Here is a 71,508-nt window from a genome sequence, read left to right on the forward strand (position 1 = left end):
CCAACATCTATCTGTATGTTAGGTGCAGACTGTTTTTGGGATGTCACAGCTCCCAGGCCTGCTCAATGGAACAAATTAGGGAAATTTTCTCTAGTGGCCCTACTCTAGGTCACTGCATATATAACTGGGATGGGGGAAGGCAGTAACCAAAATGCTTTACTCCATATAAAAAGGGGATCATTAGGGATGAAAGATCCATAATACGTATATATCAATTATTTTTTCCAAATTGCATATTTTGGTAGAATACATTTTTTTCTAGAAACTAATGGCCAGCAAGAGGAAAATTAAGATATATTCAAATTTTTGACAGATATTATCAATTTATCTCCAAAGGGAGTGTAAATGACATTCCCACTAACAATAGTTCAGGCTGCTCACTTTCACACACTCTCCTAAGTACTGAATATACAAATCTTTTTATCTTAACTTTTGCCAATCTGTACATTGGATATTATCTAAGCGCCACCTAGGAAAAGACTTCTCACGTTGTCAACATTCCGTAGTCTCCTTATTCCACCGCCCAGTCTCGTGGCAAAATATGTGTAAGGACTGTAAGATGTCAGGGAATCGTTAAGAACAGAATTTACAAACTTATAAACCCAAAGGACAACATTTTAAACCTGTTACCTCTAAAGGGGTGAAATCGGCTGAGCGGACCGTGGGGTGTTAAGTTGTGAAGAAGCGTTTCCATGTTTTAAAGAACCCAACCACCTCTTAGACTACCTCTGTCTCTGGAGCTACGCCCAGAGCTCCCGCACAGCTCCGGCAGGACCAGTCCTCTTCCCGGCTTTCTTTTCTTTCTCCTTCGACCTCTGCGCCCCATGCTCTCGGAGGACCGCGGCCTTACGGTCTCCCTCAGGACTCGGGTGTCCGTCCGGGAACCGCCCCAGCTGCTTGCCCTTTTCTGACAGCGTCCCAGAGAGGGCCGGGACCCCTTCGTGTTTTCGGTTTCTTTGGGGAGAGCTCAGCACGCCCAATTTTGTCTGCATTGGGGTGGGTCATTGTAAATTTTTGTTCTGGAGACTATAGATATATTTGGTCTGCGGCATAGAATGTCGAGCAAAGTATTGCCAAAATCGGGAACCCCGACCAGCCCGCCAGATTCCTCAGACTCCAGCGTTTCGAGTCGCCGCCACTGTGAAGGGAATTGGACCGGGTCTGACCCGACTGCCATCAGTTGTAAAGCATTTTTAGTTCAGCGGTTTTAGCCTGGATCTTCGCTGAATTAAACCGCAGTATTTTGGAATTTTATTTTAATTTTTCGAGAGCCCACGAGATGGGACACCGGACACCACGGACTCCTGAAATCGGATAAGCGAACGAGTTCCACACGCAGTCCCGAGTCATTTAAGGGCCAGGCGCCGCGAGGCTGGGGAATTCCTTCAGGACCACCCAATAGCGCCGCGCGTAACCCAATCGTCCCGCCTCGGGGCTAGCGCAGAACCCAGGCTGTCGTGATTGTGATTGGCAGAACTGGGCGGAAAATCCGAGTCTCTTAACTACAACAGGCTTTGATTGGCTGCGGTGCATAGTTACTTTTCTATAGTCTAAACAGCTGCTTAGGGATAAATCCCGCCTTAAAAGGCGTTTGATAACAGTTTTACGTGTTGTAAGTCAAATGGTGATTGGTCACAGCGCTCATGGATTCGGGCTGTAGTAAACACAGCGAAGCTCCTGCGACCGTGGATTGGTCAATTTACCGGCGGAGTAAATTCCTCCGAGTCCCGCGAGTTGGCTGGCTGCGCTGCCGGCTCGGCCCCCCCTTCTCCGTTGCTGATTGGTTGCAACTCTGTCACAGGGGAGGAGGAATGGGACGGTGTAAGCCATTTCGCATTGCGTCACTTCCGTTTACTGTCGGCCTCTGCCGCCGTGTTCTCAGAGTGCGGTAGCCAAACGGACTGAAGGAACTGGGGGACAGGAGGCGGGGTGAGGGGTGGGGTGGGAGGAAGGGGGGAGGAAATCTCATCTCTAAGACGCCAGCCTGGACGTTTCCACCTGTTCCGACACTGTCGGGTCGGATCCGAGAGGGGTCACCGCCTCCTCCAGCGGAGGAGAAGGGGGGCGGAGCCCGGCTCAGGTGAGGCGACCCTGTCAGCGCGAACGGTCGTCGCGCGCGCTCCGGGGCGCGTTTTCGGGGAGACCGTTGAGCACCAAGATCGTGAGGCTGGCGGCGTTAGCCAGGTCGCGCAAGTTGATGTGGAGCGCGCGTAGACGGCGACCCGTGCGTCCGGCTCTCCCTGCAATCTTTCTGAGGGGGCATTGTTACCCTTTGGAGCTGAGGGGCCAGGCGGGCTGGAGGCGGGTTCTTCTGCGCAGGCGTCCCCGGTGTCCCGACGCCAGGCTGGCTGGCTGTGGGGTTGAGCGGGGTCTCGTGCCCCCCGGAACACCGGGCTGGCGACGTAGATTACTCGGATGGGTTGGAAAAGTCCTCCAGACCAGCAGCCTGGAGGGATGGATAGAGGATTTGTCTCCCTGTGGGTTGGGATCTGGTGTCTCCCTTTCCCCCATCCTAGGAATAACCTTCTTGAGCGACGAGGTTCCATCTCACCAAAGCAAGGCCACAGGCGATCTGGAATCGGGGACGAGCGTCAGGCAGACCCTGGATGAGTGTAGCCTGTATTTTGGGATGTCTCAACTTAGCAGAGGACTAAAATTTTTAATAGGCAGTTATTGAACGGCCACCATTTCCAAGTTTCGTGCTAATAGCTGTGGGAGGTGTGATGGTAAGACACAACGTCCCACCTTCTCCCCTTGTTTGGAGGACAACAGATTGTACATAAATATTAATATAAAGCAATGAATTAAAGGAAGTTGAAGGTCAATTTTTTCTTACATAAAAAGGTCATTTATTATTATTGAGTCAGTCTGCATTCTGGCATAATGGAAGGAATCCGAGGAAGCTAACTTCTGAATAGAAGGCAAATCCTAACAATTATTTAATGTGGAGGGAAATTTTTAGGTGAAGGCACAGTGAAGTCTTGATTATATAGTATGCTCAGGAGAATTTTAGGTTCTGGTTAATTTGGATAAATAGAAATCAGAAACTGTTCATCTGCAAGAACTGAAACAAAAATATTTCCGAAATGTGATAATGTACTTTTCAGTTCTAATAAATAGAAGATGTTTCATACGTTTGGTTCTTTCTTTAGAGGTTAAGGAGAGTGTTGTGCTTTAGTCGTCACTGCTGGTTTGTTATACTTGTTTGGGTTGTTGTTCCTTAGATAATTAAAAAAAGGTGGGCTGTGTTCCTCATCCTTTTCTGGAAAACTAAAAAAGTGGAAAGAGAAGAGACCAGACTGCTACAGAATAATCAGAAGCATTTTAGGGAAAAGCCCCTCAACCAAGAGATGTCTTCCCACTATTGCTTTAACCTCTTTTGGACTTCTCAGCAAACTTGAGAGGACCGGCCTGGTCACCACAGCCAGATTGGTGATCTGCCAGGTTAAACTAACTGGTTGGGGATCTGTTCTGGGCCCTTGGGTTTTGCTGAATAAATGAGCCAGGACTTTTTGAAGAGTTCTGAAATCAACTTATTTTCTGGAAATTTGCCTGCCTTTTTTCCTAAAAATCATGTCAAGCAAAGTATTAAAATGTAGTTAGCTGGAGATGCTGGCAAGCTGGATTCTGGTTGAGATGGCTCTAGCAGAATTCTCAAAGTGATAAAATTTAGAGGAAAAGCATTCTATAATGAGGTGCTTTTCCTAAGTATAGGGGCCAGTGCTTTCGAAAGGAACTTGTCGCAAGACTGTTAAAAGAAGTTGAAGTAAAAAAAAAAAAAAAAAATCCCTCAGATACCAAAAATGCATGTAGATGCTTTTCAGTATTTAAAGTACTTAGCATGAATTGTATCGAATTACAGTTCTTCAGCATGGGTAAGATTTAAAAATACCTTGTGTTCAGTGCGGTATGGAAGGTTGCTGTAATCCTGACACAGTCTCTGGAATCTGCCTCAAATCCTCTTTGTAAGGGGGGGAATCTTAAAGTATTGATTCTATGATGGCTTTCAGCTTTTACGTTTTAAAATGTAAATTAATTGTAACCATATGATTTTACTTTTACTGTACTTAATATTTTTCAAATATAAATATGGTCTAATAGAGTGAAGTTTTGTTATAATAGCAGGTGGGATGGAATGTAACACCACACTGCACCTTTTGTTTAAGTGTGAAGTGATCTCATGCTGAAAGATCAGCTGTTTTTGAGTGATCTGTTGCTCTTTACAGTTGAAGAGTGGCTTTAATCTCAATATCCAACTTTTGGAGATGCCTTTCATTTTTAATTTTATATTTATTAAAAAGTTTTGAGTAATGACTTAATTGTCATATAGTAGGTGTAGATAGATTACTTTCTTTGTATCCAATATTATTTTATCTGTAGTTAATTTTCTTTCTTATTTTTTAACAGTTGAATGATATGTTTAAGGTTCCCGTATTTCCTTGATTCTAAAACATTATTTTTTCACATTCTAATCACCTTGAAGACAGGATATGGTTAAGAATGCATTATGCCATAGCTTAATTGGCAGCTTTTTTTTTTCCTTTCCTAGTGTTACATGAAGTGATGGTACATCTTATATATCTTAGATTTATGGAATTTAAGACACTTAAAAGACGTTTGTACCCAGTTAATTCAGATTTCACTGAATTTTCCAAATTTGCCTTTGTACTCTGAAAAAAGTTTGCTATTGAAGGAAGCCTATTGGAAGTGATTTTTTTTCTTATATAAATGGAAATTAACAAATAAAAGTTTTTATTTGTTTTACAAATTTTAAAGGATGATTGAGTGGTACGTCTGCGTTTTTAGGAATATATACTTAGTAGTCTTTTTTGGGGGGTGGGGGTGAGGGTGCATGGTCCAGAAATTGAACCCAGGTCTTCCACCTGGAAGGTGAGCATTCTACCACTGAACCACCGTGTACCCTACTTAATAGTCTTTTATTTGTATACTTCATAACATAGACTTACAGATGCTTTATTTCGAACTCCTTAGGTTTTAAAATAGTGAGAGTGAATTGCTTTCTTTTCTTTTTGAACATGATGTTGTTAACACGATGTAATTGATTTTTTAGTGCACCTTATTTAGTTAATTCTAATTTAAATCCACTGCTAAAAATGTGAGGCTTTCAGTTTTTTGGTCCTTTAGTTAAAGTCTCTGCTGCCGAGGGGATGACAGGGAGAAGGAAACCCGCTGTTTTGGGGTTCAGCTGTGAGAGGAACCCAAAAATGCTTCAAAAATCTAAACATTTTGGGGGGTGCAAGGGTAGTTCAGTGGGAGAATTCTTGCCTGCCATGTGGGAGACCCGGGTTCAATTTCCAGCCGATGCACTTCCCAAAAACAAAACAAGCAAACAAACAGACAAAAATTCAACAAATGGTGCTGCAATAACAGGATACTCACATGGAAAAAAGAATAAATGTAATCCCAGCCATACAGCATACAAAAAAAAAAATCTAAACATTTTAGTAACAAACATGTGTCTTTATTTTGAATAAATCATCCAAGACCACTCAGCAGATCTACTTTCAGTCAGAATACACTTGATTTGGTAAATGATTCAGAAGTGAAGAAATATACAGCTTTGAAAGTACACTAAGTTTAAGAAATGTATTAAGAACATTTTTCATTTGCACAACTGGAAAGGCAAATAGTGTCTCCATTGCCTTGGCCTGTTTTCTTCTTGGTAAAAGGGCTGATATTTATCATATTAGAAATTAAAATTGAGAGAAATTTTTAAATATTCATTTAAAATCATTAATCTATTACATGTTAACATAACTTTTTTTGTGAAAAATAAGTATTTTCCAAAACAAAAAAAATTAGTGAAAAATAACATTGTTTTTTCAAAATAAACTTTGTTTTTCAGGAGGGTCCTAGATTTACAGAAAAATTGTGAAGACATCACAGTGGGGTCCCATATACTGCACCCCAGTTTCCCCTTTAGTAACACACTGTACATTAGCATAGTACATTTGTTACAATTAATGAGCCAATATTGATAAACTGTTATTAATTAAAGCCCGTACTTTATTGAGATTTCCTTAGTTTTTACCTAATGTCTTTTTTCTGTCCCAAGATCCCATCCAGGATACCACATTAGATTTAGTAATCATGTCTCCTTGGGTTCTTGTTGACCATGGGCTTGATAGTTTTGAGGAGTACTGGTTAGGTTATTTTATAGAATATCCATCAACTGGAATTTGTCTTATAATTTTCTCATAATTAGACTGGGGTTATAGGTTTTTTTTAAGGAAGACCATAGAGGTAAAGTGCCATTGTTATTTATCATATCAAGGGTGCACAGTATTAGCATTACTTATGCCCTTGAATATCTAACTAAGATAGTGCTTCTTGGGTTTCTCCACTGTAAAGTTATTCTTTTTTCCCCTTCCTTTCCATACTGTACTCTTTGGAAGCAAGTCATTATGCATAGCCCATTCTTAAGAAATAGGTAATGCTCCACCTCTTTGAGGGCAGAGTATCTACATAAGTTATTTGAAATTCTTTTGCACAGGAAATTTATTTGTCTCTTTTCCCTCATTTATGTAATTATTTATATCAGTATGGACTCATGGATATTTATTTTATACTTTGGGTCATACTCCAATACTATTTTTGTTGTTCAATTTTTTCCACTATTGGCCATTGGGCGTTCTTCCAGTTGGCTTCTGTTCCCTTTGACATACTCTCATTATTATATGTTTTTTAAAATTCTTTACTTTTTTTAGTACTTCCTTATTTTCAGATGATATGAGATGCTCCACTCTCATCTTATATATTCCCTGCCCCAGTTCTAAGAATTATCTGTTTCTTTAAAAAGCCCTGGCTCCTTTTATTGGAGAATGGTATTTAAAACCAAGATCTAAGTTTTAGGAACGCTCAGAGAGGTACTGTTTTACATTTTTGCAGATCTCTTTAATGTCTAGTTTAATAGACAACAGCTGGGCTCTCATACCTGCTCCTGCATTCAAATTGTTGCAACACGCTTTTTTAGCTAAAATAGTCGAAGAAAATCCCACCTCACCAGATATGTAGTTGGAAAATGGAGGAATGTTTTAGTAGCTTTTTTAGGTAATTGTGCATATTCTTTCCTGCTACTACACCAAAACCTAACACATGGTATTTCCTCAGGTGATTAGCTGCAATGTGAACCTGAAACCATATCAATAAATTTTTCATAGTCTGTTAAATTAAAATACATTGTTTTACCATGTACTTTAAATAGATTTTTTATCCATACCATATTTTATAATGTCATGGTTACAACATTGGTTATTTGGAAAATATTTGATTCATTGAATTATTCAGATCTTCCAAATGTTGACATATTTCTTATATAGTATTTTTAAATACACATCTCATTAATGTCACCAGTGATATCCTCAGAAAACTTTGTGTATTAGGAGTCTTTTAGGATCATGGTAACAGATACAAATATTCCAAAATTCTAATTTTTACACGAAAGCTCAAATTTTATCATTGGCAACAAATACTGTAAGTTTACCTTGAAGTGACAGGCTCATATTATCATTTTCAGGAGTCTGTCTGCCAGATACTCATGTGTGAATAACCATAGTTTGTCAGTAGTTCTTTCAAGTAAAAATGGTGCTTCATGAAAAAAGCAGTTCAGCTCACAACTCAATTGCACAGCTGCTTTTCTTTGAAGTATTTTAGTGTACAGCAGAATTACTTCAGGTGTACGTCCCATTTTATCACACATAATATTTAAAAAGACATGAAGTCAAGAGTTGAGATTTAATAACATTAATTAATGAAAGGAAGGAAAGACTAGAGGAGACTATATTCCCAGTGGAGTCAGCATTCTCCAGTAGTGGTTGTAGCACAGACCTCAGAAACAGCATTCTGGCCAGATTGTTACCGCTGTCTGCCTAGTTTAGTTTCTGCCTGATTCAAGCGCACATATCCAGCCTTCCCATCAATTCTGTAAACAGTAACCTTTGTGTAAATTACTTTTATGCTTAAGTTAGCTAAAATTAGTTTCTTAGGTACTTGCAACCAAGAACCCTGACTGTTACTGTGCTTGAACTTAGAAAAAAAAATATTTTTTTACAAAAGTTATCTGAAAAATGGTGATAGGGCTTGGTTTAAAATCATATGCCTTATGGTTAACCTTGCTGGTGACTTGCAATAATCATTAAGAACCTCATTTATGAGCAGTCATATCCAGTACCTCCCTTTTTAGCCTTACCTATTTTCTTTTCTTTTTTTTCTTAATTTTTATTTATAAAACCAATCAGCATACAATATGAATATTATTTTTTTCATCACCTAGTTGTATATTCATCATCATGACCATTTCTTAGAACATTTACATCAATTCAGAAAAAGAAAACAGAAAAAAATTCATACATGCCATTACCCCTTACTCCTCCGGTTCCTTGATCACTAGCATTTCAATCTACTAAATTTATTTTAACATTTGTTCCCTCTATTATTTATTTATTTTTAATCCTTATGTTTTACTCATCTGTCCATTAGGTAGCTAAAAGAAGCATCAGACACAAGGTTTTCACAATCACACAGTCACACTGCGAAAGCTATGCCATTATACAATCATCTTCAAGAAACATGGCTACTGGAACAGCTCTACACTTTCAGGCAGTTCTCTCCAGCCTCTCTCTTATGCCTTAACTAAAAAGGTGATATCTATTTAGTGCATAAGAATAACCTTCAAGATAATCTCTCAACTCTGTTTGGAATCTCTCAGCCATTGACACTTTATTTTGTCTCATTTCTCTCTTCCCCCTTTCGATCAAGAAGGTTTTCTCAATCCCTTGATGCTGAGTCCCAGCTCATTCTAGAATTTCTGTCCCAAGTTGCCAGGAAGGTCCACACCCCTGGGAGTCATTGTCCCAATTAGAGAGGAGGGCAGTGAGTTTGCTTGTCGTGTTGGCTGAAAGGCCACATCAGAGCAACAAAAGACGTTCTCTTGGGGGTGACTCTTAGGCCTAATTTTAAGCCTTACCTATTTACTAGTTAAAATAGATACATTGCTTCCCCCATCTTTACCCCTGTCTAGTATGTACCTCTACATCTCATATAGTCTGAATCCAAACCAGGACCTAGCTCTTCTGCCAGTGCCATCATGAATCTAGAGAAAACCTTTGCCTACTCTGAACCACCAAATATGCTTCACCTTTTATGTCACTTAATGCTTCCTACTTTATAATATGGTAACTTGAGTATGTCTTATTTCCATTAAGCACCTGTGGCAATTAGGACTGTGCCATACAAACCTATAATCCATAATGCTTAACCTTGTAAGCATTTCAAAATACTGGATGAATGAATGTCTGTCAGATACACAAGCACCTTCATAGTCTGTGGAGATCTCTAGGCTAGCTAGCCCCTTCTCTAAAGGGACCTCTTTGGGCCTCATATTTGCTTTGCCTTTCACCCTTAGGGAGCCAACTATCTCTTTTGCAGCTGTCAGCATACATCTGTTAAGCAGGAGCCCCTTGCCCTCAATCTAGAGTTGCTGTTGCTCATCTTCAGTCAGTTAGGAAACCAGAAAAATATACTCAAACTTTGTTTAAAACAAAAGATTGTGTGAAGGCTTGAGGGATTTTCCTATGAGGAAATTTTGCATACATAAGCTTTGATCTTTTTTTTTGTTTATTCTGAGACTTTTCTTTCTGTTTTTGACTGCTTTTAGAGATAGTTGAGATTCTCAGAAAAGTATTAAGTAATATGGTGTTATTATATTTCATCTATATTTAGTCAAAATTCATTCAATAAACTGTGCTCTGGGTATCAGGCACTGTGGAAGATGCTTGAAATAGAGAGAGAAAATATGGTCCCTACCATCGACATACTATTTTAGTAGAAAAAGCATTTTAAATTTGCACTAGGTATATAAGTAGGGCCTTAATACCTTTTCTTTTTCACACCAAGTTATGAAGTTCTAGATCAGATAATTGCTGGGAATTTTGAACCTGGAATTATAGCAAAGTGGGGAGGGTTGGATTGTAGGGTGTGGTGGGGATTCTGGAACTAGCCCCATCTTCCTCAGTCATGCTACCTTTAGTCACTGATGAGTTCCCTTTTTCTATAAACCTCATTTAGTTTGTGAGCCAGCCCTGACAGAACAGAACTAGAGAGATTATGAAATTAGTCATGCTGACACATCTGGTATCTGGGGTTAACCCTGGACACCTGTGTACCCACCTAATCCCACCCTTCCCCTTTTGCCACGTTATTGGCCAAATCAGAATGATGAATAGATGTTCCAGGTCTTCACTGGGCCTGACTTGAAGTCCTTTCAAAAACCCTAGCCTGCTTGACTGGGACCGTGCTGGTTTTGCTGTCTTATATTTACTATTGTCTGTATCACCCGTCTAAGTGGAGGAAAAGTTCTGTTTAGTTACTGGTTTTATGACCGAATTTTATTTAGAATTGAACATTGAATGTTAAGGAATCCTTAAAATGTTAAGATGGTAACTTTGCAGGTCCTGCATGGCAGTTCTTTTATGGTAATAGATAATATTTGAGTATGGGTCTACTTTTCTTTATGAACCTAAATGTTTTATTGAAAAGGATGTGCTATGTTTTTTAAATATATCAAACAAGTTTAAAACGTGCTGCCATTAACTAGCTTGTTTTCCTAGAACACAAATGAACTTTTTTTATTAGGCTAAGTCAAGCATTATTAGGAAAGTAAATCTGTTGAGGAAACAGTCAGCTCTTTATTATTCATGTTAATGGAATGAGCAATGATATGAATGTATTTTCCTAATTATATTTAGTTTGGAAATTACTAAAAATCTGTTCCTATAGATAAAAATTGTACTGTATACTTGCTCAGGGCTAGACATGATTACAAAGTGGTAGATTGCTTGCCTCCTCTTAACTGACTAAATAGGTCCATATTGTCATTTTGAAGTCTTTTAAAGAGATTGAAGCTTTTTTCCTTGTTTGGAGGCTTCAGACAGGCAGCTTTTGGTAAAATCTTATCTTCTCAGTGTGAAGTGTCTTAAAGATTTTAGATCTCTGAATTTGTTGTTGTTGCTTGAGAATTTTGAATAACTATGGTCTTGATTCATGAGTCCCATCAGAGCAGAAGTAACAAATTATATATCTTCCAAATTAACTGAATTCTTAAAATTCTCTTTCTAGGTCTAGAAAAGTTTTAAGGTATCTATGTTAGATTTTTCTGGCAGACTATAATTCGAACCCCATGTTTCACTATGTGGCATATATCCAACATTAATCAGATTATGGTAAAAGGATAATTCATTGGCCCATGGAATTAGGATGTCCTAGGGTAATGCAAACTTTAGTTATGGCTGGATCCCGGAGGACTGTTGATCTCATCAGGAAATTATCTTGATGTGGTTTTATTTTGTATTGCCTTCATTCTCAATAAGCAAAAATGGCCACCATCAGTGCTAGATTTATGTCTCCCTCATAGTTTGCAATCCGGGTGAAAAAGATAATCCCTTTCTTGATCATACCAGCAAACATCCCCAGGGTGAATTCTGATTGACCTGGCCTTGGTCATATACCCTTCTCTGAAACAATCACTTTAGTCAGGGGAGTGAGTACCAAATTGATTAGGCCTCTGTGGATCATGTGTCTCTTCCCAGAACTCTGGGGGGTTTAGAGGCAGTCAGATGTGTACCACAAGGTAGAAAGTGGTTTCAAAGACATAGTATACAGACATAATACGTGTCCCTTAAAGATAGTATCGTTAACAAGATTCACATTGTTCCAGTTATTTATTGCTGTGTAGCAACAAATCATCTGAAAAAAATCAATGACTTAAAACAACAAAAATCATTTTATTATGATTCACAGTTCTGCAGGTCGAATGGGCTCAGCAAGATGATTCTCTCTTAGGGTCTATCATATGGTTGTAGTCAGATGTCTGGGGCTGAGGTCATCTTGAGGGCATTCTCATTCATTTCTCTGGAGGTTGATACTGTCTGTCAGCTTATCTTTTGAGCTTGTTCTTGGAACTCAGCCTCCATGTTGTGAGGAAGCCCATCTGGGTTCCAAGGGCAAGCCAAAAAAAAAAAAACAGGTGAAAGCATGTTGCCTTTTAAGACCCAGGCCTAGAAGTCACATAATGTCTCTTATGCCATAGTGATAGACCTGCCTGGCTTCAAGGAAAGATCTTCTTGATCTTATAAGAAGAGCATGTGGAATGGGAGATCTTGATGTGACCATGTTGGAAAATACAATCTGCTACACCTGTTGTTTTATTTCAAATGAGTCGTTTTATTAAAAACATGAATTATAAATTGATTTATGCCAGTCCTTGAGTTTTTATATTGACCAGATCACTTTTTTGCCTAGTATACCATGTAGTATCACTTTTCAGCTCTCCAGTATTCTTTCTCCCTACCTACAACACTCTCATTCCCTGTTGGGAAATTAATCTCAATCCCCTTTAACTATAATCTTGTTAGCTCGGTAAGTCAGTAACCAACCTTCTCCTACAGAAGTATAAGCAGAAACACTGTTTTAGCAGAGTGGTGCAGCTCCTGTGGAGGGCAGTGTGATGACTCCACAGGAGGCTAGGGGAGGGGTTGCTGTATGATTCTGCAACCCCCTTGCCAGGTGTATAGTTGGAGGAACTGGGAGTGGGGATAAGAATGGGTGTTTGCACAATGGTGTTTATGGCATGGGTGTTCCTGATTTGCAATAGATGAAGTTGGCCTAAGGGTACATCGACTGAGGAATGGAAGGGGGAACTGTGGTGTATATGTATGAGGGACTACTAAGCAGCTGCAGGAAAGAATGAAGTTGTGAGGCATACTACTAGGTGAATGAACCTTGAGGACAGTATGTTGAATGAAATGTCAGAAGCAAAAAGACAAATATTATGATGCCTCGCCCATATGAATTCAGTATAATAAACAAACTCAGAGAATTGAAATCAAGAGCATAAGTTATCAGGTTAAGGCCTATTGTAAAGGTCCCTAGATAGTAAGCTCTTACAGCAGTCACATATATTCTGGAGTTGTAACTGTTGTTTCTAAATTCTGAGATGCTGAGCTCTTTATGTATAACCTGGTCATTCCCTGGAACTTCAGGTATTTGTGTGACACTTGAGACTCAGAGCTCTGAAGCTATGAAAGTCAACATTACCCCATATGGCAACTGTTAAAAAAGTTGAAAAAGTGATCAGATTTCAACTAGAGATATGAAACTTATCTGGATAGGACTAAAGTAAATCAGAATACAAGGTAAAAGATGATGGTCTGTATTTCAAAACTTCAATGTCTATGTGAGACTAAAGGAAAAGATGTTTATTTGGTGCAAAATTTACATTTTTGGTAGCATACTATCTAATTTAACTTGTATGGTCAGTTTATTTGAACACTATAATTACATGGAATCTTGACTAGGGAGTGAGATCTTGTTGTTTTGTACAGGTTAGTGTGATACCCCAATACATCTCAGAGTAATTTGGGCAGAGAATAAAAAAGTATTTGCAAAGTCCCCTTGAGGGACTGGGGAGAAAGGAGGAAATATTAAACTTCCCTACCTGGGAATTCTTGATATTGTCTCAAGCATTGGGGACAACCAATTGAATAAGCCAACCCCTCGACCTTGGAACTTGCCCCTGTGAAACTTATTCCTGCAGAGGAGAAGCCAAGCCTACTTATAATTATGCCTAAGAGTCACCCCCAGAGACTTGCTCAGATGTGGCCTCTCTCTCTAAGCCAACAGGGCAGGTGAACTGCCCTCCCCCTACGTGGGACGTGACTCTCAGGAGTGTAAATCTCCCTGTCAACGTGGGATATGACTCCTGGTAATGAGCCGGGACCTAGTGTCATGGAACTGAGAAAGCCTTGCTCAAAGGGGAGAAGAGAAAATGAGACAAAATTTCAGTGTCTGAGAGATTTCAAATAGAGTTGAGAGGTTATTCGTACGCATTATATTGATATCCCTTCTTAGTTTTTAGTGTATTAGAATAGCTAGAAGGAAATACCTGAAACTGTTGAACTGTATTCTGATAGCCTTGATAATTGAAGACGAATGCATAATGCTATATTGCTTTTACAGTGTGACTATGTGATTGTGAAAACCTTGTGGCTCACAGTTCCTTTATCCAAGGTGTGGACAGATGAATAAAAAAATAAAGACAATAAATAAATAAATAATGGAGGGGGTGCAAATAAAGGTAAAAAAAAAAAGAGTTGGGTAGAGTGCAATACTAGTGGTCAGTGAGAGGTAAGGGTAAGGGGTATGGGATTTTGGGGTTTTTCTTTTTGATTTTTCTGGAGGGATATAAATGTTCCAAAAATGATCATGGTGATAAATACGTAACTATGTGATGATATTGTGAACCATTGCTTGTATACTTTGGATGGACTGTGTAGTATGTGAAGATATCTCAGTAATTTTTTTTTTAAACAAAAGAAACATTCTCTTTGCTTCCCCAGCACAATCAGGGGTGGGGATTGGAGGATAGGGAGGGTGGATTCCTAAACTCAGCATGTAGGGGCACTTTCTAGAACTTTGAATATTGCACAAGTGTTGTCAAACTGAAGGAACTGTTGGAGGCCATTCATTTCAGTATCCCATGTGTCACCATGACTGTGGACATAGCCTCCCTAACCTTCATAGCTCCTTTTGTCAGTATCCATTTCCAAGCCTGGTTCTTCAGACTGCTGAGAGTTTGAGTTCTCAGATATCCTTCTAATTATTTTTTGCTCAGGTATGCCACAGTTGGGTTCTGTGGGTTGTAACTACAGTGCTCTGACAAACTATCATAACTATAGCTAGCTTTATTTTCATGCCTACATTAATTAGATTTCTTTGGTTATACCAGAAAGCTGAATTGAGAAAGTATGGCATGGTAAATTATTTTGTTAATGTCTTTTGTTTAAACAATATTTATTAACTTTTACTGCATCTGAGCCTCAATGCTAAGTGGCATTTTAGATTCAAAGAAAGAAAGTGAAATTTCTCACTGATTTAATAAACAGTACTTTTGGCACAGGGATGGAGGATTGGGAATGCCACATTTATTAATATATATATATATGTACAAACAGTAGTACCTATTCATATGGTTACATATCACTTTATTCTTTAGTATCAACAAATCTGTGTAGTAGATATTGTTGAGGCTCTGCCAGATCCCCTTGATCCCTTTTACCCGTTCTTTGTGCCCTTCCTGCAGCTTTGGTATACTTTTGCTTCTAATGGCTTGCATCTCTGTGACTCTTCCTAAGACTGCCTTTGGATGACTGGCATTACTTTGTGCATGTTCCACACTGTCGGAAGTGCCTGGCAGTTTACATCCCCTAGGGAGATTCTTAGCTGTTGACTGACGGATACTCGGCTAAGAAGAACAGTTCCCTTGCTTTGAGGCAGCTCAAACTCAGAGACATAGTTTATACTCCAGAGCTCCCTAGCCTAGATCAAGCTAAGGCTGGGATTTTGGCCAAAATCATATCTGTGCTTGGCTGCCGCTGCTACTTCTCTCTCCTGTTCCCCAACTCCCAGTTTTTCCTGGAAGCATCTCCTTGATAAATCACTTACATTTATATCCTCTCACAATCTGTTTCTGGGGAATCCTACCTGAGACAGTATGAATCAAAGCTTTCTTCATATTCCTAGTCTTTGGAATTACTTTTACAAGTCATAGTATTGCATTCCGATTTCTAACTCATGCTTGGAATATTGATTTTTGATACTTTGGGATGACCAAGACATATATTAAAAATACTAGGGCCTCAGCTGCTTTTCCATTAGGTTTAACTCGTGGCTCTAGTTTTACCTTACTTGAATTACATGTTATTGGCTGTTAAATAGGAAAAGTTAATCAAAGTGCAATCACAGCAGTAGATTGACTTCCACATGAATCATTCTTACTGATACATTCAGAAAGATTAGTCAGTATTTACTGTGCTTAAATGCATTGTCTGGGATGTGTTACAGTAATTTCATTAGTGCATCGTAGGAAGTTTTCTATACTAGAGTGGTTTAAATAATATAGAAATTATATTTTCCATAACATTTGATAGATATTTCAAATATCTATTTCTAAATTTCTAAAAACTATTGAGAACTTCTGTCTTTTGTGGGGAGGGGGGAGATAATTTTTTTGACAAATGTTTCTAATTTTGTGTGTCGGATAGGAGGTAGGTGTCTGTTCAGGCTCTTTTTCTTTTTTATTTTTTTGGCATGGGCAGGCTCCAGCATTCGAACCTGGGTCTCCGGCATGGCAAGCAAGAATTCTCTCACTGAGCCACCGTTGCACCGCCCCTTTTTCTTTTTAAATTAAATTAAAAATTACCAAAGGTATATGTGGTTTGCTAAGTACTATAATTTAAAGAATCAAATAGTTCCAAAAGATTTGAAACAAACATAGGCCTAGCCTCCCTGCTCCCATTTTCCCTTCCCTGAGACTACCCCTTTCATTTCTTAGCTCATTCTTTTGGTGTTTACATGCACATATTAAATGATATGCTTGGACTACTTCTTTATTTTTCTTTATTAATTCCAGTTAAGGCATTACTTAGTGACGTTCCCTTACTTAGAAGAATTTTCTTTATGAACTTGTCAGTTTCACCACATTTTGCTCTATGCATTTCACTGTGCTCTCCCCACTCTTCCATCCTCCCAACATAGTTATCATTTTCATTAAGTTAGCATTTCTCAGTGTGTGGTCTAGAGACCCTTATGAAATCAAAACTATAGTAATATATTTTAAAAATACACATATTTTTAAACTTTTTCAGTTTTAATTTTCCCAGACTTTTAAATTTTTATCCTAATTTCTTAGCATAGCACATGGCTGAATAGTCAGCACTTATTTAATAAATGGTAGTTGAGACTGTCTGAACATCTGATACAGTATAACACCAGCTCTTCTACCCTTCCTTTGTTTTGGCTCATTAGTTCCAGGATGATCACCTCTTACCCAGTACAATGTATTTCAAAGCTACCCTGCACTTTACATGTAGAGGGGCCCTAATTGTCATTAGGGGTGCTATAGTGGACATTTGTCATTTGAAGCCACCTGAAATCTTATGAACACCTCTGTCTCCCCCACACTCCCTTACATTTTGATAATCTGAACATAGTCCCACTTTCCTGAGGTAGAGCCCTGATTCTGTACAGTTATAGGACAGATACAAGAACTAGATCCCCATGGTCGTATGTACTTAAGTAAATTTATTTTCTCTCTCGGAGAGTTTTAAAAATAATCAAGCATTATGTAGAAATACAGAAAGTCTTATTTTAAGTAATACATGAAAAATGGAAGTCAAAATGATATATGTACATTGACAGCAAGTACACTGGTATAATCTGTACCAGATGATACTATTGAGTTTACAAACTCTGTAAACTGGTGATATAGGACAGTAGTTTCCAAGAAATATACTTAATCAGACCCTCAGAGTACTCTGTAAACCTGTATTTTAAACAAAAGACCCAGTAATACTAGGTTTTGATTAAAAGTATGGCTTAGGAGAAGCAATTCTAACCTTACCATGTATCAAATTAAATATACAGTAAAATTAAATTATAAATAATGTAATTGAACAAAAAAAAATTTCTCTCTACAAAGCATTAACAGATATCTAAATACAATATGGTTTAAAAAATGAGATCAAATGAAATTATGTATATGTAGTTGTATTCATAAAGATAAGTATGCTAACAAAAAATATACAACAATGTAAAACATTAATGGCAAATCCAACTACAAGAGAAGATGTTACTCTGAATTCATGTTTCATCGAGCATCACAAACTACCAATCTTCTAATCCTTTTCTTGTACGTTATTCTGTATTCACAGTCTCTGCATTTAATTGTATCCCTGAACTTTATTTCATTTTCTGTGTGACATTCTCCACAGATATAGATGACTGGCTGCTGTTTTAGGGGGTTGCATGTCCTTTTGGGTGTCCACTGTTAGACCACAGCATGGAGAAACCTGCTCAGCCAAGAATCGCAAACAGTACCCAGCTCATGGCTGGGTTACTGCCAACTTTTGGCCTAATTGGCCCGTTTTCTGGCTAAGATTTTCCTGTTACCAAAATAGATTTGATTTCCATTGCAGATTCATGTGGTCATCAGTTTAGATGATTAATTGATATTGAAATGAACAGGTTTGGCCATTGTGCTGGTTTGAATATGTGGCAGACCCCAGAAAAGCCATGTCTTTTAATAATCATACAGTATTGCTGGGTGGGAGCATTTTGATTGTTCCCATGGAGATGTGACCCACCCAATTGTGGGTGGTAACTTTTTTATGTTACCCGGCTACTGGAACACAGCTTTACATTTTCAGGCAGTTCCCTCCAGCCTCTCCATTACATCTTGGATAATAAGGTGATATCTACTTAATGTGTAAGAATAACCTCTCGACTCTTTTTGGAATCTCTCAGCCATTGACACTTTGTCTCGTTTCACTCTTCCTCCTTTTGGTTGAGAAGGCTTTCTCAATCCCTTGATGCGGGTCTCAGCTCATTCTAGGATTTCTGTCCCACGTTGCCAGGAGGGTCCACATGGCACCCCTGGGAGTCATGTCCCACGTAGACAGGGGGAGGGTGGTGAGTTTGCTTGTTGTGTTGGCTGGAGAGAGAGGCCACATCTGAGCAACAAAAGAGGTTCACCTGGTGGTGACTCTTAGACCGAATTTTAAGTAGACTTGACCTATCCTTTGTGGGATAGAGTTTCATATGAACAAACCTGAAGACTGGGGGCTCAGCCTATAGCTTTGGTTATCCACACTGCTTCTGAGAATATCAAGAATTCAACTTGGGGAAGTTGAATTTTCCCCTGTTCTCACCATTCCCCGAAGGGGACTTGGTAAATACTTTTTTATTCACTGTTCAAATCACTCTGGGATTTATTGGGGCATCACTCTGGGCAAACCAACAAATTTCATGCCCTACTTAAGGTTCCATGTTCCATGTACAACTAAGCTGTCTACATAAGTTATATTAGGAAATGCGCTAGTCAAAATATAAATTTTGTACCAAATAAACATATTTTGCTTCAGTCTCACTCATAAGTTAAAATTTTAAAATATTAATTACCATCTATTTTCAGCACCCGGCAGTAATGACATTCCTTTGTCCTTCCTCATGCAAAAACATTTTTTAAATTTGTACATTTAGTCACTATCATTATACACTTTAGGCATTCCTAGATTATACAATCTCAATCTTTATCATCTATCTTTCTTTCTGATTTCATTTATGCCCCCAGCCCTCTTCCCTCTATCATTCTCTCATGCAGCTTCATTCAGTGTTTTAACATAATTGTATTACAGTTAGGTAGTATTGTGCTGTCCATTTCTGAGTTTTTATATTCAGTCCTGTTGCACAATCTGTATCCCTTCAGTTCCAATTACCCAATATCTTACCCTATTACTATCTCCTGATGGTCTCTGTTACCAACGAAATATTCCAAGTTTATTCACTAATGTCAGTTCATATCAGTGAGACTGTACAGTATTTGTTCTTTTGTTTTTGGCTAATCTCACTCAGCATAATGTCCTTAAGGTCCATCCATGTTGTTACATACTTCATAACTTTATTCTGTCTTACAGCTGCATTATATTCCATTGTATGTATATACCACAGTTTGTTTAGCCACCCATCTGTTGATGGACATTTTGGCTGTTTCCATCTCTTGGTAATTGTAAATAATGCTGCTATAAACATTGGTGTGCAAATGTCCATTTGTGTCCTTGCCCTCATGTCCTTTGAGTAGAGACAGCATATAAATGGGTCCTGTTTTTTAATCCATTCTGCCAGTCTATGATTGGGGAGTTTAATCCATTAACATTTAGTGTTATTACTGTACGGGTAGTACTTTCTTCTACCATTTTGCCTTTTGGATTTTATATGTCATATGTAATTTTCCTTCTTTTTACCTTTACTCATAGTCTTCCTTTCTACACTCTTCTCCACTCCTCTCTCTTCTGTCTTTTTGTATCTGTCTCTAGTGTTCCCTTTAGTATTTCTTGCAGAGCTGGTCTCTTGGTCACAAATTCTCTCAGTGATTTCTTTGTCTGAAAATGTTTTAATTTCTCCCTCATTTTTGAAGGACAATTTTGCTGGATATAGAATTTCTTGATTGGCAGTTTTTCTCTTTTAATAATTTAAATATATCATCTTCTCGCCTCCATTGGTTTCTGCTGAGAAATCTATGCACAGTCTTATTGGGTTTCCCTTGTATGTGATGGATTGCTTTTCTCTTGCTGCTTTCAAGATTCTCTCTCTCTTTGACCTCCGACATTCTGATTAGTAAATGCCTTGGAGTACATCTATTTGGATCTATTCTTTTGGGGGTATGCTGCACTTCTTGGATCTGTAATTTTAAGTCTTTCATAAGAGTTGGGAAATTTTCAGTGGTAATTTCCTCCATTAGTTTTTCTCCTCCTTTTCCCTTATCTTCTCCTTCTGGGACACTGTGGGTGGTAATTTTGATTAGATGATTTCCATGGAGGTGTGTCTCCACCCATTGAAGGTGGAGTTGCTTACTGGAATCCTTTAAAAGAGGAAACATTTTGGAGAGAATCCTTTTTGTAGAGCCACAAGAAAGCCAGCAGAAGCCGCCATGTTCACCACGTGCCCTTCCAGCCGAGAGAGAAACATTAAACATCATCGGCCTTCTTGAACCAAGGTATTTTTCCCTGGATGCCTTAAATTGGACATATCTATAGATTTGTTTAAATTGGGACATTTTCTCAGCCTTAGAACTGTAAACTGGCAACTTATTAAATTCCCCTTTTTAAAAGCCATTCCATTTCTGGCATATTGCATTCTGGCAGCTAGCAAACTAGAACAGCCATTAAGTAAAAATTAGTATCTATAAACTGATAATTGTACCTAAGTATTAACTGAGGAGACACGTGTTTCTCTAGTTTTTGATCATTTCTGATATCACTCTGTTGGTTTTAGAGCTTCCAGAAACTCTTAAGGAAAAAGGAGTCCAGAGCCTCTATACTGCCCTAAAATTAAAGATGGCATTCCAAGGCAGAGTAAGTTCCAGGCATACCTAAAGTATTGTGAGAAAAGCTGGGGGAATTTATTAGATTGATCTCAACAACTGTGCTGAAGATCTAGTGTAGGGTTGAAGTTCCCTAGAATGGGAAGTTAAAAATTGTTCAGAGTGTTTTAACTGTTTTCTAGTATTATTTAAACTTGTTGTTGAGATCATGTTTAGTTACCTCAGCAGCCTCTTCTCACAGGTCTCTGGGGATTTCCTCAAAATAGTATTTCTGGGACACAATTTCCTTGCCACTTAGACTTTTGCTATAGAAAGCAGGGATTGGGCATTGAGAGTTTGGCATTTTAATGAATGACCTTTCATGGGAAAGGATTGCGGTTTCATCCTATACTCAAGATAACTGACATTTTAAAAAGTAAATAAACTATTTTTCTTATATAACCAGACTTCTGTTGCTTGTTGAAGAAGAAAACCATTGGACAGAATATCATTATCCTTTTTTAAGTTGATACACTGATTGGGAATACTATCCTTTTTCAAAGTCAGTCTTTTATGTCCTCCTCATCTTTTAAGTAAGGATAGTAATTCCTACCTGGCAGATTTGTTTTGACAATTAGAAATCATGTAAATAAAAAATACTTAGCACAATCACTGGCACATGGAAGGCTCTCAAGCAATAGTTACTGTTATTTTATTATTGCTATCATTCCCCCTGCAACCATCAACACTGTGGCTGCCACTAAGCAATGTAGGCTCCACTGTCCATGGTAGGAGAGAAAGCAATACACACAGTATCGGGTGCTGCTTATTTTTCCCTAAAAGGACCCAAGTTTCTTAGTTCTTAGGACAACTGTGAGGCTTGTACAAAATTGAAGAAAAACCAGGTTTTTCTTCCCTATTACTGCTATAAAAAAAATCATCTCCCTGAGACTTGATACTTACTATTGTATGAGTTCATTTTCTAAGCAGGGGCTACAAACTTTGTGAACAGTAAGTTTGTTTAATCTCTCTAAAGCCTTGAGCTCTGTAGTCCCTGTGTGAGTTGGGGTGAGGGGTAGTTGTGCTTTTGCACCACTGTTGACCCTTCTTCACTCTCAGAAGGGAGTCTTGGTAAAACAGCTACCTCCTTGGAGATCTGATCTCTCATATAAGATGCCTAGGAGCAGATATCCACAGTGGAAAAGTATGCATTTTAGTGGCACTTTATTGTTGGAAACTCATCAAAAGTAGAAGAAACATAAGAGGTAAAAGAATATGGTGAACATGTGGTCACTGCTTTGAGGTTTATTGCCATTCAGATTGTACAATTTTTCAGGTACAGAAAAGGCCTATGGCATAATACTTGGTTGGCATAGTAGTAAACCCTTGATTTTTGTGCATTTAGAGTTTGCTATTTCAGTTATTTCCCAGGGACCCTGAAGATGGATGTTCTGTGGTCATTTGTCATTTTACTGAGTCACAACTTTGGCCTGTTCTGTAAGTCTGGGACACCAGAGTGATTGAACCACTTGGCTCCTTTGTATCTCTATGGCCTTATTACCTTCAGCTTGCAGTAATTTTGTGAAGTGTCATAATAGTATTTGTGAATTTGGAGATTCGTAATGATCTCAAGCATTTAGCATTTAGTGGGCCACCACTTTCCATTTCTTTGTATGTTTTGTAATCTTTCGTTGAAACCCGTACACTTTGTTATTTTAATGTGTATCACTGGAATTTAGACTGTGAGGCATCTGTTCCTTAAACTTTATCAAGCTAATGTTATGGCAGAGCTTCCCTTGAATGCCAGGAGGTAACAAACAAAAAAGGAAAATACTTTCCTCAGTCTTTGCAGAGTGACCTGTGGGTGTGCTCTCTTCAGAGTTTTATCCATACAAAGAATAGTTTGAGGCCAAAGCATAGGGCTTCTGTGATCCTTTCTGTTGTGTCTTGTCTTGGGCATGCACTTGTGGCCCTGGGAATTCCCCCATTTATGCAGATAGGAATGTCCCCTCTTCCCTAGGAAACAATTTCCTTACAGTCCTGGACACTGTATGTCTACAACCAGCAGTCCTTTGCCCCAGGCAGTCACTTGACTACACTTTGACAGTGTTTTGTAGGAGAGTTCTATGAGCTGCATTCTACATGCAGGTCACATTCTGGGATGGTGTGAACCTCAGGCCCCCATCAGACAGGTTGGGATAGACAACATGCTCCCATTATGTGCATGAGGGTTACTCTACTTGCCCTGGAACTGGGTCCAGGGACGGGCACTGAGAGTGCTGACCTGCTCCACACTGAGCTGGTAAGAGGTAGGGGAGGGCCAATCCAGGCATCACGAGCTCCTACCACTTAAGTAGTAGCCTTTTTATGGATTTGGTGGTCACCCAGTAAACCCTGTTACTGTAATTTGCTGCAATCCCCTAACTGTTTTCTGGAGCTTTGAGAAAGATGTTTGTCTGCCAGTTCTTGCTGGTTGTTCTAAGCAGAGTCCTGAAGTGTTTACTCTGCCGTCTTGATCAGGGCAGGAGCTTGACTTACGGATTTCTAAATCTAGATAACATGCTTATATTACTATTTCTTTTTTTTTGAGTTAATTTAATATGACTTTTATTTTTTATCAATAGAAAAAAATCACTAACTATTTAGCATATATTTAATTCTATGCAGATGAAATGAGATTTGGGATGAATTTAGAGATTTATCTGTCTCAAATCTCATTTGGATTAAATTATTTCAGAAGCATCACATTGTGGTGATGTCATCTTCTGAAAATTCCAAATACAAAGAGATTAAAGCACTAAAAAAATACCTACAAACTGTCTTCCTAGTATTTTAGTTTTCATACTTAAAGTCAAATTAAAAAATTTTTTTTCACATATGCAAAGCACTTAGGAAATTCCAGAGTAATTACCTTCTCTTCAGTCTTGAATAAAAGAATCCATGACATACAGTTCTATTATTTTATTTAAGAACTCAAATAATATAATTCATAATTTATTTACTAGTTCTATGATGTTTATCTTATTGCTCTTATGTTGCTTGAGAAACAAGTTATGTTATTCAAAAGTGAACTCTGCAACTATCATTTTCCATAATGAAATACACATTGAGAATTTATTAAATGTCAGACCATGTGATTTTATACTGTTTTATTTTCTAATAAAATGATATGTTAAATAATAAGGAGAAGGAGTAAGTTTTCAATTATACCATATTTGAGCTAAATCCACATATTCATAGAGGTATTTGAAAGGCTATCCTTGGACTCTTTAGGAGAATATGGATCGATGTAAAAATTTTCAAGTCCCTTTTCTTATTTTATATTACTATTTCTTGAAATACCTATTTAACACAGTATTGCCTGACTAATAGGGAAAGTTAGAATTTAACTTTCTTATACCACTTCTCCTGTGCCTACCTCCATGCAAGCTTGTCTCCCCCTCATATTCCCAATATCTCAAATTTTGGTTAAATCATTGTTCACTATTCACATTATTATGACTATGTAAATATTGCCTACAAATGAACCGTGTACTGTGCTGCACCTACACAACCTTTTATTTTTTGTGGAGCTAATGATTGCCCCCCCTTTTTTTTTCATTTCTTTCTTTTCCATGACTTATCTTTACAGTTTTACAAAACTATTTAATTCTTAGCACTCTCAACCATATCTCAGAGACCTCTGTCTTGGACTTCTCCATCTTTCTGCTCCAGTCTCAACTGGTTGCTCTCCAGTTGTGCTGCCTGACTGTCCTCATGGACTTCACCATCATCATTTAATTCTCTTTGCCTCTCTTCTAGAGTGGGCCTCCTATTTCCTACATCTTTGTCATCCTTTTTCTTGGTTTACTCCCAGCTTGCTTGTGGACAACGTTCAGTAGCTTCTAGCTTCCTGAGAAGGCATATAGGGGAAGTAAACTTTTGGAGTCATGCTATTCTTAAAATGTCTTAGTTTGCCCTCATACTGGATAGATAATTTGGCTAGGAATATAATGCTAAGTTGAAAGTATTTTGGGGGAGGAGGGGAGAGGGATTTTGAAGAAACTATCATCTCCTGGCTTTTGGAAATGAAGTAGTGGAAACTCCATTTTCCCAAGAAAGCACCTGAGCCTCAGAGAAGTGGCCAAAACTTTATTGCTGGCTGACCTGGAGGACTTTTTTTCCAAAGTCTGAGCCCCAAATATTCTTTGTTCCTAGATTATATAGGCTAGTGAGCAAGGTGGGAGTTACTAAGGGAATGGGTGGTAAACACTGGAAAAGTACAGACATAGAACTTGCAGGATTGGAGTTACTATCTTGCCCTTAGCTGAACTCCTTTGTCTGAGATAAGGGCAGCTCCTGGACATGACAAGAAACAGGCCTGGCAGCCTCCCTCTTTGCACACTGATATCTTCGGATAGGCTTGAGTAAGCCTGGACATGATTTACAGCACTGCAGACATTCTGCTTTTCTTCAAGAAAGCTAGCAATTGTATATATATACCTTTATGAGATTTTCAATTTATAGTGATACACACAAATATAGAGTAATATGCATGAATGCATAAAGTGATACACATAAATTCATAAAGTTGTACAACAATATACTGAGGTAATACACAGAAATTAATAAAATTATACAATAATACTGAGGTTAAACTTGTAACTACCTCCAAAAGTCTTATGCTAATTTATTCCTGAGTCTTTATAACCTGTGGCCTCCCAGAAACTTTCAGGATCTTTACCCCAGGTGTTCTGAAATGCCACTGTAATGAGCCTCGTGTGAGATTTGATTCTACATTCATATTGTTGAGCAGGCATGCTTAGTCTGAATTGCAAATCCTTCAGTTCTGAAAAATTTTATTTTTTTATTTCTCTTATTTCTCTTTATTCCCCTTCCCCACCCCCCATTTTCTGTCTTTTCTCATTGTAAAACTTCCATTGTCAAACAATGGGCCTTATTCCTTAAATCTTTGTAGTTTCCCCAGAGAGTAATCACCAATCTTTCTGGGAGGCATAAGCCTGGCTGTTGGTTGCTGAGCAAGTGAAGGGGCTAGACAGGCTAGTGAGAGTGGAGTGTGGTGGTGTCTTACCTTTTGTATGTGAACTTTAACTTAAAGCTCCAGTTTTAAGGTTTGCTGCTCATCCCAAGCTCAGGAACTCACCTGATGTTCCTGATTACAGACTCTGCTGGTTCAATTCCTGAACCCCCAGAGAAAAAAGGAAATTTCTTCCTGCAGAAGGCCTTCCACATTCCCTACCCCCACCCATCAGCAGAAGGTGTCTTTCTTTGTCTCCTATATAGTTCCTTGTACTTCCTTGGTCACACACTCTTAATACTTTATTGTAGTGCATGAGGGCAGGGATCAGATCTGTCGTGTTGGTCATTTTATCTCTAGGGTTAAGAACATTAGAGATTTAATATGCATACATTTTTGTGTTCTAAAGCTTAGAAATTAGATTCTGTCAAACCCCCTCATCCCAGGAGAAACCCAGAGGTTCATTTTCTGGGAAGAGTAAAACAGCATTTTAACTCTAGCTGATTCAACTTCTACACAGTCTATGGGTAGAGGGCACTGAATAGTACCGCTTTGGAGTTACTAACCCTATTTTCTAACCACATGAGGGTCTGTCACTGAGCTGTACTCAAGGATACAGAGACCGAATCAGCAGCCATAGAGTTCCTAGAAGTGTAAATTTCTTGGAAGAGAATAAGCAAGCTCTTGTTTCCTGTGAGTCCACAAGGTGAAAATGTACAAATGTTTAGTGGTTCCATACTTGGCACTGAATGTCATGCACACATAGGCTATTGTGAGCGTCTCTTTTTTCTCCTTTTCTTAAAAATTTTAGCTTTTTAGTGAAAATTTTTAAACATACAAAATAAAATTTTGAAGCAAATTCTAGGTATCATTTCATCTGTAAATATTCTAGTATGTATCTTTTTAAAAATATTTTTTAGAAAAACATAAGCTACAATACCATTATTATGCCTAAGAAAAAATAATTCCTTACTGTCATCAAAATATGTGATATTCTAAGTAGTCTGTTAGTTTTGTAGAAGCCCTACAGTTCAAGATGGATTTTGAAAAAATAATTTTGGAGCTCATTAATTTCTGATTTTCCTTTCCACATTATTTTGTTTTCTCAGGGTATAATTCATTGAGCTTTACAGAGATGTAATATAAATACCATGAAGTTCTTTAAGTGTAAAGTGTAAGATTTTTAGTAAATTTATGAGTTGTGCAACCGTACTTCAACCATATTTTAGAACATTTCTGTTATTGCCCCCAAAATCCCTTGTGCCCAATTGCATTCACTCCCCATTCCCAGCCCTGGCCCCAGATAATCTCTAATCTACTTTCTTTCTCTATAGATTTACCTTTTCTGGACATTTCATATAAATGAACTTTATACAGTGACAACAGTGCTGGCAACATGGCACAGATATCCATGATTTTAAGATTAAAATCCAAGATTTTAAGATTCCATCTTGTAACATGTATCATTACTTTGTTCCTTTTTATGAATGGATAGTTTTCCATTGTATGGATGTACTAAATTTTGTTTATCCATTCACCACTTGATGGCATTTGGATTGTTTCCAATTTTTTACTTTTTTTCTTTTCCCTAATTTTTTCAAAGAGTCAAATAGTCCATTAGGTTTGCTTCAGAAGATTGGAAGTTTTCTAGGGAATTTGAGCAGCCCAGGGGAAAAGACAAAGTTTTACTAATAATTGAAGTACCTCTCTACAGGACAGCCTACCTAGTTCTATACAGTGATGACCTCCAGCTACGGGCAGAGAACTTCCATTAGGTTTTTTAGTCCATCACTTTTAACCGTGAGCTGACTATTGAATAGGCTTTCAACCATTCCTCTTGTCTTAGTCTCACCTTCACCCTGCTTCTGCTGGCAATGATCACCAGATGCTGAGCCTTTGAGTAGGTTGAGGGCTTGGTTATAAGTTGAGTTGTTTTATCCACTGCCAGTTTAGGATTTAGCTTTCTTGAGTATGCTGTCAGTTATCACTTGTTCTTCTGCTCACCAGCTTCCAAATGTTACTGTTGTCTTCTTTTGCATTCTTTTTTTTTTTTTTACCCTTGTGGGTTTATACCTTTAGAACATCAGAAAAACTATACTGTCTTTTTAATGGGGTTTCAGCAGTGTTTGTAATCTATAATCTATAACTGAAATCTCCCCCATTAAATATCAATTTGCCCTTTTCATTATTTAAGGTTGCAAAAAGATTTTTAAATTTCCGGGAGCTTATTCATTGTCCTTAGGTAATGCAGAAGTCTAACAAACTTACATGGGATAGGTATGCGATCACCTGTGCATTGGTGTTTTCTAACATAGGCCCTAAGTGTTAAAATGGGTCATATGAAGGGTGAAGGGGAGCTATAAACAGCCAGTAGTGATCCCACATATACACATGCTTCCTAGGCTGTTAGCTGAATTGGCATTTGTCCGCTATTTGACAGGTTCTTGGTCTGTGTGCCCATCAACAGAAATATCACAAGTTTTAAAAAGATAAGGCAATCTACTTCTCTCTTTTCATCACATCCTTTATGTTTTGACTTTGACTTAAGCATTTCTAAGGCTTAACACTTTCTTTGTTTTTCCTATAGGATCATGGATTTTCCTGGGCACTTTGAACAGATCTTCCAGCAACTAAACTACCAGAGACTTCATGGCCAGCTCTGTGACTGTGTCATCGTAGTGGGGAATAGACATTTTAAAGCCCACCGTTCTGTGCTGGCAGCATGCAGCACACATTTCCGAGCCCTGTTCTCAGTGGCAGAGGGAGATCAGACCATGAACATGATCCAGTTGGATAGCGAGGTAGTGACAGCGGAGGCCTTTGCCGCACTGATTGACATGATGTATACTTCCACCCTTATGCTGGGGGAAAGCAATGTTATGGATGTCTTATTGGCAGCCTCTCATCTGCACTTGAACTCTGTCGTTAAGGCATGTAAACATTACCTAACGACAAGGACGCTGCCCATGTCTCCTCCCAGTGAGCGCATTCAGGATCAGAGTGCCCGCATGCAGCGCTCCTTTATGCTGCAGCAGCTGGGACTAAGCATTGTGAGCTCAGCCCTCAATTCTAGCCAGAGTGGTGAGGAGCAGCCAGCCCCCATGAGCTCGTCAATGCGCAATAACCTAGACCAGCGGACGCCCTTTCCAATGAGACGCCTGCATAAACGAAAGCAGTCTGGAGAGGAGCGGGCCAGACAGCGCCTCCGAGCCCCCATGGATGAGTCTGTCATTTCAGATGTTACACCAGAGAATGGGCCGTCAGGGGTTCATTCTCGGGAGGAGTTCTTTTCACCTGATTCCTTGAAAATTGTGGATAACCCAAAGGTCGATGGAATGAACGACACCCAGGAAGACAATGCCATAATGTTTGACCAGTCTTTTGGTGCTCAAGAAGATGCCCAAGTGCCCAGCCAGTCTGACAACAGTGCCAGCAATATAGCCCAATTGTCCATGGCCTCTCGTGCCACTCAGGTTGAGGCTGGTTTTGAGCAGGAAGCTACAACTGAGAAAAATGGTTTTCAGTGTGAAAATCCTGAGGTTGGCCTTGGTGAGAAGGAACACATGAGAGTGGTGGTTAAATCTGAACCCATGAGCTCTCCTGAGCCTCAGGATGAAGTGAGTGATGTGACTTCACAAGCAGAAGGCAGTGAATCTGTGGAAGTGGAAGGAGTTGCGGTCAGTGCTGAGAAGATAGATCTTAGCCCTGAAAGTAGTGATCGGAGTTTTTCAGATCCCCAGTCTAGCACTGACAGGGTAGGTGATATCCATATTTTGGAAGTCACAAATAATCTAGAACATAAGTCCACTTTTAGCATTTCAAATTTTCTTAACAAGAGCCGAGGAGGTAACTTCAGTGCAAACCAGAACAATGATGATAACATCCCAAACACCACTAGTGACTGCAGGCTGGAGGGAGAGGCCTCTTATTTGTTGAGTCCAGAAACTGGGCCTGCGGGTGGACCTTCTTCTGCCCCTGGTTCTCATGTGGAGAACCCATTCAGTGAGCCCGCAGACTCCCATTTTGTTAGGCCCATGCAGGAAGTGATGGGCCTGCCATGTGTACAGACTTCGGGCTACCAAGGAGGGGAACAGTTTGGGATGGATTTTTCCAGATCTGGTTTGGGCCTCCATTCCTCCTTCTCCAGGGTAATGATGGGCTCCTCAAGAGGAGGAGCCAGTAACTTTCCATATTACCGCCGTATAGCTCCCAAAATGCCAGTTGTAACTTCTGTCAGGAGCTCACAGATTCCAGAAAACTCTGCTAGTTCCCAGCTAATGATGAATGGGGCCACATCCTCATTTGAAAATGGTCATCCTTCCCAGCCTGGTCCCCCACAGTTGACCAGGGCATCTGCTGATGTCCTGTCAAAGTGCAAAAAGGCCCTATCAGAGCACAACGTCTTGGTTGTAGAGGGAGCTCGTAAGTATGCCTGCAAAATCTGCTGCAAGACTTTTCTGACCTTGACAGATTGCAAGAAGCACATCCGTGTCCACACAGGTGAAAAACCCTATGCCTGCTTAAAGTGTGGCAAGAGGTTTAGTCAGTCCAGCCACCTATATAAACATTCTAAGACTACCTGCCTCCGCTGGCAGAGCAGCAATCTTCCCAGCACTTTGCTCTAACCCCATCCTCTTGAGACATGTTGATGCCAATTGTAGGATTGAAACTAATACCTCTGTTGGTACAGGGCAAATGCCATTGGGTTTGGGGCTTCAGGCCATCCAGTGGCTCTTGCAGATTTTGACAGCTAGTAAGTGGAGAACTAATAAATTAGAATGGCGCTTGTGAAGCTACATTTCTGAGTGAAGCGCACACCTTGGTAGAGGGATGCAATCCCTGAAACCAAGTTCTAACTAAGGGTTAAGTATTGCAGTCATAAAGTAGTTTGTAATTTATGTTGTTTTAAGTGGCACATTTACAAATTAAAAATTGAAGTGCAAAAAAATTTTTTTAGCAATTTTTGTAAAACCTCGTGAAGCTTTTAATTTCCTATACCCTGATAGGAATCTTATATACCTGTACAGAGATACAAAATGCACTTATGTTTTACCAGTGGCGACTTTATGCCTATCTAAAAGGAATGCCCTTGAAGATGTGCCTGTCTGCCACAAATGCTTTAAAGTATATCATGAGCTAGTCCTAGGCCTCAGAAAGTACTGTATTTTTTATTTTTGTCTGATTTGCAGTCACAGACACTGCACTTTGACGGTGCTGACACTGAGTCCAGAGTGAGCATTCTCTTGGACTATTAGGTATATATACTTTTGAATATATCACTGTTGGATAGATGTTTTAACAATTTCTCCTGGTTTTAAAAACAAAGCTGTAAATGGAGTAAGTATTTGTAGGGAGTGACAAGTAAGGTATTGTTTCTTTATGTGCTGTTTTAGCAGTATTTTAACCAACTTGTGTTACAGATTTTACAGTTCCATGTTTGGAAGTAAAAAAAGAGCTAGTGTCTGTCTTTGTTCTGATGGTGTGGAATCCCGTTGTGTGGGCTGTTTCATCGCACGTTTACCCTTTGCTCTACCCAGATGTCGGGGGCCAGTCCAGTCTAACACATCTCTTCTGAGGATAAACACATTCTCCACTTCTTCAATTCACACTCCCATGCTCCAATGGCATCTTTCCCAGGCTTAGCTTACTGGTTTGTTTTTTTTTTCTTTGCATGGGCAGGCACCGGGAATCAAACCCAGGTCTCTGGCATGGCAGGCGAGAACTGCCTGCTGAGCCACCATGGCCCACCCTTAGCTTACTGTTTTTAGTTACAAACTAACCAAAAATAATGCCAACTTCTTACCCTGCCATGGTTTTATTTTTATATACTATAAAAGTATAGACTCTAAACTTTTGTTGTTGTTGCTTCACTCAATACTGAATATTTGAAATTGTTTGAAATCTAAATGTCACAGTGTTCATGAATAAATATTTTCTAGTCTCCAAGAGGAGATAAGGCAGCCTATGGCACAGAAGTCACCAAGTAGCATCTAAGACTGTTAGAGGCAGCATTAGGTCACTGCCTAGGGCCTCACTTCTCAGTGCCCCTTCCTGTCTCCTGACACTGCCACTACAGCTCCTGCACTTCCAGAGGAATAGCACAGGTTAATGTGTCTGTGGAATTCATGAAGTCATGGTTTAACTCCTACATCAACATGAGTTCCTTTATATATATATATATATATATATATATATACGTATATATATACAGCCTTTTAAAAGACATGTATATATATATATATATATATATACAGTTCCATGAATATATATATATACAGCCTTTTAAAAGACACCAAACCGTTGTGCATAATTCAGAGAAATCCTTCAGTTCTTATGTTTAGAAAGCTAAGTATTTGTGTGTAGACTAAAACCAAATTTAGTGTTTTTCCCTCTTAATCTAGCATGTGCAGTTACACATCTGTTTGTGGATAAATCCATAATGTTCATAGTAGGGCTTAGGATCTCCTAAGAACCGATTCCCATGGAGGAAAGCCAAAAGGGAGTCCTTTCTGATTTTCTACATTTGAGCAAATTATGGGAAAGAGACCTTTGGAGGATATGGATCACCTGTGAAATTCAGGTGTGTGTGTACGTGTGCGTGTGTTAATTGTGCTAATTGTTAGCAATCATGTTCTGACTTGATGTGAGGAAACTACATCTAAAAGGGGACCAGTGTCCTGGGAGTCAGGTGGGTCAGCATAAAAGAGAGGCCCTGCTAGGGGCCTTCAGGAAGGGCAGTGGGTACCCTCCTTCCCTTCCATCTTGATGAGGCAGTGCCAGAAATCTGCCCCTTCACCTTGGGTTTAAGTAGATTTTGCTTTTAGGGTCTAAATCTGGGACAGCTGCTGGAGCCTTGCCTCTCCACTGCTAGATGGACCCTGGATTCCTCTCATCTACCTCTTAGTCATTTGGTTTCTACATGTGAGAAGCAAATTTGCAGGCTAATGTCTTCATACATGCTGTAGCACTTGAAAAATAATTGAAAGGTTCATTTGAAAACTGGTTCCCAGGGTTCCTATGGTCCAGTTTCTACCAGAATTATTACTAGTATTGGGTACCTGAATTTTTATTAGTTAGCCTTAATTATAGCCTGGCATAATCATGTAGAATCTTTTCTGGTGATCAAACCCTAAAGTTCTACCAGGCATCCATGTCAGTGGTGCTATGTTGGTCAAAATTTGAGACTTTGAAATAAAAAATTTGTTACGTTCATGCCTCTAACTACGTATGTGTTCTTTTTCTTTGCTTAGGTTGTTAAAAGTTCAAACCAAAAAGGGCAGTAGTAGTTCTCCCTCTACTAGCCTCACACTGACTAGTGCTTTTTTTTTTCAACCAAGCCTTCTAGAAAATAATCTAATGCTGTGAATTAATAACAATTATTGGTTGTTCCCCTAAATTTATTCTCTTTTTACCTTCCCTGCATTCTCTCTTTGAGCAGTGGATATGTGTGTGATTTTGTTCTCAGTTTTCCTCCTATATGACCTGCTTAATCTTGTGCTTCCTACTGCACTCTGTACCTGCCTCCCAAGATTGAAAACTCCATTTGCCATTTTACTTTGCTGTAGGGGACAGCTAGAACCTGATTCATTTAGTTTGGATCAAGACTTTGGCATTGGCAATGTTGATGGTCTGGTCTTGGGGAGGAATGAGTGAGGTGGAAGTTGGAAAAAGTGTATTTACCTGGGGGACTGGGGATGGAAGAAGAGATGATGAGGGGAACAAAATGTGTGGTACTAAAACTCATTTTTAAATAAAAATTAAAGCCACCAATCTCCAGTGAAGCTTGACCAAAAATATAACTTAGAATATTGCGATCTTATCTAGTTCTTGCTCCTTCCAATTAACTCTCCTTTACTCTGTGTGTTCTGTTAATTTGTCTTGATAGCCTAGTTTTCAGATTTAAGTGCTGCAGTTATAGCTGGGCTGTAGTTGTCTTATCCTCAGTGAAAGGCAAGTGAAGGAACTGGAGCAGAGAAGATGAGGATAAGGTGGTTTGGACAAGTTCTAATAATTAAAATACTAGGGGGCAGGCAGTAGCAGAATCAGATGGGTCCTGAGATTTAGAAAAAGTAAACAGATGTTTTTTCTGTTAAGGTATCCCAGTACAAGCTGAGCTTTCTCTCAGAGAATTATTTAATAATAGAATTACAGTTTCAGCTCATAGGTTTCCAACCATAAAAGCAGCAGGAGCATCTGTCAGCACCAGTCTTCCCTCTGCAGATAAGACATTTTCTTCCTGGCTACCGCCCTGTGGGTCCAAATCCAGTCTGGGCTCCTGTGACAGAATATCTGAGGACTTCTGGCCTCCTGACCTTCTGTGTCTCCTGTCTGGTTACAGCTTGAGTTCACTGGGCATCGGTTCCCCTCTTAGGCCAGCCAGCAAGTTGTTAGCTGCCAACAGGGACATGGTATTGCGGGTTCTGTAGGTGGCACTGCCAATGTGGGGCAGGATCACTAGAAAGAAAAGGAAGACGTGGAGGTAAGAGGGTGATACAAGCACATTAAACTGAGCTCTTTTTTTCATGCCTTAGGTTTGCCAGTAAGAAGAGAGAACCTGCCTCAAAATTCCTTGATTGGCCTTCCCTCCTATTCTCATTATGCACTAAATTTTAGAGTAAGAAAGTCAAGGGACTCCAGGCTATTGAAACCCAGACCCAAATGTGTTGCGAGAGATATATCCTACATACAAGAATGTTGGGGCTAGAAGGGGTCTTAACAGATGGTGAAGCTAGGTGCTGAATCAGTTTAGGATTTTAACACTGGTCATCTTCCCATGCTCCTGAAAGTGATGCCACAGAGCCAAGTGTTTCAGATCTACAGAAGTAACTACAGGATTAAATGCTGGCCAACACACCTCCCTCTGACCCCACTGCAGAACAAGTGAGGTCACTTGTCCCCACAGAACTGCCTTTCGAACGCAGTATCCAAGGCACTAAACTGAACTCCCAGCTGTGGGCAACAGCTTTAACATCCCAGCTAATGTCCTTTCAGGCTGAGGTTTCAAGGCCTACAATAATGGGAGCATTCCCTGGGGAAGGCAGCTGATCTCTTTGGGTTCCCTTTCCAAAAAGTAAATAGAAGACACAGACTGGCCCAGACAACCTAACGCCTTTTACCACTTGTACAAATATGTATTAGTCAGGAGACAGAAACCATGTAAGCCATCTGAATGGAGAGAATGTAATATAAAGACTTATTAACTAGAAAGATGTCAGGTAACTGAAGAAGAAGAAAAAAACACGCTGAGGCAGTGGTTCTCAAAGTATGGATCCAGTGTTATCCATGTAATCACTTGTTAGAAACTGACGTTCTCAGGAGCCAGTCCAAATCTACTGAAGCAGAAACTTGGGCGTGGGGCCCCATAACCTGGGTTTTATCATCCTTCCAGGATACTGATGGGCATCAAAGCTTGAGAACCACTGCACTAAGGTAACAACTGCAGGAAGCATCTACCACCCCCAGGGCTAAAGAAACAAAGGGGAAAGGTGAGAATTGTCAAAATGCAGACTACTGAAGGAAGGGCCCCTTAGAAGAAGCTTAGACCTGGGAGGGAGAGGGAGCACTCACTGGCTGTTGTATCTCTGACGGGGGCAGAATAAGGCTGGTCAAGCAAAGACTGGAAAAACTGCAAACTGGATCCACCAGTAGGTGCAGAAGGATGCTACAGCTGCTGGGTGAAGAAGCGCTGCTGCAGTGCCCCCCACAGACATAACAGACAAGGAACAAGGCCGTTCTACAGCCTTCCAGTCTCCAGATGACAAAGCCTAGCCGGGCTAGCTGGCATGCAGGAATGGGGTTTGCAGAGTTCCAGCCCAGTACCACAAAGCAGAATACAGAAGAGTGGGTTTGGAGGTGGGAGACAACAGCTTAATAACTGGCACAAATTAAAAATATTGGTATAATTACATTTTTCTTATCTCACACTTAAACTGATATTATCGATCCATAGTAACAGATTTTGCCATGACTAGCTATGAGTATAAGCTCATAGCCTACCTTTTTTCTTTTTCTTTTTGGTAGGAAATCCACTCACCCTCACTTTTAACTCCTTTAGGGACAAGGACATAGACAACATGCTTGGGAGGCCCCTCTCCTATGTTACGTACACTGGTGTCATTTATGGATCTAGGTGCATTTCTTTGTGTGAATTCAGTATAACTCACTCCCGGTATCTCCAGCCCACCCTAAACACTGGTCCTATAAGGCAGAGGATGACTTTGCATTTGAAAAATGCAGTTCTTACCACAGTTCTTCAGGGTCAAGAGCGGGTGGTTTGTAGGCAGTGGTTCTGGGGTCGTCACATCTAGGCCAGCAGCTGCAATCTGACCACTGGCCAAGGCCTGGTACAGGTCATCCTGGTTTACCACGTCTCCCCTAGGAATGACAGTGATGTGGGTGTTCCAAAGGGGGCCTCTCCCCTGGAGGCCATCGGGGCAGAATGTGAACTTTCTGTTGATCAGCACTGTTTTTAAACCAGTCAGTGTCACCAGTTTCTTTAGGTCACATTTTCAATTCCAGATTCTTTGTATAAGATTAGGCTTTATACAGTTGGGTGCCAGTAAGCTAATCTCTGTGCTTTGAGCTTCTCAGGGGCTAGACCCAACTAAGTGGAACTCTGGACTGAGTGAGGAGGGCTGAGGTACTGCACTGTTAGCATGGAACAAGAGTAGTCTTTTCCTAATTTGCAGAAAACTAAATTTGAGAAAATGCTCACATCTTCCACACATTTTCTTTAAGGTACCACTTAGGTACATTGGAAAGAATCCAATATCAAAAAGATAGATGATTCAATACCAAAAGGCTTGTCCTTGGAGATACTGGCATGTTTTACAAAGTCACCTGAGAAACACCAAACAATTGATCTCCCCAAAGGCCACTGAGCCCATACCCACACTGCTATCCGAAAAGCAGGTCCCATCCACAGCCATCACAGAATCCATGCCATGGTTATGATGGGCCATTCTGCAACAGCAGTTGGTTGCATCCCTGAAGTGGGCATGACCCAGAGCTAGCCATCCTCTGACAAGGCACCCCAAAGCTTATTTCAAATCCCCAGTTCAAATTCCCATCCCATCACCCTGACAGGCAGGTACCTTCCCCGACCATCCAATCTAAGGTGATGTTCTCTTCCCCCATCCTTATTGCTCCTAGCCTCCAGTTTTTAGAGCACTTAAACAATCTAATTACATCTGGTTTATGTGAAATGTCTCCCACACTAGATTGTAAGCTTCATGGGGGTAGAGACTGGTTCGCTGTGATCACCACTGCACAACTTGGACCTTTTACAATGCCTGTCACCTGAAGGTGTTTTTTTGTTTTGTTTTTTTTTTTTAATTAAAGAAAAAAAAGAAATTAACACAACATTTAGAAATCATTCCATTCTACATATGCAATCAGTAACCCTGAAGGTATTTGATCTACATTTGTGCAATGGATGAATGACAGTCTTTCCCACTAGACTGAGTTCCTGGGGTGGCATCTTACTTGCTTCTGCGGTTTCTGTCACAGCACAGGATTGAGGAACATTTGTCTAGGGAGCTCCTGGTTACACCCCCATCTATCCCAGCCCCTTGGGCTCCTGCCCTGAGCCACTACTCCTCTGATGACTAGTCCATCCTGTTCCCAAAGCCATCTTGACCTTCCCAGAATGTTTTTACCTCACATCTCTGTACACATGTAAGAACCCCAGGCAGCTCAAATCAAAACTCCCAATCCCAGCTTTCACCCATCAGATTAAGTCCCTGCCTGATATCCATCTCTCACCACTACACAGCCCTCAGCCTCTGCGGGCCTCACTAACCTCCACTTGTAGTACAGACAGGAAAATGGGCTCACCCAAGGTTCCCGTGTAGCCAGTACCCTGTTGTGCCCTCACTCACTGGACCGCTGGGTGCCAGGCCCTGGGTACTCTTCCTTCCAGCCTGGGGCCTCTCTTGCAGCCTTTACTGTATTTCTACATTGACTGGTTGTTTTTTGGAGCCAGCAAGCTCAGCCTGAAGTGTCATCAACAACCCACTGGGAAGAAAAACCTCAGATCACAGCAACAGGGACAGCCCTTCTCTCCAGGCTTTGCTGAGTGACATACAGATGTTAGGCCGCCCCCAGGGTACCTGCTGATGTTGATGAACACCGCGGTTTTTTTCATCCTCTGGAAGAAGTCCTTGTTGCAGAGCCCCTTGGTTGCAGGCGTTAAGGAGCAGGCCACCACAATGAAATCAGACTCAGCAGCCAGTTGAGGGGTAGGCACTGGGGGAGGACAGGGCTCTGTCATGCTGATTCCCGGGTTAGGGACAAGATGGCAGGAGACCATACCTCCTTCACCCTTCCCCATTATGAAAACTCCCAAGATGCTTCCTGAAGGTCTAATTTCCACCTGGCCAACACTGGTGACTGTACAAACTCTATGCATCAGATTATTCATTCAGCCCCTTGGGCTATCAGATGGGGGAACTGAAGCCAGAGAGGGCAGGAGCTTGTTCAAGGTCACATATGAGTTTGGGCCACTCTGGCTTTACCATCTCAGAGCCATATGTACCAAGAGGGTAGAAAGGCTGAAATCCAGCCTGGCCTCTACTCACCAAGCAGGGTACCCTGCCAGGAGATATACCCATCTGGACAGAGGGCCACTTTTTCTAATTCACACAAAGGCTAGGGGTGGCAGTCACCAGTTTATTAAGGAGACAGAGCGAACATTCCCAGCTCTTCCATACATCATCACCCCTGCTACTCTGCCTACACACAGGCAATGGTGACAAGGGACTCTACTCTCCTGGCACTAAGAACTCACTTTGTGACATGGGGTAAGGCCCTGCCCTGCTTGAGTGGGTCTCTTTGGCCAGGGCAGGTAGACCTGATAACACCTAAGGGCCACAGTAGGCCCTGGGCACACCTGGAGCTCCTGTCTCGTCCACCTGGCAAATGTCACCATTAAAGAAAATAGGGAGAGCCCACCCAACCACGTACAGACAGGGCTCCTGTGGAAATCAAACTCAAGGCTACACTTACCAAACTCTGCCTGGAATTCCGCAGCTTCCTGAGGTCTGGGTTGGCGCCCTGTGTACAGAAATCTCCGGACGCCGAATGGTTTCAGACGCCGTGCAATGGCTTGGCCTGGACACAAGGAGTAGCAGTCCACGGCTTGCTTCCAACACATCAGGGGGCAGGAGACAGCACCCAGCAACTCCAGGGACAGGGAGACCCATTCATCAGTGTAGTCGGGCATTAACTGGTCCTATTGTATGCAGAGCTGGAGGCTGCCTCGGTGTAATGAGCTCCTAGCCCACTTATACTGTCGTCCCATGGTCCCAGCCATCTAAAGGAGGATTTGCTAACCTTCCAAAGAACTAGAACAGCATTCAAGGAGAAGTCTGACCCAGCAGTCCCCTCCCTCCTTCTGACCTTCTGCTTCTGTTAATGCAGCTCCAAACCCCACTTGACTTTTTGGTGGCATTACCAAATCAGCAACTCATCCAAAACTTGCAAGACCAAGCTTGGGCAGTTGGATTTTCAGATTCAGTACTTGCCCCAAAACTGTTGGGTTCGTCCAGTTAACTCTCTACTGTGAAGCAGGGCTGCTGGCCAGGTAAGTTATCCATACCCTGTACCCCTCACCCCCACCGCTATACCAGACAGGATGCCTGAGAGTCACTGACAGCTGCCTGGGTGAGGTCAAGCCCTTCTGCCAGGCTTCTCCCAAAAGGGTCCACTGGAAGAAAAATAGCTCAACCTCCTCCCCAGAACTGCAGGTAAACTCTGCCCATGGGCTCTGTGGTCCCTGAATTAAGGCTCCATGGGTCAAATACCTTCCAGAATCCAAGTCTAAGGAAGTCTGGGCTCTGCCTCAGTAAGCTGTTCCTAAAGGCCCAACAGCTTTCATTTGTTCTTTACGGGGCTGTAATCATAAAGAACCTGGTCTCTTATACCTTGCTTTTAACACCTTGTGAGTTCTAAAGGAGCTCCTGATTTTTTTTTTTTTTTTTTTGCCTGTGTTTCATGAAGCTATGGCTTCTCATTAGAGATTCCCCTACTGTGAGCAAAATGCCCTGATACCATGATCATATAACAAAGAAGGATTTTTAGCATCCAGACATGTGGTGCCGGGGATTCAAACCCAGGGGCAGGCAAGCAGGTAGAGAGACTCACCTATGCGCCCCAGCCCAATGATGCCAACTGTGCTCTGCGTGAGTCCGTAGCCACACATCCACAGGGGCTTCCATGAGGTCCAGCCACCGCTACGGAAAAGGGAGGGTTGGGGGAGAGGCCCAGTGTCCCTGGTCAGAGCCCGTGGTCTAAGGTATGGACCCTGCTCTCCAGGTCCAACTACCGAGAGGGCTGAGTTATACTTACAGCCACTCAGCACTGTGAATGAGCAGGGGGGATGATTCCTCTTTTAAGGCTATCCAGGCTACAGAATTAGTGGGCTGGGAGGGGCCTTGGAGGTCCCCATCCCATTTTGCAGGTTGGGGAATGGCAGGTAACAAACTCAGGATCTGGGACTCCAGAACCAGTGCTCTCAGGGCCTCTAAGGCAGCAATGAAAAATAAAGTCACAAGGCCCAACTCCTCTTGCCCTGAGGGGGATAGGAGAACAGAGCTTGGCTTGAACCACCTCCAATGAAAGTGACAAGTCTTGCGAGAGGAGGGTCAGTGAGACATTTGCACTGTCTCTCACCAGCCCCATGCTGTGTCCAGTCTCTGTTCCCACTATATATCCGCCCCGGAGCCAGGCTCCGCATCCCTGTTCTCTGAGGGACTGCATTTGCCTACCTCCCACCTCAGTTCAAGCCTTCCAATCTGCTCAAGCCATTCCCTACACCTGGAATGCCTTCTCCCACTTTCAATACACAGACCCCATTCCTTTATCTGAAATGTTTCGGATTTTACAAAGGTAGTGTGATGCACGTGTTGTGTTCTACATCATACCCTTGGTAAACCACCTTGTATCAAACACATCAGCATTTCTGCAGCAAAACATGAATATTCACATAGAGTAGAAAAAATAAAGATCACAAGTAGTCTCATGTCAGTTCCTGCCAGGTTTTGCTACCAGAAGATTTATGAAACAACTTCAGTTTTCAGAGCTTTTCTTTTTTTCTATTTTTTTTTTAACATGAACAGCACTGGGAACTGAACCCGGGTCTCTGGCATGGCAGGCGAGAACTCTGCCACTGAGCCACCGCGGCCACCCGTTTTCAGAGCTTCTTTGTGGGGTACAGACCTCTTAAGCCCGCAGGAAGATGCTTAAATGCTACTTCTTCCGTGAAGCCCTTCCTGATCCATGCATCCCACTCCCAACCACGCTCTTCCTTATCCTCTTATCTCACCATTTCCCTCCACACCCGGTTTATGTCAGTTCTGGCTACGCTTTAGGATTTTGGCCACTGGTCAGGGATTGTCTGCAGTCACGGATCATGTCCATTCAGGAACCCTGGGTGCTCAGGAACCAATTGCCGAGCAAAGCCAACCTTCTCACCCGGCCCTCACTCACTTCTTCACTTCTGTGATGGCCTCCGGCAACCGGCGACCAGTAGTGAGTAGCAGGGAGACAGCGAGCTCGGCGGTGGCATCTGTCAGGACATCTGGGGTGTAACCCACACGGATCCCACTACAAAGTAGAGATCTGATGGTAACACCAGCCACAAGCATCTTCATTGATTTTTACTGCTGGGAGCTTTCCATGTGGTACTTTGGTTATACAGGGGTATGAAGTGACAAAAACAAAACCTCAGCCCCTCTTCCCCCTTCTCTGCTGGCCACCCTCACTCCAGGCTCCCTTCCAAAACCCAAGCCGCACTTACCGCTTCTTGATTTCATCCAAAGCCAAGTGGTCGACACCCACGGACAACGTGCTGATGACTTTGAGATTGGCTCCTGCCATGTAGGAAAAGCACCATTTGTACATTTGCTTGTGGAATTCCAGATTCTCCTCTATTATGGGGACCCTGCTTATTATCATTTTCTTACAGTAAGAGTAAAGGCTAATGTCTCATTTAAAACTCTGACAATCCCAATTTATACAGACACTGAACTCAGAGAGGTCAGGTAGCCTGCCCCAGTCACACGCTGCCAAGTGGCAGAGCCAGGGGTCCCCCCCCCCCCCCCGCCCCCAGGCCTATAACACCAAGGCACCCACTCTTACCCACTGGACTGTCTGCCCAGAGTCTCCTTTGGCCACAGCCCGGGGCCTCTCCCATGAATACTGGGAAAGCACCGAGATAGCAGCTGTGACCCCTCACTCCTCTGGGAAAGGTGCCAGAAAGCTCCCAGGTCAAGGCCAGCACCAACTCACAGGGACCCTCCCTACCCAGCCAGCAGCCTCTGATTCTGAACCTTTCCTCAAAATTGCCAGGACCACAGTTTACTCTACCCTAAGGTTCCTGCCTACACTGAACTGGGCCCTCTTTCGTGCTGCAGATGGGACCAAAGGAAAAAGGGCCTTGTTCCAGATCACAGAGCAAGCCATGGCAGGACTGGATGAGGCATGGGAACTTGGGTGCTCTCCCTTGCATGCCGCTGCCTCCAGACCAAGGTATCTGCCCTCGTAGGGCCTTCCTCCAGGGATTCACAGCCAGGAGATGAAGGCAATGTTCATGCCAGATGGAGCTGCCAACAATGGCTCCCTCTGGCCTGGTATTGCAGCAAATGCCCTCAGAACCAGACAGGTTGCTGAAAGCCTGATCAGGGAGCCAGCAGCAGCAGGCCACGTGCTTACAGGGCCAGCATGCCTTCTGAATCCACCCCAGACCTGCCCATGCACATACCTGCAGCATCCAGGAGCCTCTTGTCTACACGGTCAGTGAGAAGGCAAAGCAGGCCGTGGGCCCCAGCCACACCTCGTTCTAGCTCCTTGTCAGGGATGGGCTCATCCAAATCCCACTGCTCCACCTCACAGCTGAAGGCAAAAGGAAAGACCACTCAGAGGCAGGGGAGCCCCTCAGATGCTCCTGGTCCCGAAGTCCCACAACCACATTCCCAGCCCCTCTCTCAGAGCTAGGAAACACCGCCTTCTGCTAGTTCTGGCCTTGGGTGGCCTGCGGCTGGCTGAGAGGAGTCAGAGGTCAGCATGGGTGGTGGGAACCTCAGAACTGTCCTGAGAGGGCAGGTGAAAGGTGAAGGGCTGTCACAGAGCAGAGGAGGGGGCAGGAAGGCCTGAAGAGCCTAAACTGAAAGAGAGAAATCACATGGACAGCTCTTAGCTCAACACAAGGAAGAGCTTCCTATCACTAACAGGAGGCCTCATGGTTAGTGAGCTCCCTGGTATGGGACGTCCAAAGAGGCAGCCAATTGTTGGGAAGGCCATCAAAGAGGTTCTGCCATCAGCGGGGCTTGGATTCCACGACCAGATGCATCATTTTCTGTCCTGTGAGTCCATGAAATGGAAAACTCTCATATTTGAATGTTGCCAGGAAGGACGACAAAAGGGTGCACTTCCATGACAGCGTCTGGAAAGTATACATTTCCCAGTTGTGCAATCCAGTCTCTTGGCTTTTACCTTAAAATTCAGGCCAGCCAAGCTGTATGGAGCGTTTACCTGTGCAAGCAATCTACAGCTGCAGCTCTCATCTTGCTGACTGAGCCCCAGGTACAGGCCACCTCTCATCCACTTTTACATGAAAGTGGCACACAGAGCTAAAGCAGGTTTGAGCTACTGATATTATGACTATTTTTTTCTGCTTTCTCCCATGCCCACCCCAATGAGCCCTTAGTACAGCAAAGGTTTTATCACACTGAATGAAATAAAAAACAAATCTCATTTTCCCCTGGAACTGGTTTCCAAGGCTGGGTCCCACCTTCTTCCTGCCTGCCACTGGCAGTGGAACTCTGGTTTGATAAAGTGGTCAGACTGCAGTCAGACCTGAGTTCAAATCCCAGCTCTACCACTTGGGAGCTGTGTGACTTCAAGCAAGGTACTTAATCTCTCCCAGCCTCAATTATCTGTGAAATGGGAATTATAATGCCCACTTCACAGTGTTGCAAGCACTAAATGAGTCTATGTACATGAAGCCCCTGCCAAGGCTGGCACACACAAAAAAATTCACTTCTTAAGGGATCACCAAAGGCCTCCGAAAACAGTTCAAGTGACTGCCAAGGTCCCTGACCCCTGCCTGCCTGTCATCAGGCAACCTTGGCCGTGTAAAGAACTAACAAGCTGGACCTTGCATCATGGGCGGTCTCCCGTCTTCCCAGGTCAATGACCGCAAAGGGCTCTAGTACCAGCGGAGATGGGGGCGTCCCAGTGGCACTGCACAGGTCCTGGAGATTGCTGGGCCTCAGACAACTTTCTCTAAGCCTTACAAGAACTCCAAGTCCATTCCCGCCAAGCACAGGCTAAAAAGTCCGGCCAAGGCCTGGGCCCGAGCTGTCCCGGGCCGCTGGGATCACCTCGTTACCCTCCCCGCTCTGGAGGCCGCCCTCAGCCTGCCGCCTGCAACTCCGGGCGTCCCCAAAGGGCGCCTGGAGATCGCTAAGTCACCCTGTGCACAGGGGTCCTGCGATCTGGGGAGGGCACGGCTAGGGTCGTCTCCGCAGAGCTGCCCCGGGCCCCGCCCCCGCCCCGGCACTAACCCCCACCCCGTGCGCCCGGCCCCGGACTCGGCGCGCGGGATGGCGCGGGGCGCGGGGCTTTTCTTACTCTGCAGCCTGGGCGAGCGCGGCCCTTCCCTCGGGGGGAATCCTGCGGGTGACAAACACCTTCATGACTCGCGATGGCCTCATCCAACCTGCAGCCGGGGCACACTGACCGGGACGGGGCCAGAGGGAAGGGAACCGGAAGTATGGGCGGGGCCTCGAAGGGGCGGGGCCGGGACTAGAGGTGAAAGCCTTGGAGGGAGGGGAAGGGGGCACAGGTCGGCCCGAGTGGGGGCCTGTGGGACTGTGGAAGTGTGGTGACTGTGCGTGTTCAGGGAGTGACTGTGACAATGTGTCTTCGTCTGGGGTGTTAGGGTGGGGTTCTGAGCATTTGCCATCAGCCCCTAAAGGAACTGAGACTAGTCCTGGGGGTGATGCGGCTATGGGTGTGCCTTGACCCTAGGTTCTCCCTCCAAATGCCCACTGCCTCAGAGGCTTGGGGACTGGCAAAGGCATGTCTTGGGGGTTGGGGTAGGTAAAGGGCACCCAGAGGAGAGTGTGTGTGAATGTGTTTAGGTATGTGTGGATATGACATGTCAGCGTGGCTACAGCTCTCAGAGGGTGAGTGTGTTCTGGGGCCAACACCACTCCCAGGGCCTGAGTGCCCTGACCATCCACGCTAGGTCTGTCCCATCTTGGTCACGCTGTTCCAGGCAGGGGCCTCTGCTCACACAGATTGGGCTCTGAGCCAGGATTGAAGTTCACAGACAACAGGCTGTACCTGGGGCTTTGGAATCTGGGAATGGCTCATTAGTACTTTGTGCAATTTCCATGTGAAGCCCTCAGTAGTTGGGGGGCGGGGGGTTAATGGGTGCAGGCTACCCAGGCTTGCTGGAAATTTGCTGAGTGGCCAGGGGCAGGTCCTGCAGAGGGCCATGTTGGGGTCATGTGGGGACATGGTCAGACCCAATGTTTGCAGTCAGAGGCACCTGGCTGCAAACAACAGGGCTGGTTGGGGACATGTGGGGACATGGTCAGACCCAATGTTTGCAGTCAGAGGCACCTGGCTCTGAACCCTGGCTCTGCCACTTACAAGCTGTGTGCCCTTGGTCAGGTCATGCCATCTTCCTAAGCCTCCTTTTCTTCAGCTCCCAAATGAGGCAGTAACACTTACCTTTGAGGGTTATCGTCATGATCAGATGAGACAACATCTGCACAGGCTCTGGGCCTTGTAGGTGGGCAACATGTCCTGAGGCCATGGAGGGGAGAGGTTAGGAGCCTGGGCTCTGGAGCCAGACCTCCTGGGCAGACATCCCGGCCTTGCTAACGACACGTTATTAAACTTCTGTGAGCCTCAGTTTCCTCATTTGTAAAACGGGAATAATAATAGTGCCTGCTTCATGGGGTTGTTGAGAGTCTGAAATGTATGCACCTGTGTATTGTGCTATGACAACGCCCCCTAACAAGTGCCATGGTGGATGCTTGACAAATATTAACGCATCTAAGGAAACCAAACCCCTGGTGCTCTGGGGCCAGCAGTTGGTCAAGGATACAAATGCTGAAGCCAGACTCTGGACAAGTGGGAAAACCTCAGGCCTGCTGGCTTCATCTCTGAAGCCTGCTGGGTTATCTGTTCTCAGGCCTGAGAGTACCCAAAGGGTGGTTTCTCCTCTACCCTCTTCTCCACTTATTTTAACTGAATCCTTTCTACCCTCTCTGGGCCCAGATAAGGAAACAGACACACGGGAGGTGACGTCACCAACTTGGTGCCACCCAGCATGTCATTGGAGAGGTGAGAGCCGGCACCCACTGTCTGGCACTCCACCCTGCCACCTCCCACTCTTGAGTAACACAAACAGTTATCTGCACTGCTAGGCCATCCCAGTGAAATTTTCTGAATATGTCAAACATTGACATAAAGAGGTGTTCTCTGTCCCCACACCAGGCCCTCCAGGGAAAGCGTGACCCAGTGGCTCAGCCCTCTGTTAATGGGTAGTGACAACAGAGCCCCACTGACCTCCCCCACACCAGGACAGGGGAAGGCACTGGGCAAGCCTGTCCACCGGGGACGGGGGGGCGTGACATGTTAGTGGGGCCTCTCCCCAAAGACAGAGCACTCGGTAAGAGCTGCGGGGTGGTGGACCTGGAGCCAGAATGTGGGTCCTGCTGAGGACCCCAGAAGAGGGATTGGGCAAAACCTGGGCAGCCTGGTGAAGGGGTAAGGAGAGGAAGGATTCGAGAACTGGAGAGGGGTGGATCATCATCATACATCATAATACATAGCTGGTATTTATGGACTCTTAGAAAGTTCCAGATACTGCCCTAAGCACCGTCCATGGTGACCCACTCATTTAAACCTCTTGGCACCCTGCAGGGTGTGTGCTATCGGGTGATTTCCCCAGAGGCAAACACTGTCACCTGTTTCTTGTGTATCTTTCCAGAGATGTGCCATGCTAATTAAGAATATGCAAAACAGTTTTGGCAACTCCTCAGAAAGTTAATTGAATTACCATTCCACCCAGCAGTTTCACTCCTAGGTATGTGTATATCTAGGGAGAAATGACTATATATGTCCACATAGGAACTTGTTGTTGCTCTTTATTCCTGGTATTATTTATTCATGAGAGCCAAAAGGAGGAAACAACCCAGATATCCATCCACAGACAACTGCAAAAACAGTGTGACATATCAGTACTATGGAGTATTACTTGGCCATAAAAAGGAATGGAATTCTGAAATGTGCTACAACTTGGATGAATCTTGAAAACATACTATGTGAAAGAAGACAGACATGAAAGGTCATATATTGTATGCTTCTTTTTATATGAAATATCTGGAAAAGGCAAATCCATGGAGACCAAAAGCAGATTAGTAGTTGCCAGGGGCTGGGGGCTAGGGACGGGGTGGGGGTGGGGCTGGGTACGGGGCAGGGGGGCGGTGCTTACACAACACTGTAAATGTACTAAATGCCACTGAATTGTACACCTTGAAATCAATTTTTTATCTGCTCTGTGAGTTTCACCTGAAGCAAAAAAAGAATATGCATTTTTTAGCACAAATGGTAGCACATACACTTTGTGTCATGAAAGAGTATATCTTGGAGCTCATTCCATATCAGTGTACATAGAGCTGCTATTTTTTGCACGGGCAGGCACGGGGAATCAAACCTGCGTCTCCGGCATGGCGGGCGAGAAGTCTGCCCGCTGAGCCACTGAGCCACTGTGGCCTGCCCAGAGCTGCCTTTTTAATGATGCAGAGCATCTTACTAGGAACAGGATGTACCATAAATTAGTTACAGTCCCTTATTGAATGACCTTTAGGTTGTTCCCCATCTTTTATCACAATGCCACAATGAAGAGCAAAGCATATGTCACTTTGCACATGTGTAAGAAATCTGTAAGTCAGAGTCCTAGAAGCAGAATTGCTAAGTCAAAAAATACGTGCAAAAAAAAATGTGCACTGTTCTAGTTTGCTAGCTGCTGGAATGCAATATACCAGAAACGGAGTGGCTTTTAAAAAGGGGAATTTAATGAGTTGCCAGTTTACAGTTCTAAGGCCGAGAAAATGTCCCAATTAAAACAAGTCTAAAGAAATGTCCAATCAAAGGCATCTAGGGAAAGATACCTTGGTTCAAGAAGGCTGATGAAGTTCAGGGCTTCTCTCTCAAGCGAGAAGGCACATGGCGAACACAGTCAGGTCTTCTCTCTCAGCTGGAAGGGCACATGGCGAACACGGCGTCATCTGCTAGCTTTCTCTCCTGGCTTCCTATTTCATTAAGCTCCCCGGGAGGTGTCTTCCTTCTTCATCTCCAAAGGTTGCTGGCTGGTGGACTCTCTGCTTTGTAGTGTTGCTCTCTCTGAATCTCTCTGAATCTCTCATTCTCCAAAATGTTTCCTCTTTTATAGGACTTCAGAAACTAATCAAGACCCACTCAAATGGGTGGAGACATGTCATTCCCTAATCCAGTTTAACAACCATTCTTAACTAAATCACATCAACCAGGGAGATGATCTCATTACAGTTTCAAATATACAGTATTGAATAGGGATTATTCTAACTTTAAGAAATGGGATTTATATTAGAACATGGCTTTTCTTAGGGGGCATACTTCCTTTCAAACCAGCGCATGCACTATACTATAAATTTTCATAGATCCTGTCAAATTGCTTTTTATAGACATTGTTTAATTTACACTCCTACTAGCAATGTAGGAAAGCACCTATTTCCCAGCAGATTATTTTTTTCAGCATATAATTAAAAAATATATATATAGCAACAAACAAACAAACGTCTTAACTGATGATCATTCCGTTCTACATATATAATCAAGAATTCACAATATCATCACATAGGTGCATATTCATCATCATGATCATTTCTTAGAACATTTGCATCAGTTCAGAAAAAGAAATAAAAAGACAAAAGAAAAAAATTCATACATGCCATACCCCTTACCCCTCCCTTTCATTGATCACTAGCATTTCACTCTAAATTTATTTTAACATTTGTTCCCCCTATTATTTATTTTTATCCCATATGTTCTACTCATCTGTTGATAAGGTAGATGAAAGGAGCATCAGACACAAGGTTTTCACAATCACACAGTCACACTGTGAAAGCTATCATTACACAATTAACTTCAAAAGACATGGCTACTGGAACACAGTACTACAGGCAGTTCCCTCCAGCCTCTCCATTACATCTTGGATAACAAGGTGATATTTATTTAGTGCGTAAGAATAACCTCCAGGATAACCTCTCGACTCTGTTTGGAACCCCTCAGCCATTGACACTTTATTTTGTTTCATTTCACTCATCCCCCTTTTGGTGGAGAAAGTTTTCTCAATCCTTGATGCTGAGTCTCAGCTCATTCTAGGATTTCTGTCCCACTTTCCCAGGAAGCTTCTGGGTTTTGTTACACATAGCGCATCAGTTATTTACTGCTGTGTAACTAATTATCCTGAAACTTAGTGGCTTAAAGCACACCCGTGGGAGTCATGTCCCACGTAGACAGAGGGAGGATGGTAAGTTTGCTTGTTGTATTGGCTGGAGAGAGAGGCCACATCTGAGCAACAAGAGAGGTTCTCTGGGGGTGACTCTTAGGCCTAATTTTAAGTAGGCTTGACCTATCCTTTGTGGGGTTAAATTTCATATGAACAAACCCCAAGATTGGGGGCTCAGCCTATAGCTTTGGTTGTCACACTGCTTATGAGAATATCAAGAATTCAACTTGGGGAAGTTGAATTTTCCCCCTTTCTCACCATTCCCCAAAGGGGACTTTGCAAATACTTTTTTATTCACTGTTCACATCACTCTGGGATTTTTCGGGGCATCACTCTGGACAAACCAACAAAATCTCATGTCCTACCTGAGATTCCAAGTACTTAACGTGTTCAATCAAACTATCTACATAAGTTATATTAGGAAATGCACTAGTCAAAATATAAATTTTGTACCAAACAAACATGTTTTGCTTTAGTCTCGCACATAAGGTGAGATTTTAAAATATTAATTACCATCTATTTTCAACACCCTGCAGTAATGACATTCCTTTGTTCTTCCTCATGCAAAAATGTTTTTTAAATTTGTACATTTAGTCACTATCATTACAGTATATTATTTTTAAATGGTATTTTACTGTAATTTTTATTTACAATAATAAAACTTTTCATATGTTTTCTGTGAACTGTCTATTAATATCCTTTGCCATTAAGTTGGGTTGAGCATCTTTGTTTTACTGATTTGTAAAGACCCTTTATATAATAAGGAAACTAGCCTTTTGTGATATGTCACAAATATGGCATTTTCCCCAGTTTGATGTTTCTCTTAGGATTTTATTAATTTTTTTAAGGCAGAAACTTTTTTATTTCTATGGCTTCTGGGTTTTGTTACACATAGCGCATCAGTTATTTACTGCTGTGTAACTAATTATCCTGAAACTTAGTGGCTTAAAGCAGCAACAATCATTTTACTATTATCTCTTCTGGTTCTGGGATCAACTGGGCTCAGCTAAATGGTTCTCGCTCAGGCTTTTTTGGGTAGCTGCTGGCCAGAAGGTTGCTGGAGCTGGAGTCATCTCAAAATCTTTCTCACTCATAGGCCTGGCAGCTACCCGCCTCAGCGGGGGCTATTGGCCCCACCACCTGCACCAGCCCTGCCGCCCCCCCAGGGCCTGGGTTGTGAGCACCGACCTCCCAAGAGACAGAAAGAATTTGTTTCAGTAGTGCAAGGCCTGAGCTTGGAAACTGACACTGCATCACCTCTGCCGTACTCTACTGGTCCAGCAGTCACAGAGCCCAGGTTCAAGGCCAGGAGGCACAGACCCCCTCTCGCTGGGAGAACCGTCCAAGAACTGACGGGGCCACGTTTCCAAACTGCCTCACATGGAAAGGCCCTTTTCACATTGGGTTTATTTATTTTTTTCTTTTTAATGTATCTCTTGCTTTCTCTATCTGGTCCTTTCATGGTTTAATTTTTTTACTTTTGAAATTTTGATGCAGACTTTTTTTCAGATAGCTACCAAGTTGTTCCAACCACTATTATTAAATAATCTATCTTTTTCCCATTGATTTGATATCTTACCAGTATTATATACTGAATTTGGGTCAATTTGTAAACTTTATTTCTGTTCTGTTGAACTATCTATCTAGTCATTTGTGTTAACATCACACTGTTTAAATTATTATAGCCTTATAATATACTCAGTATCTCCCACAATTATTTACTGAATGATCTAGACTTTTCCCACAGACTGAAGTGGCACCTTAATCGTACACTAAATAAATATCAATTTGTGTCTCTTTCTAGACTCTCAATTCTGTTTTTTGGGGGAGGGGTGAGGGTGGGGGTGCATGGGCCGGGAATTGAGCCCAGATTTCCTGCCTGGGCGAGCACTCTACCACTGGATCACCCGTGCACCCCCTCAATTCAGTTTTATTAGCTTTTCTGCCTATTCTCTTGCTAATAATACAATTTTAATGATCTTAGTCTCAGCATACTTTTTAAATATAAAATAAAACAGGTTCCTAAGGAAAAACTGTTAAATGGGAACACCCTCTCTGACTTAACTAAGATAAAGCCTACCTGTCCTTCATGATGCAGTTCAACGTCGCCCCCTCCAGGAAGTCTTCCCTGATACACCCATCCCCTGTCTGATTTAAAGGTCCCTCCTCTGGGCTCACAGACCCCTAGGATACCTGGGGCTTGTAGTTCACATATCTGTCTTCCTAATAGATCCATGGGATTTTTGAGGGCAGGGATCATCTCTGAGTCAGCCCTCAGCCCCAATACAGTATCAAGCTTGTAGCAAGGACCCAGTAAATGTTCATCAAAGAACGGGTGATGAACGGGCAAAAGCTCAGGGGCAAGGAGGATCCAGGACAGGTCAGCAGTCTGAGGTTGGGGTCCAACTAGGATAAATCAGAGGAGGGGTTTCTCAGGAGTTCAGATTTAATCCTACACTTAGCTGTAAAGCAGGGAGAAGATAGACTTCCCGTGGGCTTTAGAAAGATCCACCTACAGCCTCAGGGCGGGGGAGGGGACAGGCAGGGAGGGAATGGATTGGCAATGGAGGCTCCACTTGGGTCTGGTTCAAGGGCTACTTTGTAGGCTCCAGTGGGGCTGAGGGGTCCCCAAGATGCCCCCCACCCCCTTCACAATCCCCTCCTCCTGAGCGTGGGAATTTTTATGGGCTATCACTCAAGTGATTGGGTTACTAATCAGTTAACTTCGAGCCAATCAAAAGAGAGGTGATCATGATGGATAAAAAAAAAAGTTCAAAGTGCTATGCGACCCAATTAGATGAGTCTTTCTAAGAAGGTGCAGCACAAGAAAAATGCTTTCCTGTTGGCCTGGAGGAGGCAAAATGCCTCGTGGCGGAGAGGGACTGGTGAGCAGCCTCTAGGAGCTGAGGCTCTCAGCCCTGCGACCCAGGGGTCTTTGCCTGGTTCAGCTGGGCTGAGGGGTTTGCCTGGGACATGGGCACGTGTTCTGACCACAGAGTTCCTGCCAGATCCCCAAGACCTGTCCCTGCTCCTACCTCTGGAATCTGGCCCCAACATCCACCCTGGCATGGGCGCAGCTCAGCCTGGGCAAGTGGCCAGAGATACCTGAAGATCAAGCAGCCCAGGGGGTGGGCCAGCTGCAGGCTGGGAAAGATTCCCAATGGTCCAGCTTGCCGCTATCTCCTCGTGTGCCAGGAGCGTCACCTCCCCCAGGCTGGGGAGCAGGGAGAGGATGGCTAAGGAGCAGTACGTGGGAAAATGCCCGTCAGTGTTGGGCACCGTGTAGGTGCCTGCAATGTTGGTCAAATCTCTGGTTCATAATTCTATGCTACCAGCTGTAAACTCAGTAAATGGTTAGTAGGAATAAGATTATTACAATATGCTATGAGTTAATGTTTACTGAGTGCCAACCATGTGCCAGTCTCAGTGGCTGTCTTTTACATGCTATCTCATTTTATTTTCACACCTTAGCCCCAGGTGCTTATTATTCCCATTTTGCAGATGAGGAAACTGAGGTTCAGAAGAGATAAGAAACTTACCTAGTAAGGCTGAGCTAGGATCTGAATTCAAGTATGAATGACTGTGGTTGTGCTTTTAACTTCTCTACTCCCCATGCAGCAGCAGAGAAAAGTTCAAAGTGCTATGTGGAAGGAGAGCTGGCTGTCTGCTGAAGGCCTGGGAAGACTTCCTTCCTTGATTTCAAATTTGGCTGTGAAGCATGGACTGAGAGGGGCACCTGGGAGGCAGAGGGAGGACACTGCAGGCTGGAGCACAAGCTAAGTCTTGAGGTGGGAAGCATGGGCTGCAGGGGGAAAGAGGCGCTTACTCCATTTAGCTGGGGAGCAGGCACACACGTTAAGTGGGGCTGGGGCCAGAGGCCAGGGCAGACTTGGGCAGGTGAAGGAGCTTGCTGTCTAGTGTGAGGAAGGTGGGAGCCATGGATGGGGCTGTGGGGGGCAGTCGCTCGGAGCTGCATCCCCAGCCAGAGTCCAGGCCCTGACCACTGTCTTCTCTGCTGTCCTGCCTTGGTGCCCACACCCCTACCAGTACCAAGACCCCCCAGCCTCCTGGTAGGACATAGCAGGAAATGACTCAGTGGCTTGAAATTGATGCTCAACCTGTCGGCCAGAACCCAAAGCCTCGAGCACCCACAGGAGGCAGGAGTCCCTTCAGTCGAAGCCCCGCACACCGTTGGCACAGCCGGGGGCAGGAAAGGCTCCTTCCCAGCTCCCTGCAGCGATACCCTCTCCTCCCTTCAGGAAACGAGGGCCCCCCCTCCAGAAAATACCTAATATCAGATATGCACGCTCTTGCAAAAGGAAAGCAATTTACACATCTCTCGCTCCTTTCTTTCCTTCCACCTGTCTTTTGCATTTCTGAGATAAGAACCATTTGTGTCATACTAATACTTAATTTAAGAAAGACATGCATTATGTGGTTGTAATCAAACCTGACGCTTTCAGAGGACCTACTTACATTTTTAACGTGGAAAAGATTAAGAACAAAACAAATTCATCTAAAACTCTTGGGCAATCCAGTTGACTTTTAAATGTAAGAATGGAATTCCAAATGCTTAGCACATTCAGCTATGTGACAGAAAGTAAGTCCATGGATATGGTATTTTGTGAATGATCCTTTAAATAAAAGAAAACCTTAAGTAATAAAATTCAAAGAAAAGAAAAGAAACTAGGACATCTCTGCAACATTGGACAAGGTCCAGCTCCTCTCTGGGCCCTCATCACAGCACTCGAGAAGGGTGGGCTGGGCTGGACAGATTTTTTCTTTAAAGTGCCAGATACTATCTTAGCCTTTGCAGGCTGTCTGGTCTCTGTGGTGACTCCTCAGCTATGCCACTGTACTGCAGGAGCCACAGACAATAGGCACACGAATGGGTGTGGCTGTGCCACAATAAAACTTTATTTATGGACACCTAAATTTGAATTTCATTAATTTTCACATATCACAAAATATTATTCTTTAGTTGTTTGTTGGTTGGTTTTTCACCCTGAGCAGGAGCTTTTCTTAGCTTGGGGCCCAGACCGTGGGCGCACATAGTGCCCCTGGAGCCTCGGACCAGAGCAGCGCTTCTCACTCTCACACGCACGGGATTAGCCGGGACCTTATTAAAATGCAGATTCTGCTTCCCCAGATCCTGACAGCATCTGGAACAACGTCCCAGGCGGGGCTGATGCGGTGGGGTGAGAGGTCTTCCGGGCTGGCCAGCGTCGGAGACCCTGAGTATAGCTCTGGTTACTGGTTCTGCCCCTCACTGAAGAGATGCCCATTCAGAGCCCTGGACACACGTGGGGCTTCTGCATTTTGCACAGCCTTCGCCTCGCCCATGGTTTTCTTGCTTTGTTACTTTCCTTAATTGGGTTTTGGGTCTGCTTTCTCATCTCCCCCGACTAGAACATAAGCCCCTTGAGAGCAGGGATGCTGTTGCCTTGTTTACTGCTCCTGTCCTGCAGTCGGGCACAGGACTGGCGCTCAGTAAGTATCTGTGGAATAAAGGAACGACTGACGCAAGAGACGCCGGTGGGGCTCCCTTACTGCTCATCCCCGCTGAGACGTCGTCCTTCTATCACCACCTAGTGGCTATTGTTGTGTACTGCGGGGTGGGGGAGAAAAAAAGCTCTGCAGATTTTGCGTCCACCCAGGAAGAAGGAGGAGACCCCGTGGGCAGAGAGATACGCTTTCGGGTGCCTCTCTTATCTGTGTTCTTGTCTGCTGGCACAGAGCTCCTTGGAGGAGAGCCTTTCTGCAGGCTGTGTATTTGGACTGAGTAATGAAGGCAGTAGGATTTGGAATGGTGGAAATAAGAGAGGGAGAAAAGGCAGTCCTGGCAGAGGGAACAGCCCAAGCAAAGACTTGCTGCCTGGAAAGCTTGGGCAGAGGCCAAAAGGTGAAGAGAGGGAGTGGCAGCTGGGTGAGCCGTGGGGGATGAGACCAGGTGATGATACAGCAGGAGGGAAAGTAGTTCCAAGGAAAGGGAACTTCCAGTTAAGGAGCATTTGACTGGTACCAGGCATTTCACATGCATGAGCTCATTTACTCCTCACAAAGGCACTGAAGCAGACTTTTGAGCTTCCATTTTACAGATGAGGAAACTGCGGCACGGATTGACAAAGTGACTTGCCCAAAGCCACACAGCTGGTAAGGGACAGAACCTGATTTGAATTTAGATCATCTGATTGGCGGGGGTGGAGGGGCCTGGTTTATGCATGGGGGACTGTGTTAGGGAGGACGAGGGGGGAAGCTGGCGGCTGGGGCTCAAGACACCCAGAGACCTGAGCCCTCAGCCCCTCCTCACTGTCTCACTGGGCTGCAGGGCTCAACAACGCGTGGCCTGGGGCTCTCTCTCTGCTCACCCTGATGGTCCTTGAGCCCCCACCGGGGCGGCAGGTGGACCAAGTTCAAGTCCCAGCTCGGCCTGGGCTCCCCTCACCTCTCCCATCAATGGGTACCATGACTTCTAAAGTCACAGAACCGTGGATCGGCCACACTGAAAGGAACTTCAGGATCCCTGGTTCACCCATTTTACAGATGTGGAAACTGAAGCCCAAAGAATTTCCCTGAGGATGATCACAGCATGCTAGGCATAGCGTGGGCTTCATCCTGGCTGCTGCTGGGCAGTTGAGGCCCCTGCCTGGGCGCCTGACAGCCGGGCTCTGATTCAAAGGGTCAGATCCTGACACAGAGGTGGCAGAGGGCCCGGCGTGGGCCAGTCCAAGTGCCTGGGGACTGGGTTTGGGTTTCAGCTTCCAATGAGGGAAAAGGGGTGGCCTGGGTGTGGCCTGGGTGGCCCCGTGGACTTTCACCCTTGTTGCAGCCCCCATTAGCCTGTCCCTTTCCTGGCCCCTCAGCCTGCTCTTCTGTGGAGTGGAGGACACGGGGGACCCAGGGACTTGGGGAGCTGCCCTTCACCAGCCTGAGCTCGGCTTTGTTTTGTTTCAAACTACATGAGCTTCACCCCTGCTACAGGCCTGCTCATGGTACTGTTAGGTTCCCCACTTTAGAGGTGGGAAAACTTTAGCCAGGAAAGGAGCAGGGCCTTGCCCAAGGTCTCTGAGTTTGAACTGGGTCTCAAAATCAGGTCAAGATGACCCCAAATCATTTTGTCCAACACATGGATGACTGCCCAAAGCCCCGCCAGCTCCAGACGCTGCTTTGGCCCAGTTCCAGCAGCTGACCCACCCATAGCCTCAGGGTATCACCGGAGTGTCTGCTTTTGCCAGCACCCCCCCCCCAGATGTCAGCTGCAACCTGCAGCTGTCTCCCCTCTGCCCCTTACCACTCCCCTTACCTGCCTATCTTCCCCACGAGCCTGGGAGCAAGGCCAGCACAAGGCCTGGATAGGGTGCCAGCCTTTTCCCAGGCCCCAGCAAACAGGCTCTGTGAGTGAATGGACCCCTGCAAGGGTAGACACCACCCCATTTCTCAAATGGGAAAATTGAGTCACAGGTAACAGGTGGAACAGTGCCCTGCCCGGGCCACTTGCCCTCGTGCTCCACGTTCGGGGTGGTTCAGCTGAACAAAGCGCCTCCAGCAGCTCTGCCACCCGAAGTCTTGCCTGTGGACCAGAAAGCTGGCGCCTGGGGATGCTTTCTGCTGGGCGGGCCGTGCTGGCGTGCCACAGCCTGAGTGCGTTTCGGCTAGAGACCGCCATGAGAAGTTCACTGTCGGCGGGGTTCTAGGGTTTCCGGTGGGGGTGGGGGTGGAGGCACTATTTTGGCTGAGGATCTTTATCAGAGCAGTTTCCTTAATCCTTCTCAGGGCAGAGCGGGGATTTGGTAATGAGCTGTAACAGTGAGCATATCTGGCTCTGTGAGCCGGGACCCGACTGCCCCTTCTCAGAGGAGCCGGGTTCCTCTTTTCTGGAAGGCTTGGCTCGGCTTCCGCAGGGCTGGGGCTGGGAACCAGAGCGGCTCGGCTGCCCGCTCAGGCCTGAGCTCTTCACCCACGGAGGCCAGAGAGGCTGTGAGGCGTGGGGGCAGCAGGGTGGGGCCTTGGGGAGGGGCTGGTCCTCGGGCTCCCTGAGCAGGGAGGTGGGGGGGGCCCAGCAGGGTGTCAGGGGACCTCAGGGCAGGGTGATTCCCACTGGGAAGGTTCCCTGCACGAGACGAGATGAGATTTGTGTTCGGCCCGGGAGGCATCATTTTGTAAAGTTGCTGTAAGAGAGGAGGGTATAGGAGGAGTGTCACGGTCGGGTTCATGCATCAGCTTGGCCAGGTGGTGGCACCTGTTTGTCTGGTTGGGCAAGCGCTGGCCTGTCTGTTGCTATGAGGACATTTCATAGAATTAAATCATGATCATGTCGGCTACATCCACGGCTGATTCCATTTGTAATCAGCCAAGGAGAGTGTCTTCTTTAATGAGTGATGCTCAATCTAATTACTGGAAGCCTTTTAAGGAGGATTCAGAAGAGACAGGCTCTCTTCCTGCTTCAGTGGGCGAACCTCTCCTGTGGAGTTTGTCCAGACCCTCCATCCGAGTCGTTGGCTTCACAGCCTGCCCTGTGGATTTTGGGCTCTACATTCCCACGGTCACGTGAGACACTTCAATACATTTTATATTTACATATATTTCCTGTTGATTCTGTTTCTCTAGAGAACCCTAGCTAATACAAGGAATAAAATCGGGACACAGTGTCTTAGAAGGGGTTCCCCAGGAGCAGGACCCTAGGAGAGGACTCGTGTGCAAGTGGCCTGTTAAGGAGGTGCCCTCACAGGGAGCCAGGGAAGGAGGGGAAAGTGGGAGAAGAAAGGGACCATGCCACATATGTGTGATTGCAGGCCAAGTTCCGCAGAGGGTGGCTTCAGCCTGAGCCCTCGGGGTGCAATGGACACCCCAGAGCGCTCCCAACCCCAGTCAGGGGCGCCAGGCTTCCATGCTCCCACCTCCTAGCAGATGAGTGCCTTCGAGGGGGCGGGGCAGCCTACAGCTTCCTGGAGGAGGGGCACTGGGCCTCGGGTGGTGACCCAACAGGGTGGGCAGGTTCTCCCGAGGAAGGAAGGTTTGAGCAGGAGTAGAGGCCGGGAGCTCGGGCCCTTCACTGCAAGTCCACTGTGGCTCCCTTCCACCCGGACGAGGACCGAGGCCCAACCCTGACTGCAGGGCAGCCCAAGCAGGAGCAGGGCGCAAGGAGAGAGACCCGGCGGCTCTCCGAAGCCCCCAGGCAGAGGTCACTCAGCCATTTCAGCGAAAGTCCCATAAACCACCTCTGGAAGTCCCTCTCTTATCTGCCAGTGTTTGGGGCCAAAACCTTGGACTGTGACGAGGAGGAACAAGCACTCAGGTGAAAAGACAAACTTATTCAGCTAAGACCATTCAGAAATGAGTCATTGGCCACTGTGGGCCCCAAGAGGCTGCACCCATGGGAGCTCAGGCCCCAGGGCAGGTGGGCACAGCCACAGTGACTGGGGACAGCCCAGGAGGGGGATCTCCATTAGTGGCAACTCCCAGCCCCTTCAGCCCACGCCGCGTCCCTGCCCCCTCCTTCCCTCTCCCGGCTGGGCTGCTGTCTGCACGCCTGGCCTCCAGCCTTCCCTCTCCAGCTCGGTCTTCAGAAGTTCTCAAAAAGCTCCCAAAAAGCAAATCTGGCCCTGGCTCCGCTGCCTGCCGCCTCCCCTGGCTCTTCATCACCTCGGGACAAAGATCACAGCTCTGGTATGGCTCCCAAAGGCCCTGCAGGTGGTGGAGACCTCAGCCCACGGGCCCGAGGCCGGGAGTGGCCAACGCCAGGCAGAGGTCAGGGCCCCCAGCAGCCCCTCCGGCCCACGGGAACCCGCAGGCAGAGGCTCAGCTCCCCGGGGAAGACTTGCCTGCTGCCCCCAGGCCTCCCTCTGTCCTTAATTTACTTATGGAGAACATCTAAACTGGGAGTCAACGCTGTCCTGTCACCTAATCCCTGCCTCCCCAGGAGGGAACAGGAGTTTTTCTTTCAGTAATAAAATTTAGTTTTATTTCAGGAAAAAAACAAAAATGAAACATTTGAGGTCTTATTTCAACATACACCTGTGGGTTGAGAAGGCTCCCAGGGGGGTGCCGGGTGAGGCCCCAGGGAGCCCTGCAGCCCAAGAAGGTCTTTGGAGGGCAGCGAGTCTAGTCCATCAAAATAATCTCTTTGTGTGTGTGTGTGTGAAAAATAACATATATACAAAAAAGCAATACGTTTCAAAGCACACGGCAACAAGCAGTTACAGAGCAGATTTCAGAGTTTAGTATGGGTTGCAGTTCCACAATTTTAGGTTTTTCCTTCTAGCTGCTCCAAGACATTGGAGACTAAAAGAAATATCAATATAATGATTCAGCAGTCATACCCATTTGTTAAATCCTATCTTCTCTGTTGTAACGCCTTCTTCTCCTTTGATCCTTCTCCTACTTTATAAGGATCTTTCTGCTATGCCCTTTCTAACTTTTTCATGTTAGAAAGGGCTATTGATTGATACTATGGGATAGGGGGTGGAACTAGTTGATTTTCTCCGAGAGGCTGGCCCCTCTGGGTTTTAGGACTTATCTGGCCTAGGAACCCATCTGGAGGTTGTAGGTTTCTGAAAGTAATCATGGTGCATGGAAACTTTGTAGACTCTCAGATAAAGCCCTAAGTGCTCTTAAGGGTTGACAGGAATGTTTTGGCTGGGGTTTGTCAAACCATGGCAATTAGCAATGTCTAGCTGAAGCTTGAGTAAGAGTAGCCTCTGGAGTAGCCTCTTGATTCTATTTGAACTCTCCCATCCACTGATACCTTATTTGTTACACTTCTTGTCCCCCTTTTGGTCAGGATGGCACTGTTGATCCCATGGCACCAGGACCAGGCTCATCCCTGGGGGTCAGCTCCCATGTTGCCAGGACACAAAATAACCATTTGGCTCTACTTCTCAACACACCCAGAATCCAGCATCTTAGAGCCCCTCTGCTACCTCCACCTGATCCGAGCAAGATCAGTCTTTAGTAGCCTCCAGCATCTGTCCTTGCCTGCTCTTACCTTCCTACCACAGCATCCAGAGCGAGGGTGCTCCCAGGGCTCTCTTGGAGTAAATGCCACAGTCCTAATCATGGCCCCCCAAATGCTCCCACCACCGGGCCCTCGGCATCCCCTTGGACCTCCTGCCCTCCTCCAGCTGGGGGCTCAGCGTTCCTGCCTCGCTGCTCCCCTGCCTGCAGCATTGTTCCCCTGATACCCGAGAGCTCTGTGCCTCATTTCCTATGGCCTTACTCAAAAGTCGTCTCCTCACAGACCTCCCCAATCTTTCTCTTTAAATTGTGCTCCCCTCCCCGCCATTCATTCTCTACTCCCCTTCTCCTGCTTTATTTGCCCCCTTAGCTCTCACTACCAACCCACTGGACACGTACTGCTTTGCTTATCCCCTGGTTTGTCTCTACTCCCCACCAGGATGCAAGCTCTGAGCACAAGGACTTTGTTTTGCTGGCTGCCACACCTCCAACACGCAGTGCTCGGGGCACCTAGCAGATGCTCAGCAGACATCTATCAAATGCATGAATGAATGATGGAGGCCGGTGTGTGGGTGTCCCCTTCAGATGAGTGAAGATGGCCTGAAGTTACCTCCTGTCCCGCTTCTAATCGGAAGTTCTGGCTGCAGGTGGCAACTCGGATCACTGATTTTCATCTGGTGCAGATACCACCTCCTCTATGCAGCCCTCCGAGAACCCTTCTGAACTCCTACTGGCTTGACACTTTCTCCTTTGAGCCTGCTTTGGTGTCACTGTCAGGCCAGCGAGCTCCCGTTGGCCCCTGAGTCATACCCAAAGAATACCCAGGAGCCTGGTTCAGGTCATGCTTTACCAATCCTCCTGCACCGGCCTCAGTCACACCTTCTCATTTCAGCCTCACAACAACCCCCAGAGGTACTCGTTATTGTCCGCACTTTACAGATGAGGAAACTGCGGTCAGAGGCTACTGAGGTGACTTGCCCCAGCCTCTGCAGCTGGCCCTGGGAGTGGAGTCAACCGGCTCCTTGGCCCCAACGCGGGCCCCTGGCTGTCCCTGTTCGCAGCTGTATTCAATATGTGTTTGGAGAATGAGGGAAAGGGCAAATCTGGACTCACAGGGCTCCTGACTGATGGGAAAGAGGAAGACACCGTAACCACAGCATGTGCCAACTGGTTGCCGGGCAGGTGGACCGGGGCCACCTCCTGCTCAGCAAGCCCCGGGATCGAAACGCTCCTGCTGTTCTGTGCAGAGAAACAAAGGGCAGCGACAGCTCCATTCCCTCTGGGGGGGTGGGGGGGGGAAGGAAGGGGACAGCTGTGGGATCTGGGGAAGCCCCTGTTGGTGCCTCCTTTCTGGACAGACACAGGTCCGGAGGGTTGGATGAGGGACCGGAAGTCGGGGACAGAGCGGGACGAGGGCCCCTGCCTTCCTGACTTACAGCTCTGTGTTTGCTCTCTGCCCCACCCCCACCCCCACAGCCCACATGGGGGCCTATTTCTCTAGGACCTGGGCCTCAGTCTCCTTGTCTGTGAAGTGGGACTAATTGCACCTGAGGATCAAAGATGAAATAAGATTATGCAAGAAAAAAGCTTGGCACAGGGCCTGATAGAAAATACATTCTTGATAAGTGGGAGCATATCGTTGTTAGCCGGTTCCAGGAGAGGCACATATGCTACATGGCCTGGATCTCACAGGCCCTGCTGGGGCAGTGAACTTGGTGAATTAGAAGAATAGATCCTGTTTGTTCAGGAAAAAATAAATAAGTAAAGTTATTTCGCCTAATGTTGGAGATGATGTGGCGAAACAGTGTTGCAGTATTTTGTGAGCGTTTCAAATATGCAAGTTACATATGTTCTTGAGGATTAAATATTAATCATCTCATTTTGTTTGAATGCTCCCAAATTTAAAAATGTATATCGAGAAATGAATAAATTCAAAGCTGTCCAGTAAACTGAATTGTAAATTGGATTTACAGTGGCATTTTAAAATCTGGTAAACAAATCTAAATGTCTCCTCTCATTGCTTGTCAGGATTAGCCTTGAATTAGGCAAGTTCTGAACTTTGCCGGGTCTTCAGGAACGGATCCCTGGCACAAAATGCAGTCGTCCTTTGCACACTTGTAATCTACCTGGGCCAACCCTTTGGGAAATGCCATTTCACAGACACACCAAGAACCATAGGATCTATTCACATACTTTGACAAGTTATTTCCTCTGAAATTTATCCCAGTGAAATAATTCAAGAAAGCAAACCAAAAATTTAAGCACATGAAGATGTTAATTGTACTGCTGTTTGTAGCAGAGAAAAATTGCAAATGTACTGAATCTGTAATAGGGGGATGATTTTAGTAAATTATCTTTGCACCCCTGAAGGTTCTTCAGTCAACAAAAATCATTATTTTGAAGATTTTGTAACAACATGGATCTTTTTGTTTTTTTTTAATGGATGTTTACGTTAAAAGGTTTTCCATGAAAGGAAAATATGTAAAGCCGCCTCGAGACTCTGGATTGTCAGGGCGATCTTCTTTCTTCCGTATTTGATCATCACAACAGCCCTCTGGGGTAGGTACAACAGGGTCATTATGCATTCTCCCCACTCCCCAGAGGAAAGCAGTGGAGGCAGCAGTGAGACGCTCTCCGCAGTCTGAAGCGGGGTAGTGCCCGGGGTTCCTAAGTCGGGACCCAGGGCTGCCGAGGGCAGGCATTCCTCACTGCCCTCCTCAGCAGGGGGCGGCCCCCCTGCCCCGCACTCCTGGGTGAAGGCAGTGAAGACAAAACCCTTCCTGGAATACCCGGAGTGTATAATGATAGCGACTAAATGTACAATTTTTAAAAATGCTTCTGCATGAGGAAGAACAAAGGAATGTCATTACTGCAGGGTGCTGAAAATAGATGGTAATTAATATTTTAAAATGTCACCTTATGTGTGAGACTAAAGCAAAAAATGTTTATTTGGTACAAAATTTATATTTTGATTAGTGGATTTTCTAATATAACTTATGTAGACAGCTTAATTTAACACCATAAATACATGAAACCTTGAATAGGACATGAGCTTTTGTTGGTTTGTCCAGAGTGATGCCCCAACAAATCCCAGAATGATTTGAACAGTGAATAAAAAAGTATTTGCAAAGTCCCCTTTGGGGAATGGTGAGAACGGGGGAAAATTCAACTTCCCCAAGTTGAATTCTTGCTATTCTCACAAGCAGTGCAAACAATCAAAGCTGTAGGCTGAGCCCCCAGTCTTGGGGTTTGTTCATATGAAACTTAACCTTGCAAAGGATAGGTCAAGTATACTTAAAATTTAGGCCTAAGAGTCACCCCAAGAGAGCCTCTTTTGTTGCTCAGATGTGGCCTCTCTCTCCAGCCAACACAACAAGCAAACTCACCACCCTCCCCCGTCTACGTGGGACATGACTTCCAGGGGTGTGGACCTTCCTGGCAACATAGGACAGAAATCCTGGAATGAGCTGAGACTCAGCATCAAGGGATTGAGAAAACCTTCCCTACCAAAAGGGGGAAGAGTAAAATGAGACAAAGTGTCAATGGCTGAGAGAGTCCAAACAGAGTCGAGAGGTTATCCTGGAGGTTATTCTTACGCATAAAGTAGATATCACCTTGTTGTTCAAGATGTAGTGGAGAGGCTGGAGGGAACTGCCTGAAAATGTAGAGCTGTGTTCCAGTAGCCATGTTTCTTGAAGCTAATTGTATAATGATATAGCTTTCACAATGTGACTGTGTGATTGTGAAAACCTTGTGTCTGATGCTCCTTTTATCTACATTATCAACAGACGAGTAAAACATATGGAGTAAAGATGAATAATAGGGGGAACAAATGTTAAAATAAATTTAGAGTGAAATGCTGGTGATCGGTGAGAGGGAGGGGTGGGGGTATGGTATGTATGAACTTTTTTTCTGTTTTCTTTTTATTTCTTTTTCTGAAGAGATGTAAATGTTTCAAGAAATGATCATGACGATGAATATGCAACTATGTGATGATACCGTGAATTACTGATTATATATGTAGAACGAAATGATCAAAAGTTATGAATGTTTGCATTTGTTTGGTGTTTTTTGGTATTTAAAAAAAATAGAAAAATTAATTAAAAAAGAAAAAAACCTTCCCGGCCCACACTCCCTCCTCTCACCTAGAACAGGTGGCGTCCTGGGCTGCCCATCTGTTCTCTCTCTGGCTGGGATTTCCCTGGATGACGAGGTCTGGGAGACCCCCAGTGCCGGGGCCCATTTGCTCTGAGCTGAGTGTAAGGACAGCCCCTTCTGCACACCCCAGCCCGTGAGATCATGTGGGAAAACCCTTGGAAAACTTATGCCCCTGCAGGTGCTTGTTGTTTCTATTATTTAAAAAAAAAGGAAGTTTTAGTATGAAGTATTTATGTCATACAAAAATTGTAGATAATAGTATAATGAAATTTCTGTCTCCACCATCCGGCTTAGGAAATGAAACCTTACGGGGATGCATGAAGGCTCCGGGTGCCCCTGCCTGCACCCATGGCCCCCTTCTGTCATCAGCGGTCACCCTAGCCTGAACTGGGTGTTTATCCATAGACAATAGACGGTATTATTTTGTAGGCTTTCACATTTTCAGTAAATGGTATCATACTGTCTTATATTCATTCAACAAATATGTATTGAGCACCTACTATATGTCAGGCACCATTTTAGGTCCTGGGAACAGCAGTGAACAAAACAGATGAGGTCACTGCTCCTAATGTGTATATATTCCAGTGGGTGAGTCAAAAAATAAACAAAATGCATTAAATGTAAGTAAGTTATATACTATGTTCAAGCGTGACAAGTGCAAGGGAGAACATAAGGAAAGGAGTAGGGAGAGCTAAGGTAGAATGTTACAACTTTTTTTTTCTTTTTATTTATTTATTTATTTATTTATTTTTTATTTTTTTATTAATTAATGGAAAAAAAAGAGAAATTAACCCAACATTTAGAAATCATACCATTCTACATATGCAATCAGTAATTCTTAACATCATCACATAGATGCATGATCATCATTTCTTAGTACATTTGCATTGGTTTAGAAGAACTAGCGACACACCAGACAAAGATATAGAATGTTAATATAGATAAAAGAAATAAAAGTAATAATAATAGTAAAAAAACAAACAAACAAACAAAAACCTATAGCTCAGATGCAGCTTCATTCAGTGTTTTAATATGATTACTTTACAATTAGGTATTATTGTGCTGTCCATTTTTGAGTTTTTGTATCTAGTCCTGTTGCACAGTCTGTATCCCTTCAGCTCCAATTACCCATTATCTTACCCTGTTTCTACCTCCTGCTGGACTCTGTTACCAATGACATATTCCAGGTTTATTATCGAATGTCCGTTCACATCAGTGGGACCATACAGTATTTGTCTTTTAGTTTTTGGCTGGACTCACTCAGCATAATGTTCTCTAGGTCCATCCATGTTATTACATGCTTCATAAGTTTATCCTGTCTTAAAGCTGCATAATATTCCATCGCATGTATATACCACAGTTTGTTTAGCCACTCGTCTGTTGATGGACATTTTGGCTGTTTCCATCTCTTTGCAATTGTAAATAATGCTGCTATAAACATTGGTGTGCAAATGTCCGTTTGTGTCTTTGCCCTTAAGTCCTTTGAGTAGATACCCAGCAATGGTATTGCTGGGTCGTATGGCAATTCTATATTCAGCTTTTTGAGGAACCGCCAAACTGCCTTCCACAGTGGTTGTACCATTTGACATTCCCACCAACAGTGGATAAGTGTGCCTCTTTCTCCGCATCCTCTCCAGCACTTGTCATTTTCTGTTTTGTTGATAATGGCCATTCTGGTGGGTGTGAGATGACATCTCATTGTGGTTTTGATTTGCATTTCTCTAATGGCCAGGGACATTGAGCATCTCTTCATGTGCCTTTTGGCCATTTGTATTTCCTTTTCTGAGAGGTGTCTGTTCAAGTCTTTTTCCCATTTTGTAATTGGGTTGGCTGTCTTTTTGTTGTTGTTGAGTTGAACAATCTCTTTATAAATTCTGGATACTAGACCTTTATCTGATATGTCATTTCCAAATATTGTCTCCCATTGTGTAGGCTGTCTTTCTACTTTCTTGATGAAGTTCTTTGATGCACAAAAGTGTTTAATTTTGAGGAGCTCCCATTTATTTATTTCCTTCTTCAGTGCTCTTGCTTTAGGTTTAAGGTCCATAAAACCGCCTCCAATTGTAAGTTTCGTAAGATATCTCCCTACATTTTCCTCTAACTGTTTTATGGTCTTAGACCTAATGTTTAGATCTTTGATCCATTTTGAGTTAACTTTTGTATAGGGTGTGAGATATGGGTCTTCTTTCATTCTTTTGCATATGGATATCCAGTTCTCTAGGCACCATTTATTGAAGAGACTGTTCTGTCCCAGGTGAGTTGGCTTGACTGCCTTATCAAAGATCAAATGTCCATAGATGAGAGGGTCTATATCTGAGCACTCTATTCGATTCCATTGGTCGATATATCTATCTTTATGCCAATACCATGCTGTTTTGACCACTGTGGCTTCATAATATGCCTTAAAGTCAGGCAGCGCAAGACCTCCAGCTTCGTTTTTTTTCCTCAAGATGTTTTTAGCAATTCGGGGCACCCTGCCCTTCCAGATAAATTTGCTTATTGGTTTTTCTATTTCTGAAAAATAAGTTGTTGGGATTTTGATTGGTATTGCATTGAATCTGTAGATCAATTTAGGTAGGATTGACATCTTAACTATATTTAGTCTTCCAATCCATGAACACGGTATGCCCTTCCATCTATTTAGGTCTTCTCTGATTTCTTTTAGCAATTTTTTGTAGTTTTCTTTATATAGGTTTTTTGTCTCTTTAGTTAAATTTATTCCTAGGTATTTTATTCTTTTAGTTGCGATTGTAAATGGGATTCGTTTCTTGATTTCCCCCTCAGCTTGTTCATTACTAGTGTATAGAAATGCTACAGATTTTTGAATGTTGATCTTGTAACCTGCTACTTTGCTGTACTCATTTATTAGCTCTAGTAGTTTTGTTGTGGATTTTTCCGGGTTTTTGACGTATAGTATCATATCGTCTGCAAACAGTGATAGTTTTACTTCTTTCTTTGCAATTTTGATGCCTTGTATTTCTTTTTCTTGTCTAATTGCTCTGGCTAGAACCTCCAACATAATGTTGAATAATAGTGGTGATAGTGGACATCCTTGTCTTGTTCCTGATCTTAGGGGGAGAATGTTACAACTTTAAGTGTAAAATTAAAATTGCTTTTTTACTCAAATTATGCTTTCGAGATTTGTCTGTGATGAACATGTGGGGTACTGGTCTATGGTATGTAAGTACCGTCTTTATTTATCCATCCCCTCTCAATGAACATTTAGGTTGTTTTCATTTATTTACCATTACAAATAATTCTGTAATAAGCATTCTCGTGAATATCTTTCTGTGCACTCACACAAGAGATTTTCTGGGGCATATACCCTGATGTGGAGTGTCTGGGCCGAGGGCATCTTTGCAAATTTAACTAGCTATTACCAGCGGTTCTCCAAAGTGGTTGTACCAAAGCCTTCCCACCAGCAGTGTATAAGGGCCCTAGTTTCTCCACGTTTTCACCAAAACTTGGCGTAGTCAGATTTTCTTTTACAAAATACTTGCTAATCTGATAGGTATAAAATGCTGTATATCTTTGTTTAAATGCTAATTTTGCAGAGAACTGCAGAGTGAGTTTGCCTTCTTAAGTTTACTCACCATGCAATTTTCTTCATTAATGAATAGGCGGCTTAGTTCCATTTTTCTTCTAAGCAGGTTGAAAAGTTTATTGTCTTTATGTGAAAAATCTTCATAGAAAGTTTTGCGGTTTGGTTTAGTTCTCAGCAGCCTGGTCCTGAGCGCTGATAAAATTTCTCTTCTTCTGTGCTACTGGATCTTCCTTTTGGGGAAGAGACATTTTGGGACAGTTCCATCTCTTCTTTTTTAACTTCTTTCTTAGGCTTTTTCTCATCGACTGGCTTCTCTTGTATAGCAGCGTGGACTTTCTTGAACATCTCCTGCATGCCTGGGGTTAGGTTTTTCTGTCTTTAATGGAGAGAATTATTTCTTGTTGGCCTCTTTTAAAAAAATTTTTTTTTTGTTAAAGAATTTGTGAGTTTGCAGAACAATCATGCTTAAAATACAGGATTCCCATACACCTCCCACCCCCACCAACACTTGCATTAGTGAGGAAAAATTATTGCAATTGATTCTTGCAAGCACGTAAGCATCGTCATCGTCTTCCGTTCGGTATCGCATAATATCCACAATGCCCGGACCCATGGTGAGCTTCTGATGTTTTTCTGCACTGAAGTCCTTGCTTTCTGAGCCATAATTGGGGGACTGTTTAGTCATGTGAAGGGTAGACAAGCCTCTGTCCATAGCTCCCTTCAAGCCCCAAACCCTATGTTGCCAGTGGTGGGTCTGGCAAGGACGGCATCCAAATAGCAGGGGACAGCGCCGGGTTGACCATCAATACTGTCCACACTGGATTCGTGTCTGGTTACCTCCGCATGGCCATCAGAGGTCTCGTCCACGCCAGACCTGGGGAGCAGCCTGGCCGCCAGCGCCATGATTTGTCAGGGTCGCCTCGGACGACGTCAGACTTCGGGAGCTCACGAGCATAAGCTGCACAGACTATTTTGTCCCCCTCCGGGCAGGCACAGCCCTCTCGCCAATGATGCCCCCGGTAGTCACGCAAACTGTCACCCTGTATTTGGGTGTTTCGTACTTCTTCGTATTCTGGATTGCCAAGCGTTTCTGAGCATAGTAATCAGTTTTACCCTCTCGACTTTGAAAATTCACTTGGTATCTCTTGAAACAGGTTGATTATTGAACATTTTAACAAACTCCAACCTATGGAACAGACGTGTGTCTGCAGCTCCGCACAGACCTGGGCGCTCAGGAGCAGTGCGGGGAGAGGCGGGGGTGCTGCTTATGTCCTTTGCTCATCAAAAGAAGTTCGGCGGTTTGTTTCTCTCTTATTGATTTGTAGGCACTCTTCATAGACCCAGAATATCCTCCTGTGTCAGTGATATGGAATTCAAATATCGTATTTAATCAGTTCCTTATTAATGGACATTGGGTCTATTATCTCCTAGTCATTCATTTTGCTTATTGACTCTTAATTTTTTTTAAATTTAAAGTGATAAATTTTATTAATCATTTACTTAGTAGTGTATGGTTTCTTCAGTCTCATTAAAGAATTCTTCCCAAACCAAATTCCTATGATCACGTGGGGTTTTTCTTTTTCTCCTGCAATCTTTATAGATGCCAGTCATCTTTATAGTCCTAGGACAAACCCAACTTGGTTATGGTGTATTTTCTACACACAGTTGGATTGGTTTAATAATATTTTATTTGGGATTATTGCAAATTGAGCTACAGATTTAATGTAATCCCTATAAAAATTGCAGCTGGCTTCTTTGCAGGTATCCACAAGCTGATCCTAAAATGCATGCAGAAATTCAAGAGGCCCAGAACAGCCTAAGAAAACAAACTTGAAAAGGATAATAAAATTGGAGGTCTTGCTACTTCTAAGATGTACTTGTTTCACATTTTAAGTCTCTGAAACTGGGATGTGCTTGTAGTCGCTGGTGCTCAGGTGGCAGTCATCGCCTGCCTGCTGCCCATTGAAATGTGCGGGAAGAGCTTCATTGACTTGTCAGAAAATCCCGGGGACGACAGAGGAGCATCTTCTAAGAAATGAGGCAGCAGCACCTGCCTTCCCTTTCCTGCTGGCCACAAAACTAGACTCCATTTCTACATTTCCCAGCCTTCCTTGCAACTAGGCATGGCTGTATGACTGAGGTCTGGCCATTGGAATATAGGTGCAAGTGAGGTGTGCGACTTCCCTGTGTGCCCCAGAAAAGCCTTGCATATGCTGCTCTACTCGCTTTCTTCCCTTTTCTGCTGTCAGAGGATTGAGCCCAGGTTGCAAGTGGTGGCAGTGCCACAAAGCAGAGGAGATTCCTGAATGGCCAGGTGGGTGGCTGCCTGCTAACCAAGAATCCTCATGGTTCTTTGTGTGACTCAGTCATAAATTTTTATTGTATTAAGGCATTGAGATTTTGGGTTTTGTTTATTTTATTTATTTTTTTTCTTTTTAAAAATTTATTTATTAATTAAAAAATAAAGAAACAAAATAAAACAACATACATAATCAGTAATTCACAATATCATCACTTAGTTGCATATTCATAATTTCTTAGAACATTTGCATTAATTCAGAAAAAGAAATAAAAAGACAATAGAAAAAGAAATAAAATGAACACAGGAAAGAAAAAAAAAAAGATTATACCTACCATACCCCTTACCCCTCGCTTTCATTTATCACTAGCATTTCAAACTAAATTTATTTTAGCATTTGTTCCCCCTGTTATTTATTTTTATTCCATATGTCACATGAACATTCTTAAGGTATGAACATTCCATACTTGCTGGGCAATATGGACTCACAATATCATCATACAGCTGTACATTCATCACCATGATCACTTCTCAGAACATTCATATCACTGATGGATTGGCCTTTAAAGGGGATTTATTTCATTAGCTCTTCAGAGGAAAGGCAGCTAACTTTCAATCAGGCTCTTTCTTACACAGGGCAGCACAGGGTGATCTCTACTGGCCTCTCCAGGCCTCTGGGTTCCAACAACTTTCCCCGGGGTGATTCCTTTCTGCATCTGCAAAGGCCTGGGTTGAGCTGCGAGTGCTGAGATTGGGTTTTGTTTATTATAGCAGCTAGCAATATTGATACATAGCCAATGCCATTGTATCAGTTCTGACTCTAATCTGAGTTCCTCTAGACTAGCGTTCAGTGTTTTACCAAGGTATGAGATTGGCTCTTGATTTTGGATAAACTTTTTCTTATGTTTTTTTTAATATCAAATCTTGATATTGCAGTTATGCTAAGTGTATAAAATTAATTGGAAAATTTTTAACTCTTTTCTAAGCTTTGAGAAAAGTTAAATAGCATAGCTATTAACTGTTATGTGAAAATTCA

The 71,508-nt window shown here is 43.5% G+C and overlaps 2 protein-coding genes and 2 pseudogenes across 6 annotated transcripts; 1 reads left to right on the forward strand and 3 right to left on the reverse strand.

Annotated features, from left to right (window-relative positions):
- The first annotated feature begins 1,861 nt into the window (after positions 1-1,861).
- Positions 1,862-36,500, forward strand: ZBTB5 (zinc finger and BTB domain containing 5). 5 transcript variants are annotated; one of them, XM_077147676.1, is made up of 3 exons: positions 1,862-2,080; positions 28,537-29,704; positions 34,481-36,500. In XM_077147676.1, the coding sequence occupies exons 2-3, from the start codon at positions 28,541-28,543 to the stop codon at positions 34,490-34,492; spliced, it is 1,176 nt and encodes a 391-aa protein (XP_077003791.1). In that variant the 5' UTR covers positions 1,862-2,080; positions 28,537-28,540; the 3' UTR covers positions 34,493-36,500. The 5 variants fall into 5 exon arrangements, with proteins under 5 accessions (XP_077003791.1, XP_077003786.1, XP_077003789.1 ...); XM_077147671.1 differs by lacking the exon at positions 34,481-36,500 and having other exon boundaries at positions 1,864-2,080; positions 28,537-32,153; XM_077147674.1 differs by lacking the exons at positions 1,862-2,080; positions 34,481-36,500 and adding an exon at positions 2,113-2,184 and having other exon boundaries at positions 28,537-32,153.
- On the reverse strand, positions 17,668-23,265 carry LOC143656250 (DNA-directed RNA polymerases I, II, and III subunit RPABC4 pseudogene; annotated as a pseudogene).
- Positions 34,065-44,719, reverse strand: GRHPR (glyoxylate and hydroxypyruvate reductase). The gene is made up of 9 exons (XM_077147677.1): positions 44,580-44,719; positions 42,709-42,839; positions 41,746-41,818; positions 41,436-41,552; positions 40,092-40,180; positions 38,955-39,059; positions 38,060-38,195; positions 36,193-36,323; positions 34,065-34,403 (listed from the first exon to the last, which is right to left on the reverse strand). Exons 1-9 carry the CDS (start codon positions 44,660-44,662, stop codon positions 34,282-34,284), a joined length of 987 nt encoding a protein of 328 aa, XP_077003792.1. The 5' UTR covers positions 44,663-44,719; the 3' UTR covers positions 34,065-34,281.
- Positions 44,720-68,337: 23,618 nt separating this feature from the next.
- The window catches only part of LOC143656260 (large ribosomal subunit protein uL18 pseudogene), a 5,105-nt pseudogene continuing 1,934 nt past the window's right edge, over positions 68,338-71,508 (reverse strand).

This window comes from Tamandua tetradactyla, chromosome 2, assembly GCF_023851605.1.
Source record: "Tamandua tetradactyla isolate mTamTet1 chromosome 2, mTamTet1.pri, whole genome shotgun sequence".
In the NCBI taxonomy this organism is placed as follows: Eukaryota; Metazoa; Chordata; class Mammalia; order Pilosa; family Myrmecophagidae; genus Tamandua; species Tamandua tetradactyla.

What these genes read in the sequence shown, in the direction of transcription:
- ZBTB5 (XM_077147671.1), top strand. Translation starts at nt 28,541, where the DNA reads ATGGATTTTCCTGGGCACTTTGAACAGATCTTCCAGCAACTAAACTAC.
- GRHPR (XM_077147677.1), bottom strand. Translation starts at nt 44,662, where the DNA reads ATGAGGCCATCGCGAGTCATGAAGGTGTTTGTCACCCGCAGGATTCCC. An exon ending in GCGCTCGCCCAGGCTGCAGA is followed by an intron (nt 42,840 to 44,579) that starts GTAAGAAAAGCC and finishes TTTTGCCTTCAG; the next exon opens with CTGTGAGGTGGAGCAGTGGG. An exon ending in GAGGCTCCTGGATGCTGCAG is followed by an intron (nt 41,819 to 42,708) that starts GTATGTGCATGG and finishes CCTACATGGCAG; the next exon opens with GAGCCAATCTCAAAGTCATC.